General features: G+C 51.6%; 4 protein-coding genes across 9 annotated transcripts; 3 read left to right on the top strand and 1 right to left on the bottom strand.

Annotated features, from left to right (window-relative positions):
* Positions 1-5,631: 5,631 nt before the first annotated feature.
* FAM187B (family with sequence similarity 187 member B) lies at positions 5,632-38,273 on the bottom strand. 3 transcript variants are annotated; one of them, XM_060185735.1, is made up of 3 exons: positions 22,116-22,393; positions 16,882-17,917; positions 5,632-6,028 (listed from the first exon to the last, which is right to left on the bottom strand). In XM_060185735.1, the coding sequence occupies exons 2-3, from the start codon at positions 17,601-17,603 to the stop codon at positions 5,650-5,652; spliced, it is 1,101 nt and encodes a 366-aa protein (XP_060041718.1). In that variant the 5' UTR covers positions 17,604-17,917; positions 22,116-22,393; the 3' UTR covers positions 5,632-5,649. The 3 variants fall into 3 exon arrangements, with proteins under 3 accessions (XP_060041718.1, XP_060041720.1, XP_007539573.1); XM_060185737.1 differs by lacking the exons at positions 16,882-17,917; positions 22,116-22,393 and adding an exon at positions 37,674-38,273; XM_007539511.2 differs by lacking the exons at positions 16,882-17,917; positions 22,116-22,393 and adding an exon at positions 8,568-9,286.
* Positions 22,490-37,407, top strand: LSR (lipolysis stimulated lipoprotein receptor). Of its 3 annotated transcripts, none has more exons than XM_016195368.2 (9): positions 22,490-22,712; positions 23,712-24,056; positions 30,139-30,258; positions 33,072-33,218; positions 35,893-36,054; positions 36,148-36,207; positions 36,317-36,448; positions 36,577-37,181; positions 37,267-37,407. In XM_016195368.2, exons 1-9 carry the CDS (start codon positions 22,622-22,624, stop codon positions 37,300-37,302), a joined length of 1,698 nt encoding a protein of 565 aa, XP_016050854.1. In that variant the 5' UTR covers positions 22,490-22,621; the 3' UTR covers positions 37,303-37,407. The 3 variants fall into 3 exon arrangements, with proteins under 3 accessions (XP_016050854.1, XP_060041715.1, XP_060041716.1); XM_060185732.1 differs by lacking the exon at positions 33,072-33,218 and adding an exon at positions 32,513-32,569; XM_060185733.1 differs by lacking the exon at positions 33,072-33,218.
* A 146-nt stretch (positions 38,274-38,419) lies between the features above and the next one.
* Positions 38,420-50,179, top strand: USF2 (upstream transcription factor 2, c-fos interacting). Of its 2 annotated transcripts, none has more exons than XM_060185739.1 (10): positions 38,420-38,514; positions 38,765-38,811; positions 38,924-39,042; positions 39,139-39,258; positions 39,911-40,061; positions 40,181-40,268; positions 40,575-40,633; positions 48,933-49,027; positions 49,200-49,328; positions 49,421-50,179. In XM_060185739.1, exons 1-10 carry the CDS (start codon positions 38,453-38,455, stop codon positions 49,508-49,510), a joined length of 960 nt encoding a protein of 319 aa, XP_060041722.1. In that variant the 5' UTR covers positions 38,420-38,452; the 3' UTR covers positions 49,511-50,179. The 2 variants fall into 2 exon arrangements, with proteins under 2 accessions (XP_060041722.1, XP_060041721.1); XM_060185738.1 differs by having other exon boundaries at positions 39,139-39,339.
* A 2,268-nt stretch (positions 50,180-52,447) lies between these two features.
* Positions 52,448-54,430, top strand: HAMP (hepcidin antimicrobial peptide). The gene is made up of 3 exons (XM_007539515.3): positions 52,448-52,651; positions 54,029-54,088; positions 54,217-54,430. The coding sequence occupies exons 1-3, from the start codon at positions 52,565-52,567 to the stop codon at positions 54,319-54,321; spliced, it is 252 nt and encodes an 83-aa protein (XP_007539577.3). The 5' UTR covers positions 52,448-52,564; the 3' UTR covers positions 54,322-54,430.
* The last annotated feature ends 916 nt before the right edge of the window (positions 54,431-55,346 follow it).

The raw sequence follows: 55,346 nt of genomic DNA, 5'->3' as shown, positions 1-55,346 counted from the left end.
TGCTGAAATAAAATATTTTAAAGAAGGGGCTCATGTTATTAGGGTTAGGGGGATGCATTGGATCGACCTTCTCGTGGTGCATCCCGTGAGTACCCATTCATTGGGGAAACTGACGATCCTTCCTAGCCGACTGAATCCACATGGATCCCAGTCACTTTCAAAGCCAGCAACAAGCAGCTCCTGACAGCTTTCAACCTGACGCTGTTGACTGGCTACGGAAGAAGGGCAAACGCTAGAAGAAGAAGAATTAGGGTTAGGGAGAGGTGAGTGGTAGGGCACAGGGCTCTGTCTGTTAGGGCAGTGGCACTACTCTATAGAACATGATGGTGATGGCCAAAACCCACAGAGTACACACCACCAGGAAAGCGCCTTGCTGGAGACAGGAGGTCTGTGTGCCAGTAGTATGTCTGTGTTGGTGCTTCAGTTGCATCAAATGGCCCAGCTGGGGTGCAGGGTGTGCTGGGGTGATGGGCAGCAGGTTGTAGACAGAACACTCTGTCCTCTCTGTTCAATTTCCCTCTGAACCAAAATTCACTCTGAAAATAATAGTAAAGCCTTTTAAAAATTTACAATGTGAAAAAAAAATTTACAATGTGAACAGGAAAAGGGCAGGGCAGCCTGGTTAAAAATGGAATATGGGTCAAGTTTTGTCTTGGGGAGGGGTGTGTATGCAGGAGGAACTAGCCTGAATCATTTTACCGTTTCTTCTGACTCTTGATAAAAGCCCTCCCAGCTGCCCACTTGAAGAGTGGCCACTACTCTCTCTTCCAAGCTGGGGAAGGCCCCTCCTTTCCCTGCAAGAAACTAAACCTGCCTTGTCAGACACACCTTTGTCTCTTGTTCATTGTAGTGTGATTGTGTTCTAAGGGTATAGAGATGTGGGAGCCCCGCAGTGGTATACCCGGTTAAGAGCACATAGTACTAAGCTAACGGATCTGGCTTCTAAACCCCAACTCCCCACCTGCAGTGAGGAAACTTCATGAGTGGTGAAGCAGGTCTACAGGTGTCTATCTTTCCTTCTCCCTATCTCCCCTTTTCAATTTCTCTATTAAATAAAATGGGAAAAGAAAGGAAAAAACGGCCACCAGGACCAGTGGATTCTCAGTGCTAGCACCGAGCCCCAGTGACTGGAGGCAAAAAATAAAATAAAATGAGGATATAGAGATGTCAAGTGTGCATCAGTGATAATCAACACTTCTGCCTTTGTGACTGGCAGGTTTCACTTTTATCTTCTGTGGGAATAACTGGTTGAGAAGGATAAGATAAACAGAAATAGTTAAATTTTCTGGAGTCACTTAGCACACTCTACTCTGCCCATCATACCTCCCTTTTTTTTTTTTTTGCTAGAAAAAATCAATGGTAGTGGGGCCTTGGCACACCCAGTAGAGTCCACGTGTTACCATGTGCAAGGCCCTGGGCTCAACTTCCTGTTTTCCACCTGCAAAGGGGAAGCTTCATGAGTACTGAAACAGTGTATCAGGTGTCTCACTTTCTTCCTCTCTATCTTGCCCTCCTCACTCAGTTTCTCTTCATCCTATCAGAATGAAAACAAAAAGAGAAAGAAAAAGAAAAAAAAAAGGTTGCTGGGAGCAAAGGATTCATGGTGCAGGCACTGAGCCCCAGTAATAACTCTGGAGATAATTTGAAAAATTAAAGAAAGAAAGAAGACAGAAAATCAGTGGTAGCTTGAAATTCTGGATGTATAACTGTTTAGTGCTTTACTTACATATCAAGGACATATATGTGTATTATTGAGAAAGGAAATTAGTTCACCCTAAGAGACAAATACTATTCTATTATAAGACAAACGAAGTAGAAGAGATGCCTTATGCCCAATCATCTCAGCCTTTTGGCTGTGAACATCTTTAGAGTAGTTAGTGGGGTGCATATTTAGTCTGTAGCTAGTCCACTGAATTGCATTCCTACCTGGGAAAAAATGATGTCACAGGGAAATGATGTCGGGCGGTGGTGCAGCAGGTTAAGCACACATGGCACAAAGCGCAAGGACCGGAGTAAAGATCCCGGTTTGAGCCCCTGGCTCTCCACCTGCAGGGGCGTCACTTCACAAGCGGTGAAGCAGGTCTGCAGGTGTCTTTCTCTCCCCCTCCCTGTCTTCCCCTCCTCTCTCCATTTCTCTGTGTCCTATCCAACAATGACGACATCAATAAAAAAAATTTTAAAAAATGATGTCACAAAGTGTCATATATATATATATATATATATATATAGAGAGAGAGAGAGAGAGAGAGAGAGACTGAGAGGGAAATCAATAAAAAATTAAAAAATGATGTCACAAAGTGTCATATATATATATAAAGAGAGAGAGACTGAGAGGGAAAGGAGACATGGAAAGAGAGAGAGAGGGAAAGAGAAAGGGGAAAAAGGGAGAGAGAAAGGGAGAGAGAACCTGCAACCTGTTTCACCACTTGTGAAGCTTCTCGCCTGAAAGTAGTGACCAATGGCTTTAACCAAGGTCTTTGAACCCTGGATTATATGAGCCCAACCAGTGGTTCTACCACCCAATCCCTCCTAAGCAGTGTCTTATTACTGAGACGTACACTACAGCACAGGAACTATAGAAGAAAGTGTCCAGGGAGAACGTAGCTTCTCAGGTAGAGACTTCTGGAAAAAAAGCCAACAAGACTCACTTGGGTGAAAGTCATTTATGCTGCAAAGCACAAAGAAGCTTGTTTGAGGGAATGTAATTATGTGCTTTGGAGATCACCTTTTCCAGTGACCATCAGACCATGTCCTTCCTCTCCTCAAAAGCCACCTAATGACTCCTGTCTCCCTTAAAATAGAATTTAAAGCCTATGTGTGGGACCTGAGTTCAAGCCCATTCCCTACTGCACTGAAGGAAGCTTCAGTCCTGCTCTCTCTTCTTTCGCTCTCTCTAATTGACTTTAATTTATTCATTTTTGATAAAAAGGCAAAAAGTGAAAGAAATCACAACTTCCTTCAATAAGGTGGGAGCTGGGCTTGAATCTGGATCATGTACATGGCAAAGCAGTGCACTATCCAAGTGAACCATTTTATTGGCCCAACATGTACACCTTAAAAATTAAGAGGAAGAATGTCTGGAGGAGAAGCAATTACAGAAGCCAGACCTCCACCTTTTGTACCCCATAAGATCTTTGGTCCATATTCCCAGAAGGATAAAGAATAGGAAAGCTTCCAATGGAGTGGATGGGATATAGAACTCTGGTGATGGGAATTGTATGGAATTGGACCCCTCTTATCCCACAATCTTGTCTATCATTATTAAATCAATAATAAAAAAAAAGTAAGAGGAAGAAGAGAACCGATGCACTACCTCCTGAGTGGAATGTCATTTAAACGCTAAGATTTCCACTTACTGGGGAAAACCACAGCTCAGGAACTGTTGGTCTTGGAATCTTGGCAGGTCCCTCCCAGAGGGAAAACATAAGGTCGTGTTGCTAGTGAGTCAGGCTGGATTTCACACCAACAGAGAAAGAAGCAGAATGATTAAACTCAAAACTGCCTCACCCCTCCTTCTTCCTTTCCCTCTGTCTTGATCTATCTGGAAAAATAAAAATAAAATCCTTCACACTGGCTACAGAGCTTTACGTGATCTTGTCCGTTATTACCTCCATAGTGTGTCCCTGTCCTAACCAGCTCCCTCCAACAAGCTGGTTCACAGTCTTTATAAATGCTGCCATTTTTCTGGGGTTGCTTGAAATACACAGACACCCATCACCATCACCACCACTACCACCACCAACACCATGAGAAGTCTGCTTCTATTCCCCAGGGAACTGAGAATATGATGGGACTCAGGTAATAAACTGAAGATGGGGAGATTGTATCAGATTAATGGGTGAGCTGAAGACAGAGGCAGGCGATCAGCTCCAGAGGAGGAGGTGTGGCCCCTGGAGGACATGGGAGATGGTGGAACAGGAAGATTGGATGGTGCTCCACTGTGGGTTGCGAAGACGAACTTGGAGACTGTGAGCAAATGGATTCTCCCCACAGAGTCCTGCAGACACTGGGACTTTAGGTAACTGAGGCCCATTTTGGACTTTAGGCTTTTGGAACTGGAAGGTTATAAAAATGTGTGTGTGTGTGTGTGTGTGTGTGTGTGTGTGTGTGTGTCTACTAAAGTTACTGAAAAATAATTTTAAAAATTTTAAATCTTTATTGGATAGAGACATTCAGAAATCGAGAGGAAAGGTGCAGATAGGGAAAGAGACAGAGAGACACCTGCAGCCCTGCTTCACTACTCAAATAGCTTCTCCCCTACAGGTACTCCCATGTAGTGGTGAGGGGCTTGAACCCAGACCCTTGCCCATGGTCATTTGTGCATTCTACCAGATGAGCCACTCTCCTAGCCTGAAATTGGGTTATTTGAAGTCATCAGGATTGTAGTAACTTGTTACAGTAACCATAGAAGAACCAATACACCCTTCCTACAGACTTATTACTCAAAGCTCATCTGAAATGTCATCTCTGCAGAGAAACTAAACTAAAAGGAACTAGGCATTGGTGCACCTGGCTGAGCACATACACTACCATGTGTTCATGTCCCCACTCCCCACCTGCAGCAGGGCAGCTTCATGAATGGTGAAGCAGCACTGCGAATGTCTCTCTCTCTCTCTGTGTCTCCCCTTCCTGTCAATTTTTGTATCCTAATAAAAAGGTTTTTTTTTTTTAAAGAGGAAATTTATACTTGACCCCCAGATGAGGACAAAATGTTTGCCAAGGGTGTGGGTTCTGATCATCCATCCTAGTTCTCCATGTGAGTCTCTGGGGCTGCAGGAATCTCTGTTTCTGCCTCATATGTGTTGGTGGCAGTGGCTGTGTGAGCTGTGTGAACTCTGTCCTTCCCTTGGGGGTGGAAGTTATGTTCTGGATGTTTCAGATCCAATGGCTGCTCCACAGTGGAACAGCAGGGTGATGAATTTTACAAGGCATTAATATTTCATCTCTCCCCCGCCCCCACTTGCACTGTTACATAGTGTACAGAGCTTCTGGGAACAGCTGGGCTGGGTCTGGCAAGGTCTTGTCCCAGTGCGGGTGGGGTGGGGTGGAGGGAGGACGGTCTCCCTGATCAGGGTCAAGGGGACTCACTCTACTCCAGAAGCCAGGAAGGGTGACGTGTCCTGCTATCCCCAGGGTCACTGTCCTGACAGAGTCTTCAGACTTGGGAAGTTATAGGCACCATGGGGGGGGGGGTTGGGGCAAGAAGGGGCAGACCAGAAATGGCAGCCACCCCACCCAGCACAGGTCTGAGGGGCCTGGGGTTACACATTCCCACTCCCCATGTCTGAGCCCTGGCCTTTGGTGGAGTGAGGCAACTGCCATGGCTGTAAGTGACCTCAGTTGTGATTCACCCCAAAGATGGCCTCACCCCCCTCCCCTTCCTCCTAGGAGCTACACCTCAGGCCCCGTGGGTTTGAATAGAGCCCCAGTCACCCTCCCCACCCCCAATTACTGGATAGACCAGACTTGTCTCAGTTTTCCTATTTGTGGAATGGGAACTGCTAATGAGTGAACGGTGCAGAGGGACGATCTCAGAGCTCAGTTAGTTGTAGTATCAGGCTACTTGGGCCACACTCAGTCAGAGTGGGATACAAGGTCCCACAAAGTCACAAAGGGACAGGAGGCTGAGACTCCTGAGCCACATAGGCTTTATTTCACCAGCAGCACCTGGTCACCCCACTTGCCCCGGGCCGGACAGAGGAACTTGAAGAGGCCCCCGAGCAGGCCCAGGGCCAGGCCCACCAGCAGCATGAGCTTCAGCCCCTGGAGGACCAAGTCAGCCTTGCCCTTGTGGGGCTGCAGCCGGGGACGGGCCCCCACCTTCCACGGACTCTCCAGCTTCTCCATGTCGGCCTTGGGGTTGAAGCGGGCCACAAGCTCCTGCTGAACAAAGCACTTGTAGATAGCTGGCTGGAAGACCTGCAGCCGCCGCCCACCATTGGAAGGGTCCAGCATGGTGCTGAGGTCCTGGCCGGACAGCTGGCCCTGCCATGTCAGCGGGACACCATCTGCTTCCCAGATGATGGGCCTGCAAAGGAAGACAGCTCATTATTATTATGATGATGTTATTGTTGTTGTTATTATTACTATTATTTCTGGGACTTCATGCCTGCACTATTCCCTCTCACACAGTCTGCAGCTGGGGAAATAGCTCAGCTGATAGAGCATGGGACTTGAATGCCTGAGGTTCCCAGTTCAATCCCTGGTGCCCCATGTACTGGTGTGGTGCTCTGATTTGTCTCTCTCCTCCTTCCCTCATAAGGAACTAATCAAAGAAATATTTAATAATAAACCAGTCACCAAAGGACACTGAGACAATAATTAGAAGGGACATATGCACCCCTATGTTCATAGCTGCATTATTCACAATAATCAAAAAGTAAAGCAGCAGATGACAGGATAACAAAGTTATGCGCTATATATTCAAGGGAATACTACTTTGCCATCAAAAAGATGATGTATCCTTTGGGACAAAAATGGGCGGAACCGGAAGTGATTATGCTTAGTGAAATAAGTAAAGAGATGAAAACTATCAGAATGTTTCACTCATGTGTGGAACCTAAAGAACTGATGATATACATGAACTTGAAAGAAAAAAAAACAGAAGCAAGCAAATTGTTTCTAAGACTTTCTGAGAACTATAGGGCTTATCTTTGGGAGGTGGGAGGGTGGGGATATAGAGCTTTTGTGGTGGGTGTGGTGTGGGACTACACACTATAATCTTACAATCTTGTGACCACAAATTAAAAAAATTAAAAACAAATAAGTAAAGTTTAAGGAAAAATAAATAAGTCAGGCAGCGGACATGACATAGTGGCTATGCAAATGACTCTCATGCCTCAGGCTCTAAGGTTCTGGGTTCAGTCCCCAGCACTACTATGAACTAACAAGTGCTCTGATTAAAAATATATAAAGAATAATAATAATATAAACAAACAAATCAAATAACAGATGGATTCTTGCTTTTGTTAGTCATAATGCCTTGTTGCCCCATGAGGGCTGGAACAGTCTGAAGCTTTAGTCTGTGGCTCCAGGTGCCTGGAAGAATGCTTGGGTTGTAAATCCAGGTGGGCTCACTGAAGGTGGTGAGTGTGTAACATGGATATGCTATACTGTGGATTACAGAAACGGCTGACAAAGCCAATGGTTGCCAATACCCCTCTGTGTTCCCCTCCACAATTTTCATGCTAATGAGAGCCTCTGAATGTGGCCTGATTTGGAAATAGGGTCTGTGCAGAAAGTGATTAATTAGTATGAGGTCACACTGGAGGAGTGTTGGCCCAGATCCAATAGGATCCAAATTCTTACAGGGAGAAATCAGACAAAAAGGGAAAGTGACCAGCAATGGCAATGGTGGAGGCAGGGGCTGGTGAGCCCAGGGCACTAGGAGGGACTGTCTTCAGCATCCCAAAGGACACTTAGACCTGGTGACAGTTTGACCTTTGCTTTCTGGCCACCAGGAGTGGAAGAAAGTACATTGCTGTTTTAGCCGCACTGCCCATGGTCTTTTGTTAGCGCAGCCCTGAGAAACTAGCACAACTGAGGCCTGGCTGAATCCTGAGCCCAGGACAGAAATCTTACATGAAATACTCCTTTAGTCAGTTCCCTGGAGACATGGGCAAGTCTCCAAGAATCAATGACCACGTGTGTATTTGTGTGTGTGTGTGTGTGTGTGTGTGTGTGTGTGTGTGTGTTTGTGTGTGTGTGTGTGTGTGTGTGTACGCAGAGCCTTGTGCATGTGTCACTTTTTTGTTTAGCCAGGCCAAGAGAGAGACAGAGGGAGACAGAGAGGGGAAGACACAGCACTAAAGCTTCCTCCATTGCCATAGCAACTCCTAGGGGGACTCAAACCCAGGCCTCTCATCCTTGAGCTGAAGGAGAAAGGAGGAGGAGGAGGAGGAGGAGGAAGAGAAGAATAAGAAAAAAACAATGACGATGATGATGGGGGCATAGGTGTCGAGTGCACATGTTACCATGCTCAGGGACCCATATTTAGGCCCCCAGTCCCCACCTGAAGGGGAGAAGCTTCACAAGTGTGTTGAAGCAGTGCTGCAGGTGTCTTTCTCTCTATGTCTTCCCTTCCTCAATTTCTGTCTCTATCCAATAAATAAATAAAAAATAAATAGGAAAAAGGAAGTAAGGAGGGAGTCTGGCAGGAGTGGTGGGACTATACAGGTGTAAACCCCCAGCCAAAAAAAGAAACTGGGGGCTGGGTGGTGGAGCACCTGGCTAATCGCACATGTTACAGTGTGCAAAGACCTGGGTTCCAGCTTCTGGTCCCCACCTGCAGGGCAAAAGCTTCAGGAGAGGTGAAGCAGGTCTGCAGGTGTCTGTTTCTCTCTCCCTCTCTATTTTCCCCCTCCCCTCTCGATTTCTGGCTGTCTCTATCCAATAAATAAAGATAATTTTTTAAAAAACTGGTGAAAAAAAAATAAACAAAACTGCAGAAGCCAGTGGCCAGAACCTGGGGCGCTGGGGGTGTGACCTGTATAGAAACCCAGTGCGGGGCGGGGGTGGGGGGGTGCTGGGGAGGGGGCCTCAGGCAGGGCTGGCGCGGCTCCTGTCACCTGTAGATGGACCCCAAGGGGCAGGTGAGCCACACGGACTCGGTGGTCTCATCGAACTTGAAGCTGCTGAAGACCACGAGGGGGGCCTGGGCGCCCGGGCGGCAAGGGGTGTAGCAGGCATCCACCTGCAACTCCGGGCGCAGGCGCCGGGACCACAGGCCGCTGGCGGTGCCCAGATAAAGGCCGCAGGGCACGGCCTGCTGCTCCGCCTCGCGGATGAAGCAGAAACCCAGGCGCCGGCGCTCGCCCACCCGCCCGCAGCGGCTGCAGTCCTGCCAGGGCTCCCAGCGGGTGAAGACCAGCGTGCCGCTGCCCAGGCTCAACACCTCCTCGCGCAGGGGCGCCAGGCTCAGGTTCCTGTGGGTGACGTGCAGGGTGCCCGCGTCCTGGAAGTCGATCTCATAGGTGGCCGTGAAGCCGCTACTCCGGTCCGTGCACAGGTAGAAGCCGGACTGCGAGGGCTCCGGGTTCCGGATGAGCAGGTGGCCCTCGGGCAACTGCTCCATGTTGGGAAAGGTGGTGATGTTGGAACCCGGGGACCCATGATGCAGGGAGTGGTGGAACCACTGGGCCTCCTGGGACAAGTTGCAGCGCAGGACGATGTCGTTGTGTGACAGCAGGGCCCGCTGGCACTGCAGGCCTAGAGGACAGTCGATAGACTCGTAGGTCCCCAGCGCCGGGACCACCAAGGTGGCCAGCAGCCACAGGGCGGTCCACATGCTGGACTGTGACAATGGCCGTGGGCTGGCCCACTCTGTCATAGTGAGGTCACTCAGCCTCCACCCCTCCTTGGGTAGCAGGAGGGACAGTAGTGCTCCCTAGGGCTATGTGAGGTAGTGCTTCCTTTTGCTTTGTGACAACAGCCCTGCTTCATGTCTAGGCTACTCCCCCCAACACACACACTGCTGGGAAGGAGAAAGCATCATTTTTCCATTTAGCATTTTCTTGAAAGACTATCATTTTCTTAAAACTTTAAAAAAATTTTGTTTAGGGAGTCGGGCTGTAGCGCAGCGGGTTAAGCGCAGGTGGCGCAAAGCACAAGGACCGGCATAAGGATCCCGGTTCGAACCCCGGCTCCCCACCTGCAGGGGAGTCGCTTCACAGGCGGTGAAGCAGGTCTGCAGGTGTCTTTCTTTCTCTCCCCCTCTCTGTCTTCCCCTCCTCTCTCCATTTCTCTCTGTCCTATCCAACAACGACGACAACAACAATAATAACTACAACAATAAAACAACAAGGGCAACAAAAGGGAATAAATAAATAAAATTAAAAAAAATTTGTTTATTTATTTATTGGGTAGCGTGGATAACATAACGGTTAGGCAAAAAGATTTTTTTTTAGAATAGTTCTTTTTTAAAAAGTATAAAGTCCAACTTAAAATTTTTTTTTAAATGTTTATTTATTGGATAGTGACAGCCAAAAATTGAGAGGGGGAGGGGAGACAGAAAGGGAGAGAGACAGAGAGACACCTGCAACCCTGCTTCACCACTCATGAAGCTCTCCCCCTGCAGGTGGAGACTAGGGGCTTGAACCTAGGTCCTTGCACACTGTGGTATGTGCACTCAAACAGGTGCACCACCTACTGCCTTGACCCCAAAAGGACTTTCAGGCATGAGGCACCAAAGTCCCAGGTTCAATCTCCAGCACCACCATAAGCCAGTACTGAACAGTGCTCTGGAAAAAGAGAGAGGGGCCCCCATTGTAAACTCAGCTGAAGTGCTATTCAGTGTTCTGAAGTGTAAGAAAACTGGGCTGTGCCCCATGAAGACAGGTTTTTTCTTCTTTTATTTCTTTATTGGGGGATTAATGGTTTATAGTCAACAGTAAAATACAATAGTGTGGGGGCTGGGCGGTAGTACAGTGGGTTAAGCGCACATGGCACGAATTGCAAGGACCGGCTCAGCGATCCAGGTTGGAGCTCCCTGGCTCCTCACCTTCAGGGGTGTGGCTTCACAAGTGGTGAAGTAGGTCTGCAGGTGTCTATCTTTCTCTCCTCTCGATTTCTCTGTCCTGTCCAACAGTAGCAGCAGCAATGGCAACAATAACAACAAGGACAACAAAATGGGGGAAATGGCCTCCAGGAACAGTGGATTTGTAGTGCAGGCACCAAGCCCCAATGATAACCTTGGAGGCAAAAAAAAAAAAAAAAAAAGAAAATACAACAGTTTGTACAAGCATAACATTTCCCAGTTTTCCACATAACAATTCAACCCCCTCTAGGTCCCCATCTGCCATCAGGACCTGGACCCTCATCCTTCACTCCCAATTTCTTTCTGTCCTATCAAATAAAAGGGAAAAAGAAAAATAAGAAAGAAAAATGTATTTGGTTGGGGTCGGGTGGTGGCGCACCTGGTTGAGCACCATATTACAGTGTGAAAGGACCTGGGTTCGAGCTCCTGGCCCCCACCTGCAGGGGAAAAGCTTTGCAAATGGTGAAGCAGGACTGCAGATGTCTCTCTATCTCCTCCTTCCCTCTCGATTTCTGGCTGTTTCTATCCAATAAATAAATATAATTTTAAAAAATTAAAAAAAAGAAAAATGTATTTGGTCATTTAGATTAAGGCAGGTTAGACTGACCAGGAGGGAAGAGGCCCATGTATAATGTCATATCAATAAAAATAACACAAAAACAAAAAAAAAATACATGAAAGTTTGTTGAGCATGAGATTGACCACTTCCTTAGGTCCATGTAGTAAAAGGGAACTGGCTGGACCCAAGATGGTGCCTGGAATGGCCACTCCATGACCCTGAGCCTCCTTTACCACCATAATGATAACATCCCCATGCTAGTTGGGCAGGGACCCAGCATGCCCCTGACTCCATGACACTTCCAAAAAGGATAAATACAGTCAAACCAGGGGTGGGCGCTGGATTCTGGGAAAACCCCAGCTTTTCTAAGAAATTCCCACTGACCCCAGCCCCCAGTGAATAGCAATTAGCTCACCTTTCCTGACAGGCCCCATATAACCACCCCCTGAAGAAATCAGTGCTGTTGTTCACACTGGAACCCACTCACATTCCTCTTGAATTATTGCTTCCTCCCACCTTCCTGTCACAATGGATCTGAATCAACTGCCACTTCCTGATGCTGTCTCTGTCCTCAAAATCCTCCCTGTGACACCAACAAGAACCTGAATTTGGGTTTGAGCCACAACTTCTCTCACTCCCCTGGGCCCCAGTCAGATACCACAGTGAGTAAAGGCATTTCCTGAGTACAGTACTGAGTTGCTCCAGCTAATTCATCACACTTGAGGAGGGGGTCCTGGGAACCTCTGATTTATTGATTGATTTTAAAATATTTTATTATTTATTTATTGGATAGAGCCAGAGGGAAGGGGGAGAGAGAGGGGGGCAGAAGGAAACACCTGCAGCGCTACTTCACTGCTCATGAAACTCTCCCCTTTAGATGGGCTCAAACCTGGCTCCTTGCACATTGTCACATGTGGTCTAATGAGTGTGCCACCACCCAGGCCAATTGATTGATTTTTGACCAGAGCATTGCTCAGCTCTGGCTTTTAGTGGTGCTGAGGAATGAACCTGTGACCTTTGGTATAGCAGGCATGAAGATCTATTGCTTAAACCACTGTGCTAGCTCACCACCCTAGATTATTTTATTTTATTTTATTTTATTTTATTTTATTTTATTTTACCGGAGTACTGCTTAGCTCTGGTTTACAGTGGTGCTGGGAATTAAATGTGGGTATTTTGGAGTGTCAGGCATCAAAATCTTTTTGCATAACCATTATGCTGCCGCCCATGTGGAACCTCTGGTTTATAGCAAGTCAGCCAGAAATACAGGCATCAGCTTGGGCTTGTAACCCATCTCTGAGGCAAAGAGTCCTGAGAGGCAATGAGCCTTTCTCTGAGGACTATCACAGTGTCTCTGGGGCAGACAGTGACTGAGCTGAGCAGAGATAAGGTGAATGCTCAGACTCCCTTCTTGTGTCTGCTGCAGGGAAGCCTCCACACACACCCTCATTGAATGGTCCCACAAGAGCCCCATAATTCAGCTAATAACTGTAGAAGCACTCTGGGTACTGACGAGGTTCCAAGTACATTTTACTGAGTAGGTGGGTTCCCAAATTTGGCGTCCTTGGTGAAGACTGACTGTAATAATTGCTGACAAGTAAACAGAACAGGGAAATGAGGGGTAGAAAGCAAAAGGGTGGTGTGTGGGAGAGAGTTATATTAGGGAGGATGATCAAGCCTTGTTTGGGCTCTCTCTGGGGAGGTGATGTTTCATACATGCCTGAATGAAGAGAGATAAAGAGCCATGGGAGATATTCAAAGGGAGAATATTCCCAGGAGTGGGCTGATGTAGCTGCCTGGTTAGACTATTTATAGGCTGTGAAGCCACAGTGAATAAATAAGGAGTGGACAAAGGGGGCAGTGGAGAGTGGGGAGGGTCACAGGAACATTTTTCATGAGGAGATTAAATTAAAATTTATTTTTATTTTCTCCTTTATTGGGGGATTAATGTTTTACATTTGACAGTAAATAGTTTGTACATGCATAATATTTCTCAGTTTTGCACATAACAATACACCCACCAGGTCAGAGGAACATTTAGGGCTTTGCTAAAACAGCCTACATTCCGATCTCCCTGGTTCTTAAAGGTGGGGCTCTCTTATCCATGCCTCTGCCCTATGTGAGGGCCTCTCCATGCTATATTTGGCATACGGTGCATGTTTAAGATCCCAGAATCATTGTTTCTCTGGTATATTGCTGCCACCTCCACTCAGAAGCAGGTCATATCCCCTCCATTCTCCATTTTCTTCCTTTTCTTTTTCTTGATAGAACTGAGGGAAATTAAGAGGGGAGGGAAAGATATAGGGGAAGAGAGAGAGAGAGACCTGCAGTCCTGCTTCACCAATCATGAAGCTTCCCTCCCCCCCCCCACCACAGGTGGGAACCAGGGGGCTTGAATCTGGGTCCTTTCATACGGTAATGTGTGTACTCTAGGGTGTACCACTATCTCCCCTCCCCCTACCACCACATACAAACTCAGATCTATAAAACAATCTAGTCATTGCCCCTTTCCAGGACATTATAAAGTCCCTCTATCAGAAACACATTAACAGGAACAATATGCTTATCATAGAGGTACCAGAGAGAGAGAGAGTGTGTGTGTGTGTGTGTGTGTGTGTGTGTGAGAACTCTTATTTGAATATCTACAAACTAAGGAGACAGACACTTAGATCCTGGAAGCTCTAAGAGTTCCAAATAAAATAAACCCACACCAACGCATGCCAAGACACACAGAAATTAAAATGACAAAGTTACATGATAGAGAATCCAAAAAGCAGCAAGATAAAAACAAGGAGTCACATGAGACTATCCAATTGATTTCTCAAGAGAAATCTTAAAGACCAGACAAGACTGGCATGATGTATTCAACATTTTGAAAGGAACAGACCTTGTTGTCAAAGAATTCACAAGAACAGCTGTATAATGGAGGAGACTATTGGCTTGAAAGAAACAACTCAAGTTGGGAAGCTTGATGGCAAGCTTCCAAAAAGAGGAATCAAGAAGTCTGGCTTTATACCAAGTACAGTCGGGGTGATGTAATAGTCTATAACTATTTATGAGTTTTACCAGGAAAAATCATGCATATTTATGAAGAAGGAGGCAGGCACACTCAGTAGAATGACCTCACAGTGCATGTCAGAAAAATGTTAGCAGGAGGGGCTGGGAGATGGTGCACCCACTAGAGAACAGGTAATCATGTGCAAGGATCCGAGTTCAAGCCCCTAATCTCCACCTGTAGGGGAAACAATTCACGAACGGTGAAGCAGTGCTATAAGTATCTATCTTCCCCTTCTCTATAATAAAATAAAATAATAGGTAACAAATAAATGAAAAAAATAGACATCGGGAGTGGTGGATTCATTGAATAGGTACCGAGGTTCAACAATAACCCTGGTGGTCATAAAAAATATTATCAGAAATATGTTATATCAAAAAGGGTCCCATTACATAGCTTCCACTGACTTGAGGCCTGGGGTTCTTATCAGCAAGGCTGATAACAAGCCCTGTGACAGTTTGGCTGATCCCAGGAAGGCATTGCTACACCCACCAAACCACTGAGTACAGGCCTCAGGTAATTTCTCGTGTCTCATTCAGGAAAAGAAGATGTACTAAACTGCAAAATGTTTTGACAACCTCCAACCAAGAAGACTCTGTCAGGTTAGATAGAAGGACTTTTTTTTTTTCTTTTAATATACTACTCAGATTTGAAGGAGTGGTAAATAGAACTTTTTAAGACAAACAGCAGTTAAAGGAATCCATTACCACCAAACCAATTTTTTTAAATTTGTGATTCATAGTGGGTTACAAGATTGTAGATTACAGAGTATAGCTCCATACCACACTCACCAACAAAGTTCTGTGCCCCCTACCCTGCTGCCTCCCAAAGATCACCACCATAGTTCTCACAAGCTGCCCCCCCAAGTTCATGTCAATCAGATCTCTAGATTCCCCATATGAGTGGAGCCATCTCCACTCTGTCACTCATCTCTTTACTTCTTTCACTAAGCGTGACCACCTCCAGTTCCATCCATTTTGTCCCAAACGACACAATATCATCTTTTTGGATTGCAGAGTAGTAGCATTTCATTAAATATATGAGTAGTAGTATTTCATTAAATATCTATCCCATAACTTTGTTATCTAGTCATCTGTCAATGGGCATTTAGGCTGCTTCCACTCTGGCTATTACGAATAATGCATATGTCCCCTTCAAGTTAGTGTTTGAGTGTTTAAACCAATTTATTATTTTTTTTGTTATTTATGGCTAGTTTAATTTCACTGAAAAAAAGTCTTTTAACATTGTCTGAGATGACTTTGGATACTGTTAATTTTGACAAAGATTTCATGCAAGTGTGAAAAGATGTCTATTTTGAAGTTGAATGTAATGTTCCATATATGTGAATTAAGTCATGTTTATAACTCATGTTTGAAATCTTTTATGTTTTTCCTCATCTTTCTTTACATGTTCCATGTTCCATTATGGATTGGTCTGTTTCAACATTTTAGTAAGGGCATACATCTCAGCAAATGTTAAAGGGCTTTTCCTCCCCAGTAAACTGAAGCTAGCCATAAATAACAAAAAGATATCATCATCCAAGATAGCTGAAAATTATAAAATGAAATACCAAAAACAAACAAACCCCACATAACCATGAGGTCAAAAGAGATCCTTGCACATGATAACATGTACCCAGCCAGGTGTGCCCCCTAGTCACAATTTTTAAAGAAGAGATGTTTTTTAATGATGGAAACTACAAGTTGATTCCCAAAATTGTATTTATTTCTTTTTAACAGAGACAGAGAAGCAGAGAGGGAAAGGAACCACAGCACCAAAGCCCCTGCAGGTGGGGATCTGGGGGCTTGAACCGGGATCCTTATGCCGGTCCTTGTGTTTCATGCCACCTGCGCCTAACCCACTGCACTCAAGCCTGATTCCCTGATCTTAGGTCTTTTTCCACCATCACAAACCAGGATCTCAAATTATGTTCCCCCCACCCCCCAACCACCACCAAGCTCCTTCCCTGCCCTCCTTCCCCACAGTCCTTTGCTTTGGTGCATTACTTGGACCCAGTCCAAGTTTTACTTCGTGTATTGCTTTCTGTTTCTGCAGTCCAGCCTATATGTTAGATCATCCTGTATCCATCCTTCTCTTTCTGGCTTATCTTACTTAATATGATTCCTTCAAGCTCCATCCACGATGAGGCAAAGAAGATGACTTGTAGAGAACATCTCTTCGGACCCTGATCTCTGAGTTTTACATTTGATCTCCCCTAAACATTAGGAGTCTATGAGAATAAGGACTAGGTTTTCATTGGTCCTTAATGTGTCCTCAACGTCAACTGCCTGACTCAGCAGGAGCACTGGAGGATTCTTAATGAGTGAGACCATGTGTAGATCAGGCCCAGCCCTGTGTAGATCAGGCACAAAAGTTAGGAGACAGAGCTGCCTTTTGCCCCTGGAAAGTTCCCCCCAGCCCCCTCCCGCCAAACACATGCATACACACTCACAAGTATACCAGCCCAGCGGGCAGTGGAAGTACCTGGCTGGTGATCTAAAAAAGGTCCTGTTAGGGCTGGGTGGTGGCACAACCAGTAAACTGCACATATTGCCATGCAAAAGGACTTGGGTTTGAGCCCCTACTCCCCACCTGCAAAGGGAAGCTTCATAAATGGTGGGACAGGTCTGCAGGTGTCTCTCTTTCGCTTTCCCTCTCTATCACCCCCTTCCCTCTCAGTTTCTCTCTGTCTCTATCCTAATGATAAAAGCAACAACGAAAAGGTCTCATCACCTGTAAATGGAGGCCAAGGGGCAGGTGAGCCATGTGTCTCTGGTCAGCGTGCCCAGCTGGTAGATGTCGAAGATGAAGTAGGGCTGGCTGGTCTCCTTGCTGTGCTTGCAGGGCACATGGCAGGCCTCCACCTGCAGCTCGGGCCGCAGGCGGCCATTGTGGGCTACGATGCCCCGAAGGTAGAGCCCACAGGGCATGGGCTTTTCGAGGGGCTCCTCCTCCAAATAGCAGTACCCCAGCCGTTTGCGCTCCCCCGGCTCCCCGCAGCGGTTACACTCCTGCCAGGGCTCCCAGTGGGTGAAGACCAGGACTCTGCCGCCCAGCTGTGCCGTCTCGTTCTGCAGGGGCACCTGGCCCAGACCCCGGTGTGTGATGTGCAGGGCGCCCACATCCTGGAAGTCAATCTCATACTCCACCAGTAGGGCCCCGGCACTGTCCTGGCAGTGGTAGACACCGGACTGGGTGGGCTGGGGGCTGGTCAGCTGCAGGCTGCCCCCCGGCAGCTTCCTGATGTTGGGCAGTGAGGAGACCAGCAGGGGCTCCTCTTCCTCCTGAATGGAAGAGAAGTACCAGAGTGCCTCAGGGTGTTCGCACTGCAGGACCACATCATTGTCCGAGAGCAGCGCCCGTCGGCAGAGACTCTTGTAGCTGCACCTGATCAGTATCTGGGTCCACAGCGTGGGGAGGCCGAGGCTCAGCAGCCACAAGGCAAACAGCATCATATCTAGTGAGGACAGGAGGCTGGGGGGCTGCTCTAGTCATTGTGACGTCACCCACAGAACGCAGGTGTCAGCCCTGGGCCAGGAAGCCCCACTGCACTTCTGGTGGGGAGTGGGGAAGACAATTCAGCTCCTGTCCTTACACAGCAGTTGGCTGGGAGGCAGAGGATGAGAAACTCACAGCAGCTGGGTGGGAAACCCAAGTCAGAACAAGTGAATTAAAAAGACAGACAGACAGACAGACAGACAGACACAACACCACTGGCCATCCACCTATAGAATCTGAAGTGACATAATGAGACCAGGTGGCTTCAGGCCTATCAGGAAAGGAAAGAAAGAAAGAAAGACACACAAAAATGGTCAGTACCATATCAGAAACACAGTGGGCATCCCAGGAGGTGGCGCAGTGAATAATAAAGCATTGAACTTTGGTCTCTCTCTCTCCCTCTCCTTTTTCTTCTTACCAGAGCATCGCTTTATCTCTGGCTTATGGTGGTGCTGGGGGTTGAACATGAGATCTTTGGTGCCTCAGGTATGAAAGTGTCTTTGCCTTTTTGTGTGTGTGTGTTCTTTAAATATTTGATTTGTTTATTAATGAGAAGGATAGGAGGAGAAAGAACCTGACATCACTCTGGTACATGTGCTGCCAGGGATTGAATTCAGGACCTCATGTTTGAGATTCCACCACTTCATTCACTGTGCCACCTCCCAGACCACTGAAAGTCTCTTTGCATAATTACTTCTGTAATTATAATTATAACCCAGGTATATTTTTGGATAGAGACAGAGAAATTGAGAGGGGAGAGAGAAATATCTGCAGCACTGTTTCACAACTTGTGAAGCTTTCTTCCTGCAGGTGGGGACCAGGGGCTTGAAGAACCTGGGTCCTCAGCCAGGTGGACCATCAGCTGGCCCCAAGTTGGACTTTCAAGCATGAAATCCTGGATCTGATCCCTGGCATCACATGTACCAGAGTGATGCTCTCATTCTCTATCCCTCCCTGTCTCTTTTTCTCTCATTATAAATAAAATTTAAAAGCAAAATGGGGAGCTGCCATAGGGCCTCCTATCTTGCATATACAGAACATCTCTTCAGCTCCTGGGGCAAGGGAGGTTTCTCAGACCTTTGTTCTCTGTGGCCCAACTCTCCATTGTCCAGGGGGGTATTCCTTCTCCACCACCCTCTTCAGCTACTTCGGAGATGGTGTTAGAAGACCAGCTTTACTTGGTCTCAGAGTCATTTTCCCAGTCTGCTTCCTGTCTTCCAAAGTGTGAGAACCTACAAATTCTTGTAAGTCTCCAGTTAAGTCCACGTGCAAAATAACTGTAGCTACAGCACTAGTTAAAATGCTTCTTCTCAAAATTTTGGTGAAACTTTGCAGGTCCTTCACATCAAAGATGTATCTGGGATTTTTCTTTAAATCTTTATTTATTGGATAAAGACAGCCAGAAATCAAGAGGGAAGGGGGTGATAGAGAGGGACAGAGGCAGAGAAATACCTGCAGCACTGCTTCACCACTCGCAAATCTTTCCCCCTGCAGGTGGGGACTGAGGGCTCAAACTTCTATCCTTGCACATTGTAATACATGCGCTCAACCAGGTGCACCACCACCCGGACCCTGTATCTGGGATTTCTGACTCTCTATCCAATAAATAAAGATAGTTAAAAAAAAAAAAAAAAAACCTTACAAAAAAAATAGATATATCTGGAGACTCAACCCTCTGGGCATAGGAAATGACAAAGAGAGTAAATAAATGGGATTACACAAAACTGAAAAGCTTCTACACAAAGATGATCAGGGAGCCCAGTAAGTGGGAGAGAAGATATTTGCACATCACACATCTGACAAAAGACATTCAAATACTAATTAGAAGAAAATATATGCACCCCTATATTCATAGCGGCAATATTCACAATAGTCGAAGAGTGGAAGCAGCTTAAATGCCTGTTGACAGATAACTGGATAAAGTTATGGGATAGATATTTAATGAAATGCTACTACTCTGCAATCCAAAAAGATGATATTGTGTCCTTTGGGACAAAATGGATGGAACTGGAGGTGGTCATGCTTAGTGAAAGAAGTAAAGAGATGAGTGACAGAGTGGAGATGTGGAGGAATCTAGAGATCTGATTCACATGAACTTGCAAAAAATAAAATCCAAATGAAACAGAAGCAAGCAAACAGTAGGGCTTGTGAGAACTATGGTGATTATCTTTGGGTGGGAGGGTGGGTAACAGGATTTTGGTGGTGGGTGTGGTGTGGAGCTATACATTGTAATCTTACAATCTTATAACAAACTGTTAATAACAAATAAAAATATTTTTAAAAAGATGCTCCTTTTCTTTTGTTTTCCTCTCTGTGTCATTGCAGCCACCTTCTAATCTGTTAGGCACCTACAGAGAGCCACATTTTAATCTCTCTTGTGTATAGACCATAAACTAGAAATAATCATTTGGGCCCACCTGACTGCAAGTGGAGTAATATTCCCTTAAACAATACCTCAAAGAAAGAGTCATGCTTAATGCCTACATTACAAGTAGATCTCAAATGTTACCTGTGTACCTTAAGAGGAAAAAAAAAAGGAAATTAAACTCAAAATTAGCAGAAGGAGAAAACAATGAGTACAGCAGAGATAACCAGAGGATAGAAAAACAGAGGAAAATCAGTGGAACCAAAAAACCCACACAGCACACACGTTGTCACACACAAGGACCTGGTACAAGACCCCGGTGCCCACAAGTGGTAGAAGAGTACGGTAGGTATTTCTCTCTGCTCCCTCCCCCCCAGTTTCTGTCTCTATAAAAAATAAATAAATAAAACAAGAAACTTAAAATTCCAACAGGACCATAACAAGCCAGCCAAGTTATTATGTAACAAAAACCTACTGGCAGAGAAAAGTCCTGAGACAGATGGCTTTACATATTAGTGCAAGCAAATATTTTTAAAAGAATGAACACAAATCCTTAAATTCTCCGCCAAAACTGAAGAGGGGAAACATTTCCTAACTCATCCTACACAACAGCGAGTATTATCCCCATACAGAAGCCAGATGAAAGGCATCAGAAGGAAAGAAAATTACAGTGACTGGTGATGATGACAAGGTGGCTTGAGTGCTGGATTTGCAAGCATCCTTGTGAATGTAGTGACTGACACTGATTCATGCCAGGGATTGTACTGAATTATACACAACCGGTTAAAGGGGCTAATGTTAAGAAAGAAAAAGCATGCCACTATAAAATATTTTTTTAAAAAAAGAGTGGGAGAGTGCAGCGGGTTAAGCGCGCAAGGACCGGTTTGAGCTTCTGGCTCCCCACCTGCAGGGGAGTCGCTTCACAAGCGTTGAAGCAGGTCTGCAGGTGTCTATCTCTCTCTTCCCCTGTCGTCCCCTCCTCTATCTATTTCTCTCTGTCCTATCCAACAACGACATCAGTAACAACAACAACTACAACAATAAAATAAGGGCAACAAAAGGGAATAAATAAATATTTTTAAAAAGTGGGAGAAGGGCGGAAAAGAATTGTAACTTTATAAACAGCAGGCAGTGTTGCAGCAAACTTGACCTTGAAGTAAAGCCCAGAAAGAGGCGGGAGCGTGACATTCTGGATTTGCAGTGGAGCCCAGCATAGCTGAAGTTGAATGAGGGGTGGGGGGGTGGTGGCCACTGAAGGAACTGAGGCCAGTGTGGGCTCAGGCCTGTGTGCTGGTTTCTGCTGAGAGCCACAGGAAGTGTTCGAACATTGTCCGGTCATATCCAATATATTACCCGCGGACAGAACTCTCCCTATGGCCAGTTTGAGACCTCCAAAGCGTTAGCCAGAGTGCGCTTCCCATTAACGCCACCGAGGGGCAGCAGAGCCATGCCGAGGGCCCGCCTTCCCAGGCCTCGCCCAGCCCTCGCCCAGCCCCACCCAGGGGCTCAGGTGGCCTTGTCCTCCGGCTGAAACCCGTCCAGGGCCTGCGATTCCATGCGGCCCCTTTAAGAACCCGAGTTTCCGGAGGCCAACCTTCAGGCGAGGGATGCCCAGGGACCAAACCGGTAGTTGGGAATGGGAGGGAGGGAAACTTCCCAAGTAAAACACCAACTTTTCCTGGGCCCATTTTTCTGGGGTCCCTCTGCGGGGGGCTGAGCTTCCCCTCTCGGAATGACACGTGGCTCCCCGTGCCCCCCCCCCACCTCCCCGCGCACTGATCAGCTCTGGCTTATGGTGGTGCGGGGGACTGAACCTGGGACTTTGGAGCCTCAAGCATGAAAGTCTTTGCAGAAGCATTATGCTATCCACCTCTGCCCGGCATTTAGCTCTTTAATGTCACAGGAGACCACACCGCCCCGGTACGGGACGAGAGGAACCCCCAAACCAGTGAGAAAGGGGGCGTGTTTCCCGGCCTGCACTGGCCAGGCCTCGCCGTCCCCCTAAGGGTGCACCCAGGCGGGTCCACCGCCAGCCAGGGAGGGGGGTGTGGGCCGTGAGCGCACAGGTGCTCGGCGGGGCCCGCCCCCTCGACAGGTGATTCACCGTGGTGGAGTCACGCCGCCGTGAGTCACAATGGGCTCCGCTGGGCCGGGGCGGGAGGGGCCCCCACAGGCTCCCGGGGCAGCCGGCGCCCTCCTGGCTGCTGGTCACTAGGTTCCGGCCCCGGGTAGCCAGGAGCACCTGGGTCAGCCCACTTCCGGGGAGGGAGGCGCAGGAGCCCCTCCCCACCGCTCACCCGCGCCCGGCCCTCCGTGCGCTCCCTGTGTACCTGGGCGGGTCCATTCCCCAGCACGGGGGGGACGGGACAGCGTGGAGGTCTCCAAGGACCCGCGCGTACCTCTCCGGCTGCTGGACGCGCGCGGTGCTCCCGGCTTCTGACCGCTCTCTGCCACCTCGGGGCCGGACCGCGGGTGTGGGGAGCCGGGCGGGGGAAGGTCGCTGGGCGGACGGGGAGGAGTGTGCACCCCTCCGCGCGGTGGTGCGCGCCGCGCCCCCTACTCCCAGCGCACCTGGGAGGGACGCGGGGCCCAGCGCGCCGAGTGGCCTTGATGGCGCCGGCGGGCGGGCTCTCCAGGCTGTGCCCCTCGGGTTGGGCCGCCGCGGCTTTGGTGTGGCTCGTCCTCGGCACCTTGTGCACAGGTACGAGGAGCGGGGTCAGCGCGCGGGACGGCACTGTGTGTGTGTGGGGGGGGTGATTATCCGCACCCCACGGGGCATTGAGGTGCGCGCGGCGCAGAGGGAGCCCCCGGGACCCCAAGCAGTGACCCCGCGGTGGGGAGGGCAGTGCCCCGGGCAGCGGGAAGCACCCCCTGCCCTGGATCCCAGCAGGAAGTGAAAGTCCCGGGCTACAGGGAGGAGGCGAGCCTTTGTGTGGCGGCTGCTGAGGACCCCCGCCCACCGGGGGAAAAAAGGGGAGACTGGGCTGGGGGCCTGGGCGCACCCTGAGGCAGCTCAGTTCTGGGCTAACGGGAAGGCTGAATCCCATGCTTCCTGGAGGAGGAAGCAGCGCCCGGGCCTTGGCTGGGATTGGACCTGGCCGGTTCCGAAGTGTCTGTGTGTGAGGGTCTGGGGGGGGGGGGCGTGAGGTGGATTTAGGATCTCTGTTTGAGACCGACATCTGCCGGAAAGTTTTCAAACCTGGGAGTTTGAGCAGGGGAGAGCGATTCTATCTTTTGGGGGAGCTCTCTCCGTGGAGCTGGACTGGAGCTGGAGCACTGGAGATCTAGTTACTTCAAAGTAAATCAGTTTCAGTTAAACTACCAGATTAGCCCTCTAGGTCAAACAAAACCCTGTGTGACTCTTGGGTGGTGGCTTTTGAAATGGAGTCCTGGGTGCTGTGGGCTTTCTGCTGGCCATCTGGGCTGGCCCGTCCAGGCCTGGGAGAGAGGTCCTTTCAGGGATGGCAAAGGGAGCAGGGAGACCCTGCTCAGAGGCCATGCAGGGATTGGTGGGGAGTAGAGAGAGTGAGCCTCCTTAGAATCTGGCAGTGGGATCCTGCACTCACCACGTTAGCCCTGTGGGTTTGTAAAATAGTTGAGATGTGCCTGCTGCCTGCCCTGGGGATTAAAGTACAATGTGTACAGTTGGCAAATGATGTCCAGGCACTGACTTAGCTCATACCTTTGCTCTCACCCTCAGTCCCAGCCAGTGCCATTCAGGTGACTGTGTCTGACCCCTTCCACATGGTGATCCTGTTCCAGCCCGTCACCCTGCCCTGCACCTACCAGATGACCACAACCCCCACGGCACCCATCGTCATCTGGAAGTACAAGTCCTTCTGCCGAGACCGTGTTGCCGATGCCTTCTCTCCGGCCAGTGTGGACAACCAGCTCAATGCCCAGCTGGCGGCTGGCAACCCAGGCTACAACCCCTATGTGGAGTGCCAGGACAGCGTGCGCACTGTCAGGGTGGTGGCCACCAAGCAAGGCAACGCTGTGACCCTGGGGGAATACTACCAGGGCCGGAGAATCACCATCACAGGCAGTACGTAGGCTGGCCCAGGTGGGCGGTAGGCATGGTAGGACTGGAGTCCCTGTGTAGGGACACATCCTCCTTTCTAGCCTGTACTGTTAATGTTCTTATCCTTTTTTTTTTCTAAACTTTAATTCGATAGGACAGAAAAATTATGAGGAAAGGAGGGATAGAAAGGGAGACATAGAGACACCTGCAATACTGCTTCACCCCTTGTAAAACTTTTCTTCCGCAGCTGGGGACCCAGGGCTTGAACCTGCGTCCTTGAGCATGGTGTCGTGTTCACTTAACCAGGTGTACCACCACCTGGCTCCTGCACTCATCCTTTTAATTCCCAGGGATTTATTGTGCCCCTGACCCATGCCAGGTGCTATTTGATCCCCTGAGTGCAGAGAAGTGAGCACCATCATCCAGCCCTTTCTCTCATGGGACCTCCCCCTCTCTCCTTCCCATGAGGGAGACAAGTGAGACACACAGCACAGACCGCCAAGCGCCCAAAGATAAAGCAAACTGGGCAACGGAGATAGAGGTGGGAGGTTTCTAGGGGGAGTACTAGTAATGCCAGTAATGGGAAGGAAAAGGCAGATATGTGTAATAGCTCACCAGGGCCACCCCTGTGCCAGGCTTTGGTTTGGGTTTACACAGCTAAGCTCATCCAGACCATATGGTAGTTGTGTGAGTTGATTTTTGGTTTTTGTCAATTTGATGAGGCCCAGAGAGGTGAATCAATTTGCATGGGGTCTCATAGGTGGGATTTTAAGTCAGAATTCTGATTCTGAGTCCAGAATCTCTTAGGTTACTTGAGGTGTTTATATATTTTTCAAAAATTGTGTTTATTTATCTGCCATGAGAAATAGGGAGAGAACCAGAGCATGCTTTAATTCACCTCTGGCTTAAGGTGGTGCCAGGGATTGAATTTGTGACCCTTAGGACCTCAGACATGGAAGTCAGTGCTTTCACAGGGTATGCTTTCCCTAATTCAACTGTGAAGGATTTTTATTTTCTTTATTATTATTATTATTTTTTTCCTCCAGGGTTATTGCTGGGCTCGGTGCCTGCACCATGAATCCACCGCTCCTGGAGGCCATTTTTTTCCCTCCTTTTTGTTGCCCTAGCTGTTGCAGCCTCGTTGCGGTTATTATTGCCATTGTTGACGTTGCTTTGTTGTTGGATAGGACAGAGAGAAATGGAGAGAGGAGGGGACGACAGAGAGAGAGGGGAAAGATAGACACCTGCAGACCTGCTTCACCGCCTGTGAAGCGACTCCCCTGCAGGTGGGGAGCCGGGGGCTCGAACCAGGATCCTTACGCCGGTCCCTGCGCTTTGCGCCACGTGCGCTTAACCCACTGCGCCACCGCCCAACTCCCCTTTATTATTTTTTAATAGGATAGAAAGAAATTGAGAGGGGTAGGAGAGAGAAAGAAAATGAATGAGAGAAAGAAACCTGTAGCCCTGCTTTACTACTTATGAAACTTCCCCCCTCCAAGTTGGGACTGGGGGCTTGAACCTGGGTCCTTGTGCGTGGTAATGTGTGCTCAACTAGGTGTGCCGCTGCCCAGCCCTTTCTGTGAGGGATTTTAAAAGAGGAAACCTGTGACTTGCCAGTGCTTGCACGTAGTCTCCCACTGCATCCTCAACCACATCTTGTATTCATGAGGGCAGAGGTGCAGGGAGGGGAAGTAGCTCCCCAAGAAACACTGCACATGGGGCTGGAGCTGGGGTGTGAGCCCAGGCAGCTCGAACCATAATGCTGCCAGCTGCTAGGAAGTGCCTGGTGGGGCTAAGTAAGGGGCAGCAGGGAGTCATTCATTCATTCATTCATTCATTCACTGGGTATTTATTGAGTAGCTGCTGAATGCCTGGTAGGTGCTGGGGGAGAGTTGGTCAGGACAGCCAGGTCTCTGCCCTTGGGGTCATGACATTCTAGTGAGGCAACACAGGCAGTAAACGCGCAGGTCAGGAAAGAAAAAGGGAATTTCCCAATCTAGTCAGTGCTACAAGGAACAGGCCTGGGCCATGTGTTTTGTGGGGACATACACCTTGAAACCTCTGAGTATGCCCCCCCCCCCATAGCATTGCTCAGCTCTGGCTTTTGGTTGTGTGGGGGATTGAATCTGGGACTTGAGAGCCTTAGGCATTAGTGTTAGTTTGCGTGAATATTATGCTCTCTCTCCAACCCCTGAGTATGTTTGTAAAAATTATTTGATACCAGGATTATCACTGAGGCTTCATGCCTGTGTGTTCCATGACTCCCAGTGAATTCTTTTTTTTTTTTAGCTAGAGGTTAAGAGAGCCAGAGAAAAGGAGACTTACCTAAACACTGCTTCACTCCCTGTGGAGCTCCCTCTGTGTAGGTGCTCTCAAGCGGTGGCCCAGTATTCGAACCAGGGTCCTCACACCTAGCAATGCGTGTTTCTACTGGGTGAGCCAACTCCTGCCCCCCCACCCCACCCCCCGTGTGATTTGTGGAAGGACTACAGGCATACAGAAGGCAGGGAGTTCCAGGGACCCAGCTTGTCAGTCCTGTTTAGGGAGGGCTGGGACCTACCTGGCCTAAATTTCCAGAGGGAGCTCAGCCCCAAAGCCTCCTGCCCTTTCCGAGGTTGGTGGGCTTTGTGTGGCCTGCATAGACCCTCCCCCACCCCCTTTAATGGGGGGAACCTCTCCAGTGCAGATCAGGCCTCATTGCCCAGAAGTCCTGGTGGGACAACCCAAAGCCTGAGCACCCTGCAAGCTGGCTGGACCCATGTCTGCTCTGCTGAGTCTCTGAGCCAGGGCCAACTGAGGCTCTTGGGACAGGTTCTCTGGAATGGTCTTGCCCTTGGCCCGAACTTGGTGGCAGCTGTGATCTGTGAGCCTCATTGTGCGCATGTCCTCTCAGGAAGCTGGGCAGCCGTGGGAGCTTTCTCCGTAGTGGCTCTGAGGCTGGAGCAAAGGGGACTTCCCCTGCTATCCCCAGGTCTTCCCACCCTGGCACCCCCTAAGCTCGGGGTGGGTCCCTATCTCCTTGTGCTGCATGGGGCCCATATATCCCCTAGTCCTCCCTCACCCCCAGCTCCACAGCCCCATGGCAGAAGCCCAGTGCACCCGAGCTCTCAAGGGCTGCCTAAGTGTATACAGACTAAGACACAGAGACTGCACTCACATTGGGTAGGGGAACCCCACCTCGTGTCCCCCCCCCCCACCAGGGCTCTTCTCTACCCCACCCCCCACCCCCAGAACAATTAGAGCAGCCCAGTCAGGACCAGAGGCTGAAACAGGGTGTGCCATGCAGGAAGGAGGTGGGCCTGGGCCTTAGAATTGATCAAAAGTAGCCGGAAAATCCTATTTTTCACTAGTTTGAAAAACATTATGCAGGCCAAACAAAACTCACTGAGGCCCAAACCCTGCCCACAGGAACCGAGCTCTCAGCATGCCTGGCCTGTGAGCTCTTGGTGCAGCAGGGGGTCCCGGCCCTCCTCTCAGGGTTCTGTTGCTTTTACACGCACGGTCAGTGTCTGACTTAAAGATACAGATGGGGTTATGGAGAATCTGGAGGCTGGAGGAGACAGTAATGAAGATTTGTAAAAATTTCATTAATTAATAAGAGAGAACTAGAGTATCATTCTGGCCACATGCGATGCTGGGAATCAAACTCAGGGCCTCATGCTTGAGAGTCCAACACCCTTTATCCACTGTGTAAAGGAACTTGGCACACAGTAAGAGCTCAATAATCAGATGATGGGTGTGTGGACATTTCCACCCCCCACCCCCAACTCCCTTGCTCTCTAACCTTCCCATTTACTCTGAAGGTCACCTCACCCTTCACACTGGCACATCCTGTGACCTCCCTGTTGGTTTGCTCCATACTGCTTATTGCTGGCTGGCATGGGATACATTTTCAGTGTCCTTGTCTGTCTCCCCCAGCTAGAAGCTGAGTTCTGGAAGTAAGAATTTAAGCCTGCTTGCTGATACAGTGGTTTTCAGATGAGTTGAGAGTTTTGTTTTTTTGTTTTGTTTTAGACAGAGAAAAATTGAGAGGAAAGGAAGAGGGAGATAGGTAGAGAGAGGCACTGCCTCACTATTTGTGTAGCTTCCTCCATGCAGGTGAGGACCAGGGGCTTGACCCTTGGTCCTAGCATATGGTAACATGTGCTCTAATGAGCTTGCTACCTCCTGGGCCACCCTAATGTACCCTTTAATGAAAAAACAAATCCTCTTTACTTTCACCAAGGCTTAATGAAAAGCATGGTGTTAACTTTGTATTTTTGCAGGTCCTCTATAATGTCTGGCTGAGTAGCAGCCAGATTCTCAGAGCTGTTTGTGCATTTAGTCTGTTCTGCCATGTGACCTCCTCAAACTCCAGTACACATGGGAAATTGAAGTGGCCGGGCACACAACATCTTAGTGGCAGCATGAACATGATCAACCCAGGGCCAACAAAATAACTCTCTTGGATAGTGCTCTGCTTTGCCATGTGTGCAACTCAGATTTGAGCTCAGCCCCTACTGCGTTGCAGGAAGATTTGGGTCTCCATCTCTCTGCCTCTGCCAAAGGAGGGAAGGAAGGAAGGAGGGAGGGAAGGAGATAGGCCAGCTGCTACCTGTGTGGAATCCACATTCTCTGGGGAGTGGATACGTGGACACCTAGCCCCTAACCGACTGATGCTGGTGCTGTGACTCAGTGTTGGGCAGGGGCCACTGAAGACACCAAGGAAGGCTGTCTCTTGAGGCCAGTGATCAAAGGAGAGCAGTGGGGATACAGCTGGTGTGGCAGCCAGGGGCCTGATAGCGCCCAGGCTGGAGGGCCAGGGTGAGGTACTCTGTTCCAAGGGCTGGAGATCCTGCTGCTGAAGTTTCTTTTGTTTTCATTCCTTCAGCAAATCAGTGAATAATGGCTGCATAGACTGGCAGATCCTGGCGGGTGACAGGTCCTGCAGGCTGGGCACATGGCCCATTCTGCCCTCAGCTGTCACTGTCACTGAAAAGGGCAGAGGGTACCCTGGGTTAGGTGGGTAGGCATGCCAGTGGGAGGCCAGGGATGCCCCTCTCTAGCCTGTCCCCTTGTCTTCCTTCTTGGGCCTAGGGCAGTGACAGGTGGATACCTACCCAGTCTGGACTTGATGCATTTAACTAATTAGGACCCAAGTGAAGGAAACCGGAAGTGCTAGAAGGCTTTCATTACTGAGTAATTAACAGCCTCCTTGCCTGGGGCTGTCTCAGACTAGAGCGTCCCCAAGCCCTCTGCCTGACCTGGAATGTGGGGGCTGCCAGGGGTGGATGATCTGAGTCTTTTCTCATGTGCTCCCCTTCTGCCTGGGTGGCTCCTAGTTCTTGGAATCTGACCTAGTTATCTCCACCTCCTGGCTCTGGACCCATGCCATGTGTCTATCCACAGCTCCCTGGGTGGTTCATGTCGGGGGAGGTGACTTGCTGGTACAGAAAGTGATAATGAGTAGAAACAGTTCTGGGGTCAGATTCCCAGCTCCGGCACTGCCGGCCTGCACGCCTGTTTAAGTCATCAACATACTAGGAAAGATTAACAGCCCCCATCCCACTCACCTTCCGATTTCTTTTTTAATTTTAAATTTTACTTATTAGATTCTGAAATTGAGAGGCAAGGAGGAGGTAGAGAGGAAGAGAGAGATAACTGCAGCACTACTGCACTATTCATGAAGCTTCCCTACTGCAGGTGGGGATCAGGGGCTTGAACCTGGGTCCTTGCATATGGCAATGTGTGCACTCAACCAGGTGTACTACCACCTGGCCCTTTTTATTCTTTTTGGTTGTTGCCGAGATTTGTCACTGTGGACTGACTTTCAGATAGAGAGAAACAGAGACTACATCTCCAGAGCTTCCTCCAGTGTGGTGGAGGCTAGGCTTGAACCAAGGGTTTTACCCACTACAGAGCAGGTGCACTATCCAGGTGAGCTGTTTTTTGCCGGCCCCTCACTAGCTTCCTGAACCCCCCAGATTGAAATGTTTAGAACTGAGCCTCAGGATCCAGGTCGCATGACCTTGGCATGAATGATTTAATTACTATTTTCTCTCCCTTTTCTTGCCCTGATGTTCCTGGTGGGGGTGACTTACCCCCCCCCATACTTCTCCTGTTGCAGATGCTGACCTGACCTTTGAGCAGACTGCTTGGGGGGACAGTGGTGTGTACTACTGCTCTGTGGTCTCAGCCCAGGACCTCCAGGGAAACAACGAGGCCTATGCTGAGCTCATCGTCCTTGGTGAGTGGTGAGGCCCTAGGGCCCTGAGACCAGAAAGGGAACCCTGCTTCCTCCTCTGCCCTCCAGCTCTTTCTCTCTGGGCTCTGTCGCCTGCTTTGCTTCCCCCTTATAACGCTGCTGCCAGTCACTGGGGCTGACCTGAGCCCTGCACCCTAGCCAAGACACCCCCCCCAACACACCCCTACTCCCCACGCCCGACAACAGTATTTCAGATCAATCAGAGTTGATTGAAGAATGGCGTGAATCAGGGCCTCTACCTCTTCCCAGGCTTTTTCTTTTTAATAAAGAAAGGGCCAGAGTTGATTGGCAGGGAGTGAGGAGGGAGAGCCGTGTGTAACTGAGTGGGGGCTGGACCCAACTCTGGTTACAATCTACCCGCAGTCCCCAGCCAAAGAGGAGGGACTTTGCTCTCTGCCCTGCTGGGATGGTGCTATGTGACTTATACTGTGGGTGTCCCCTCAAACAAGGGGACTCTGCATACCCAAGGTGGGGGGGTGTTCGCCTGCAGCAGCTGGCTGCCTGTGAAGCCACCCCACTGTGCATGGGGGTCATGCTGGCTGTGGGACTGTGAGCTAGACACCTCACTCTAAGCCGCACAGAGCCGCATGTGCCGGGTGCTCTGTGTGAGGGGCTACTGAGCCGCCATTGCCATCATCACGCGTATGATGCAAGGACAGGCATGTGTGGGCAAGCACGCATGATCTGGGAGTCTGCTGCTGGGGGCACAGGACACGTGCCAGTGACCCCAAGAACCCCTTCATGGCCTTTGGGAAAAATGCACGGTCTTAAGCATGGTGGGTTGTTTTTTTTCTCTCTTTTTTTTTTTTTTTGGTGGTGGTGGTTGTTGCTGGGGCTTCACTGCTCCAAGTGGAGTTTTTTTGTTTGCTTTTAAAAAAAAAAAAAAAATAGGAAGAGAGACTGGGAGAAATCCCATAGCCCCTAGCACTTGCCACAGCATACTGGGGTCCTGGTTCAAACCTAGGTTAGGTTGCACACATAACAAAACAGGTGCACTACCCAGCTGAGCTGTCAAACCGGCTCTGTGTTTCTTGTTTGTTTGGTTTAGACTTTTAATTTGTACTTATTCTTTTTGATAAAAGGTAAGAGAGAGAACCAGAGAGACACCCTCAATATAGTAAAGCTTCTGTCCTACAGGTGGGCACCCAGGGTTTGAAGTGTTGTAGATTTTGTGGATTACGTCTCAAGCCACTTTAACATGTTAAAAAATCAATACCAGGGAAAAATTTCAAGCACAAGCCACACACACATAACCTGTTGTCATCAGAGTGATGGCTTCCCTACATCACAGAGCCTCTAGAAAACACTGCCATCCACTCCTGAGAGGGTGAGAGTGAGAAAGGGAAAGATGGCTCCATGTTATGGGACAGTGGTTTTGGCTTGGTGGGTGGGACTGTATTTTGAGAGCCCTGGATTAGATGCTAGAAGCCCTTTTGCAGGTCCCAGCATGTGGCTTTGGTGGCCGGGGTAGGGGTGAGGGTCCCAGCATGTGTGCAGAGTATGTGAGCTCTGGGGAGGCTTGTCGAGAAGAGGAGCGGACATGTGGGGTGCAGAGCAACTGGAAGCACCCAAGGAATGCCAATGGCTAGACTAGGAGACTCACAGTTGGGACAAAACTGTGAAGCCAGACCCAGTCCTCATGACTCACAGACCTAGCACCTGACATAGGCTATATCCTTCACAGGCATTAGTCTATCCCCCACTGAAAATAACACATTGTTACGTTTGGTATAAAGTCAACTTTATTATTATATTGAAAGTTACATTTTCCCTGCAGTTTTTCTTCTGACAGGGATCTAGCCAGGAGCCTCCTCAGGCATACAAGTCCTGTGCTCATTCCCTCAGCTGCATTCAGATTTAAAGTACAAACATTCTCATGCACCCTAGGACCCTGTGTGTGCTCTACCCTATCACATGGCTTGGAAGTGGGTTTGTGAGGTGGGGTGTGTGTGTGTGTGGGGGTGAGGCTGTGTGTATAGAGAGGATGGATCTTCCGAACCTAATCGGGTGTGTCTACTGAAGCCTCTGGAGGCAAAAGCATCCCTGGTGGTGTGAAAGGGGGTGACTGAGGAGATGGGAACCTTCTGGGAACAGGGTGGGGGCAGAAGCCATGCACGAATTCCCCTTGGCCAACAGCGCCTCTTACCTTGGGCCTCCCCAGACTATAACTGGACTCGGGAGGGGTGACCTGGGCTGGCCCTTGCCAGCATAATCTGTCTCTCTTTTGTCCTTCCAGGCAAGTCCCCAGGGGTGGCTGAGCTCTTACCTGGTTTTCAGGCGGGGCCTGTGGAAGGTACGGGGATATAGTCTCCCCCACATACACACTACTTAACTGCTTCAGTCTAAGTATCCAAGTACCACTTATTGTGGAACCCCACTAACCCTATGTGACTCCCAAGCTGGCATCAAGGGACGTGGCCCCGGGCTCTGGGAGTGGCTGGGGTGTAGCAGACAGGAGGCTCCTGTGACTGGTGCCTGCAGTGCTCTTCTAGGGGTGGGGGGTCTGGGCAGCTGGTACTCTGTCCCCTCTCTGAGGCTTTGCCTGTTGCCTCTCTCCTTTCTGGCCTGACCAGGGTGAACTGAGGGTGAGCCCCCTCCCTTCGGGACTGGCTGGGGCTACAGAGGGCTGGGCATCTCTCTGCTGCTGCACCCCAGCTCCCTAGCCTGGAACATCCAGCCAGGGCTGTGGCTTCCCAACAAGCTTTGCAAATAGCTTCGCTCCCACCCCGACTCCTGTGCCTGTGTCCCTGAGGCCTTCGGGCCCCTCCTCAGGACTGGTTCCCTTCTCTCTGCAGACTGGCTGTTTGTGGTCATGGTCTCCCTGGCTGGCTTCCTCGTCTTCCTCCTCCTGGGCATCTGCTGGTGTCAGTGCTGCCCCCATACCTGCTGCTGCTACGTCCGGTGTCCCTGCTGCCCGGACAAATGCTGCTGCCCAGAGGCCTGTAAGTGCCCCTGGTGTGATCATCCCCACCCAAGCCTCCCACCTGGTCCACTGCAGGAGGCAGCCACCCACTGGCCTCCCAGCGTAGGGCATTAGCCTAGAGGGTATGGGGTGAGTGAATCTGATACAAGTAGGCCCAAGGTGGTTCTAGATGGCCATTTACACACTTAAGCTTTTTCATTTTTCTTTTCTTCACTTGCTTGTTTTACTTTTTTTTAATTTTCTTTTTTTTTTTTTAATATTTGTTTTATTTATTCCCTTTTGTTGCCCTTGTTGTTTTATTGTTGTAGTTATTATTGTTGTTGTCGTTGTTGGATAGGACAGAGAGAAATGGAGAGAGGAGGGGAAGACAGAGAGGAGAAGAGAAAGATAGACACCTGCAGACCTGCTTCACCACCTGTGAAGCGACTCCCCTGCAGGTGGGGAGCCGGGGTTCGAACCGGGATCCTTATGCCGGTCCTTGTGCTTTGCGCCACCTGTGCTTAACCCGCTGTGCTACGGGCCGACTCCCCTCGTTTTACTTTTAAAAAAAGGTTTTATTAATGAGAAAAATAAGAGAAAGGGAACCAGAGCATCACTCTGGTACATGCACTGCTAGGGATCAAACTCTAGACTTCCAGCTTGAGAGTCCAATGTTTATCTACTGTGCTACCGTCTGGACTGATCATTTGTTTTCAACTTTTCATTTATTTTGAGGTCTTTTAAAAGCACAGCCTACGCACGTGGTGGTGGTGGTGGGGGAGGATATTGCCAAGCATTTCACTGGATAGTAAACGCTTCCCTGAAAAACAAAATCACAGGCGAGAAACCAGACAAAGTGTGGGTGGAGCAGAGCATTTGGAAAGCCCATGTCCACACACACAGAGACTTTACACGGACAAGGTAAAGGACAACCTCAGCCATGGAGCCCAACCTGGAGGACTTGTAAGGGAAATGCGCCCAGGGCAGAAGTGGGAAGAGCACAGAGGAGCCTGTGAGGGAAAAGAGACTCCTGTCCTTGGGGATAAGGATATGCCCAATTTCCTGGCTTCCTCTGAGAGCCTTTCCGTCATTCTGAACTACCCAGGCCTCAGTCACAAGCCTGTGGGCTTTACCTGTTTACAATCCCATGTTCCCTTCTCTGTGAAATGGGGTGGTGGCGCCCCCTAGAGTGCGTCAGGGGCTCTGGGCAAGCCCAGCATTTAGTGTCAGGCCCAGTTGCACCAGATACTGTGCAGCAGCGTCAGTAATGAGAGGAGACCAGGGTACTTATCAGAGCTGGGCCACGCTCACCCTGTCGCTCCATGCAGCAGCGTCCCCACTCCAGACCTGTGTCCTGAGTGCCCTGTGTGGGGCCTGGGCTCACTTAACACTGACTGATATCAGGGTCACACTGCCCTGCCAGTCAAGCAGCTACTTTCTCAAAGCACCGCTCCCCAAAAGAAGATTCCTTGCTCTCTGGAAACTTAATGTTGGCCAGCCTCTCTTGCTTGTCATTGGCTCTTTCCATATTTATTTGAATGAGCTGGATGGTTTTACCAGTCTAGGGCCACTGTCACAGAGAGGCAGGGTTTCTGGGGTCAAGATCTGGGCCATTCTTGTGACAGTTAGACCCTGAACCTGGGGATCTGTCCCTCTGCTCAGACAGTGGCTATTAGCCCCCTTCACAGCTGGGGGTGGTGGGGGTGGAGGCTGCCCCCAGGTGTGCAGCTACTATAATAATTAAGGCAGAGCTGCAGATGCTTGTCTCAACACTGTGTCCATCTTGGGACCCAAAGACCCCAATGCTAGCCCCCAACAACTGCTTGCCGAGACCCTGGAGCAGAAAGTCTCACGGTGAACTGCAGATGTAATGGGCCAGACAGGCTGCTGTTCCTGGGGGGCCATCAAGCCTTCTACTTCTAAACTGAACTTAACGGGGCATTCTCCCCCCCCACCTCATTTTCCTACGGGGGTGCGGGCAGCCCTGTGACTTCCCTACAGCAGACACCAGGACCCAGCCCTTGTGTACTCAGGAAGGCAGCAGGAGGATCTGCCCTTGAACTGACCAGCCCAGGGTGGGGCAGGGCTGGGCTGGGCTGGGCAGGGCGGAGTGTGTACAGCCCGCTGGCTGGACACACTGGGGGAGATACTTGGCTGCATGTCAGAGGCAAGTGGACCCCTTGTTCCCCATGCTCCTGTCTCTGCCTAACTCCCTGACTCCCATACCCAGGAAAGGACCCTGCAGGCAGGAAAGGGGAGGAGGCACCACTCACCCCAACCCTCCCCCCCCACCCAAACACATGCATACACACATGTGTAAACCAGAGTTGTTTTTCTAGAGCTGGGTTGCCAAAGGACACTTTTGGACCTGGCTATGGGGGTGGCACATAGGCTACCTCTAAAGGGGTGTCTCAGCCCCCAGGAGGGGCATGATTGTGCCTGGGAGTCAAGGCTGGTTGTAAAACCTTGAGAGGTGCTGGCAGATTCTCACAAACATCCCACAGACACTAGCTGGCCACCTTGGGTTGTGTGTGGGCTGCCAGTGTGTCTGCTGTGGACCAGTGAAGCCCACATACTGATGTCCCCTAGCCTGGGGGGCCCTGTAGAAACCAACACATGCCCTGGGAGGCCCAGCCCACATCACTGCAAACCCTCTGCTTTGGCAACGGGTAGCTTGGCTTCTGGGTGCTCTCTCAAGTGCATGTCTCCCTCAGTGTATGCTGCTGGTAAGGCAGCCACCTCTGGAGTCCCCAGCATCTATGCTCCCAGCACCTATGCCCATCTGTCCCCTGCCAAGACCCCACCCCCGCCAGCCATGATCCCCATGGAGACCATCTACAACAGGTACCCAGGAGATTTCGACAGGAACAGCTCAGGTGAGGCTTGGAGGTTGCCAGGGGCATCTGGAGCTGGAAGGTGGGTGGGGGTGGGGGGGCTGGGGGCAGCCACTGACAGCTAGTCTCCCCTAGTTGGTGGCCACAGTTCCCAGGTCCCCCTGCTTCGGGATACAGACAGCAGCGTGCCTTCGGGTGAGAAACACTCACTAGGGCTTGCCTGGAGGGGAGGGGTCAGGGTGGCCTCTACAAGGCCCCCTTCCACCAAATTCCTGCTATCTCCCCCGCTATCTCCTGCCCCTAGAAATCCGCAGTGGGTACAGGATTCAGGCCAACCAGCAGGATGACTCCATGCGGGTCCTGTACTACATGGAGAAGGAGCTAGCCAACTTTGACCCTTCTCGACCCGGGCCCCCCAACGGCCGGATAGAGCGGGGTGAGCAGATGCTTGGGGTGTGAAGGGGGTAGAGCAGGCGTGTCTCCCCAGTACCAGCCCCAGAGATGCTTGCTGCTGGACCCTGGGGCTCCTGACTTCCCAGCAGTGACACTTCCCTTTCTTTCCAGCCATGAGTGAAGTCACCTCCCTCCATGAGGACGACTGGAGATCTCGGCCTCCCCGGGGCCCTGCCCTAACACCCATCCGGGATGAGGAATGGGACCACCATTCTCCCCGGAACCCCAGGAGGGAGCTAGAGCCCCTCACCCAGCGGCCGGGCAGCGGCTGGGGGGGCGGACGGCCCCGGGCTCGCTCCGTGGATGCCCTGGATGACTTCTCCCTACCTGGCTCTGCTGAATCGGGGAGGTCCCCCCCAAGCAGCCGGAGGAGAGGCCGGGCCTATGCTCCCCCCCGGAGCCGCAGCCGTGATGATCTGTACGACCATGACGATGCCAGGGACTTTCCACACTCTCGAGACCCCCACTATGATGACCTCAGGTCCAGAGACCCTAGGCCGCCCCACCACCACCGCTCCCGGGACCCCCGGGATGACAGGTCTAGGGATCCCCAATATGATGGGCGGCTTCTAGAAGAGGCCTTGAGGAAGAAGGGGCCCCCAGAGCGGAGGAGACCTTACAGGGAGGAGGAGGAAGAGGAGGCCTATTACCCTCCAGCACCGCCTCCTTACTCAGAGACCGACTCCCAGGCCTCCCGAGAGCGAAGGCTTAAGAAGGTGAGTGGACAGGCCAGGAAGACCCTGCTGCCGCCCCCCGCTTCCCGCCCTCCCAGCTAACACCTATTTTTTTCCTCCCTTACAGAACTTGGCCCTGAGTCGTGAAAGTTTAGTCGTCTGATTGCATATTTTGTATGTAGCTTTTGTACCATTTATTTTTTAACTCGAGGGGATGATGATGCTGTTGTCCTGCTGCCTTAATAAAATCTGCCATCACAAAGTCTAAGCCTGAAGGGGTGTGTGTGTGTGTTGCACTGAGGTGGGAAGCCTGGGCAGCTGTCAGTGTCTGTGCGGCCCGCAGAGCAGCAGCGCCGGCTCCCTCTTCCCGGACCCTGGGACGTGCGCGCCCCGCCCCGTCCCACCCCGCGTGCGCGCCCCGGCCCCGCCCCGACGTGCGCATGCGCCGCCGCGCACTCAGCTCGGCCACCCCCGGAGGCGCGCGCACTCTTCTCCCCTCCCCCCGGCCGCCCCTCCCCCCTCCCCCCGACCTACTTTCCAGCCTCCGAAGCCCGCGACCGGCCTCGCCCCGACGACGGCAGCCCCTCCTCCGGGCCTCCCGGGGTTCCATCCAGGCCCGCGTTCCAACCGGGCGGCCCGCTGGCCGGGGCCGAGCCCCAGCGCCCCGCGGAGACCCGGGCCCGCGTGCGCCCGCCCGCCCTTCGAGACGGCGCGCGCGCTCCCCGGGGACTACCCTCCCCCCGCGCGCGTCCGCCCCGGGCTCGCGCTGCCGTCGCCGCGCGCGCGCAGCTCAAGTAAAGGAGGAAAAAAAAAAGGGGGGAAAATAGAAAGCCGCGGCGGCTGCAGCAGAGATCCGCCACCGGACGGGGCCAGGCTGGGCGGCGGGCGTGCGTGCCGGAGACCCAGGGCGAGGCGGCGGCCATCTGGGAGGGCCGCCTCAGGCCCAAGTCGCGGCGGCGGCGGCGGCCCGGGGAGGAGGCCGAGGGCCGCGTGCAGCGGGCGGGGGGCGGCTGTGTGCGGCCCGGGGCCCGGAGCCGCCGGCAGCGGCGGGCGGGCGGGCGGCGGGCGCGCGGAGGCGGCGGCGCCTGCAGGAGCGGCGGCGGCGGCGGCGGCGGCGGCGGCATCTCCTCCTCACATGACCCCACTGTTTGTCCCCGTGATCAGCGCGAGCGGCTCCCGTGTCTCCTCCGTCCCCTCCTGCCGCGCGGCGTGAGCGCCGGGCTCGGGGGCCCCCCCGGCCGCCCGCCCCCTCCCCTCCCTCCCCTCCCTCCCCCCCCCCCGGGCCCCGCGCCCCCCCCGCCCCCGCCCCCCCCATGGACATGCTGGACCCGGGTCTGGATCCCGCTGCCTCGGCCACCGCCGCCGCCGCCGCCAGGTAAGCGCGCCCGGCCGGGCGGAGCCCCGCGCCCGGCCCTTCGGCCTGAGGGCCGGGCCGCCATGATCCCGAGCGGCCGCCGGCGCGGCCCGGCTCAAAATGGAGGCCGCGGGGGAGGGGGGGCCCGCGGGCCGGACCCCGGAGCCCCCCGGCCCCCCGCGCCGGACCGCGCCAGGCGGGCCGGGGACCCCGCGTCTGGACAAAGGGGCGCGGGCCGCCCTGACCGCCGCTCTCCCCGTCCCCCCCGCAGCCACGACAAGGGCCCCGAGGCCGAGGACGGCGTCGAGCTGCAGGAAGGTGAGAGCCGGGGGGCCGCGGGCTGGGGCGCTGGGGGCGCCCCCGACACGCACACGCGCGCACCCCGCCGTCGCTGACCGGGCCCCCGCCCGCCTCCCACGACCCTCCGCAGGCGGGGACGGCCCCGGGGCGGAGGAGCAGACGGCGGTGGCCATCGCCAGCGTCCAGCAGGCGGCGTTCGGCGACCACAACATCCAGTACCAGTTCCGCACAGAGAATAATGGAGGACAGGTGAGGCCGGCGGCCCGGGCGCCCTGGGCAGGGGCTCGAACCCGGCGCCCGTGGAGCCCCGGCCCCAAAGTCCGCTTGCTCTGCCGCCCCCTGCAGGTGACATACCGCGTGGTCCAGGTGACTGATGGTCAGCTGGACGGACAGGGCGACGCGGCGGGCGCTGTCAGCGTCGTGTCCACCGCTGCCTTCGCGGGGGGGCAGCAGGCTGTGACCCAGGTGGGTGTGGATGGGGCAGCCCAGCGCCCCGGCCCCGCCGCTGCCTCTGTGCCCCCAGGTCCCACAGCACCCTTCCCACTGGTAGGTGCCCAGCAAGCCCTGCGGGTCGCAGAGGGGACGCTGAGTCTCGCAGGGGGTGACTGATGCTCAGGGAGCGGGGCAGGGGGACACTGGCTGATGGCACCTTGCGGAGCCGCGAGCTCCGTGACACCTTGGCCAAGGTGACTGGAACATTAGGAAAAAAAACAAAAACAACATTTGATTTACTTAATTTTAATGAGAGAGAAACAGCAGAGCACTTTTAAGCTCTGGTGTATGGTTTGAATTGGGGAGTGAATCTCAAGCGTGAGTTTTTTTGCATAAGCATCGTGCTATCTCCCTAAGCCCAGCTTTTTAAAAAGTTTTTTATAATCATTCTATGGAATGGGAATGGTAATAGGATGAAAGCAAGTGGACCCACAAAGCGATTGCCTAGTATCTACCAAGCTCCAGGGCTTTCTGAGACACAGAGCAAAGTGGTTCCCTGCCCCCTCCCACCCCCCCCCCCCATAACACACTCCACATCAAGCACAGGGCCAAGGGGATGGGTTGGGGGGGACAAAGATGGCCAAGAGGCCATTGCTCTCTGTGTCCCTTTCCTTTTCCTCTCCAGGCTGTAATCCAAAATCCCTTCAGCAATGGTGGCAGTCCTGCCGCCGAGGCTGTCAGTGGAGAGGCACGGTTCGCCTATTTCCCAGCATCCAGTGTGGGAGACACCACCGCTGTGTCTGTGCAGACCACTGACCAGAGCTTGCAGGCGGGAGGTAAAGCGATCAGGAGGAGGACTGGGTGGATGGCAGGGGAGGCCAAGGGCATAGCAGGGAGTGAAGCTGCCCAGCCACTCTGAGTCTGCCTCGACAACCCACCTGCTGTTTTTCTGCAGGTCAGTTCTATGTCATGATGACACCCCAGGATGTGCTTCAGACAGGGACTCAGCGGACGATTGCACCTCGGACACACCCCTACTCCCCGTAGGTGCAGGATTCCTGGTCCTGGCAGTAGAGTACACTGGGGGGGGGGTACCTGGTATGGAGCTTACAGGAAGGGAGGTGTTCTGGAGGTAAGAACTAGGCAGTTGAGCGTATAGTAGGCAGTCAGTGTGTTCTTTTGGCCTGTTTCTATCTTTCTGGTGCTTGTAGAGAAAGGTCTCTGTTCTTTGTTGGCAGGTGGACTCCGCTTGCACAGATCAGTTTTAAATCTGACCCTTTTAGTAAGTGCTTGGCCAAGTGGAGCAAAAGATAAATAACACATGCTCTGTTTCTCCTTTCTTTGTCAAGGAAAATAGACGGAACCCGAACACCCCGGGATGAGAGAAGGAGAGCTCAGCACAATGAAGGTGAGGGTGTGTAGGGCTGTTTGGCCATAGGGCAGGTGGGCTGCACATATGAATGAGGTGTCTGTTAAATGCCAGGAGGGAGGGCATTCATTGTCCCAGGTGGCTAGGCAGGAGTTGTGGACTGGAACACAACTTTGCATCCTGGCTAGTGGTTTTGAATTAATTCCTAATATTTATAAAGTGCCAGGTCACACAATCACACATGGATTCCCTGCTTCTCTAGAAAAGCTGGGTTGATCTGACTCATGTGAAGCTGTCTGCACCCTCACTGTGTTGTCCTCTTGCTTTGCAGAATTGGGGCCCAATAGGGGGTATAGCTGAGAAGGAAGTTGCTAGAGGCTGGGCCTGTGACTAGCAGAGGCTGGGACATCTGCCTTTGGCAGAAACCCCAAACCCTGCCCTCTGGTCAATTTGACCCTTGAAGCTGAAGCCCCCCCCCCCCCCCCCCCCCCCCGACAGCAGTCAATGTGGTGGATACAGTGGCCTCTGAATCCCAGGAGCACTTTCATCTTGATACCTGTCAGTCAGCAAATGTCTCCCAGAGACTGGCAGCTTGTGCACTTTGCATGGAGTGTCCAGGGGAGTTAGATGGCTGTCTGAGTCCCGATGGGGAGTCAAGTGGGCTTCCCCAGGGAGATGGCCTGTGAGAGTGCCTGTCAGCCAGAGGGGAGCACAGGCTGGAGCAGAAGGAAGTGGCATTTGCTTTAGGGCTGCTGGTCCAGTTGTAGCAGAGGGTCTATGTGATGGGGTCGAGAGGTGTCAGAATGGGGGGCCGGTAGGTGTTGTGATGGGCCTGTGCACTGGACTCGCAGCAGCTCAGTGGACTCAGGCAAGCACTGGGCACATGAGCACTCTGGCTGCTCCCATCAAGGCCCTGGGAGGTGCTAGTGGTAGGACAGTCTTGACTCCCAGGGTGTTTATTTGGGTAGTGGAGACAGAAATTCTGCTGAGCTACTCTCTGATGTCAGATAGTATAGGCTCCAGGAGGGAAAGGGAAGCTGGGTCAGGAGCTTAGAGTGGTGGCAGTATGTTCTGTAGGTCTCCCTGAGAGGTGGCATCTGAGAAGGGGCCTGAATGGGCCTCAGGGAACAGCAGACCAGCCAGGGGCCCCGGGAAGAGTCCCAGACAGGCCAGTGTAAATGCGCCGGCCTGAGGCAGAACAGACTTGGGGTGTCTGGAGAGGAAAGGATATTCAGGAAAGGGAAGAGGAAGTTGGTGGAGTTTGGAGAGGCTGCAAGGGCTGAGACCAAACTGTATCCTGGGAAGCCAGCCAAGAGGGTTGTGTCTGTGAGCTGGCTGCTAAGGGTGAGGGGACAGCAGGAACTCGCTGGCAAACGTGAACTGACCAAAGGTGTTAGGCCTGGGGTGCACTAGGACAGGGAAGGGGTCGCAGAGGGCTCCAAAGCTGAAGAGCCAGGGTATTTATGGTGGGTGGAGCAGGCTGGTTTGAAGGGCAGGGTTTTGAGTGTGGCAGGCCTGGGGGACCTCTGACAGCCCAGGTTCTCTATACCACTTATTAGTTGGATGCTTTTCACCTCTGCAGCAGCCTAGCCCTCTGTAAAATGGTATTAACATCACTTTCAGTGTCTCAGAGAGGGTTCAGTGAGCGAGACTCAGAGTAGTGTTGTAGGCCATCAGTTAGGTGTGACTAGGGAGACCATCTGGCCATCTCCACCCCTGCTCACTGGACCGTGCTCCAGCCATTCTCGGTTCTACAAAAAGCAGACTTTTTTGTAACCTTCCCCGTCCTTGATCTCTCTCTCTCTCTCTCTTTTTTTTTTTTTTTCTCCCTCTCTCTGTCACTTTCAACCTGCAGAATATTTGGCCCATCCTCCCCAGTCCCTTTCTCTGACATGGCTGAAGGTTGCCCGTGGTGACCTCATTGCCAGATCCACTGGCCGCTTTTCCCATCTGCACTCCAGGCTTCTGCCTGTCTCCTCCTCTTCTTTCAAGAACATTCCTTTCCCACTACCTGCCTGTTCTCCTATGTTCTCTGCTTTTCCTGCCCAGCCTGCTCCTCAGGGTAGGGCTTCACTGTTCTGGGCTTCAGGGTTGGAGGAAAGGCCCAGGAGTCCATTTTGATATGTTTCCTATCAACCCAGGCTGAGGAACTGCCGTGGCTGTTGGCTCTTAAGGCTCAGCCCCTTCTTCACTGGCCTTGGACATGAAGTATCAGATCCTGGGAGGATCCTCATACTCTTACCAGTGCTCCTCCCCACTCCCCCCCCAACCCCCTTTCTAGTTGTGGGTTTCTCATCATTTCTCAGGGACCAGTGGGCTCACCTTTCAAAGAGAATATGTGACACCACAAAGGGGGAGACTGCTCCTAGTATCCTCCCTGGGCTTTCCCCACTCCAATATTGGCCAGGTGCAAAACTGAGTTTTCTTCCCCCTGTTCTTGCTTGAACTCCAGACCTGTGTCTTAAACCACCCATCCAGACCCTTCATGTTTCTCAAGCCCCAACCTCAGCTGGTCCCAAACAACCTGCCATCTCTCCTCTCACTCCTGCATAGTGTTTCTATTTTCCCAGCGTGGCAAGAGGCTTCCCTGCCTCATTTCTCCACACCAGACACAAAAGCCAGCCACCTTCAGCTCTGTCATATCTCCTCCTTCCCTCACAGCTGCAAGCATGAGGTTCTCAGCTGAAGTGGACTTGAGAGAAGCTTTTCTTCTTTTCTCTTTCATGGCCATAAACTCTGGTGCCGTGGCCTTGGGGGACTGGGGGGAGAGGTAGGGAGAACATCTGGTGCAGCTCTGACCTGTTGCTCCTGTGCCAGCATCTAGAGTCACAGTTAGCAGAACTTCTGAGAAGCCAGGAGCCAGGCCTTTCTTTGGAGTCTGATTTCCAATGCTTTTTTTCCCTCTTTTCTTTATTTTAAAGTCTTTTCTCTTTTAAAAAAAATCTGTTTATTTACTATGGGATAGAGACAGAAATTGAGAGGGGTGGAAGAAATAGAGATGAAAAGACAGAGAGAAACCTGCAATCCTGCTTCACCACTTGTGAAGCTTTCCCTCTGCAGGTGGGGACCAGGGGCTTGTACATTGCATGCTTAACCAGCTGCACCACTGCCTGGCCCCTCTCTTTAACTTTTTTTTTTTTTTTCCCTCCAGGGCCACTGCTGGGCTCGGTGCCTGCACCATGAATCCACCGCTCCTAGAGGCCATTTTTTTCCCCCTTCTGTTGCCCCTGTTGTAGCCTCGTTGTAGTCACTATTATTGCCCTTGTTGACGCAATTCGTTGTTGGATAGGACAGAGAGAAATGGAGAGAGGAGGGGAAGACAGAGAGGGGGAGAGAAAGATAGACACCTGCAGACCTGCTTCACCGCCTGTGAAGCGACTCCCCTGCAGGTGGGGAGCCGGGGGCTCGAACCGGGATCCTTACGCCGGTCCCTGCGCTTTGCGCTACATGCGCCCAACCCACTGCGCCACCGCACGACCCCCTTTTTTTTTTTTTTTTTTAATGAAAGAGAGAAAAAGAAATAGACCAGAGCACTGCTCAGCTCAGGCTTTTGGTAGTACTGGGGGTTGCACTTGAAACTTAAGAGCCCCAGGCAAAGTCTTGCCTAACTGTTATGCTGTCTCCTCAGCCCCCAGGAATTATTTTTTCAATTTCATTGACTTCTGCTTTTACTATTATGGTTTAGTTTCTTCTACACCTCCTTTCCCTCAGCATTTTTAGAAGAGTTTTTTTTCCTTTTTTTTTTTAAATATTATTTATTCCCTTTTGTCGCCCTTGTTGTTTTGTTGTTGTTGTCGTCGTCGTCGTCATTGTTGGATAGGACAGAGAGAAACGGAGAGAGGAGGGAAGACGGGGAGAGAAAGACAGACACCTGCAGACCTGCTTCACCGCTTGTGAAGTGACGCCCTGCAGGTGGGGAGCCGGGGGCTCAGACCAGCATCCTTACACTGGTTCTTGTGCTTTGTGCCACCTGCGCTTAACCCAGTGTGCTACTGCCCAACTCCCTTTTTTTTTCCTTTTTTAAAAATTTCACTCAGACTTTGCTGACTACACTCAAGTTGGATAAGCTGTTCTTGCATTCCTAGTCTGTTCCATATGCTGTCCCGTTTTCCTTGTGATTTCTTCACTGACCCATGGGTTACTTTAGAAGCATGTTGCTTAATTCCCAAATATTTGTAGGTTTTCTGGATATCTTGTTGTTAATGATTTTTAATTTAGCTCTGTCACGATCAAAGAGTTTATAATTTCAGCTATTTTGAAATTGGGGAGGGATTTTTTTTGTGTGTGTGGTATATCTCTCTTGGGGAAAGATTGTGTGTGCACTTGAAAAGAACAGGCATTGGACTAGCAAGGTAGCTTACCTGGGTCTATTCATGACCCTTGTTCCATCCTGGCCCCTTCCTTACTGAAGGAAGCATTGATGAGGTAGTATCTTTCTTTTCTTGTTCTCTTTCTGTCTCTGTCTCTCTGCCCAAAAAGATGGGCCCAGAGTAGTGAGGCTTGGGCACAAAAGAACGTATGTCTGTTGCTTTTTGAGTGTTCTCTCAGTACCAGCAAGGTCACAGTGGCTGGCAGTGTTGTCCAGATTTCTAACCATATTTTCTTGGTTTATGTGTTCTCTCATTTGCTGAAAGGGGAGTGTTAGCCTTCCTACTAGACTTGTCTACTTCTCTGTTTAGTTCTGGCATTCTTTTTTGTTTGTTTTGTTTTGTTTTATAGGATTCTTATAAATATTTTGTTTAATGAAGCTGATACAGACAGCGTCCATTTAAAACTCACATTCCAGGCCAAAAAGTACAAATAAAATTAAAAAGAGCAGTGTTCTGTTGTATACACTGTATACAACATAAGCATGAGTCACTTTAGTTCGTAGTGACAATTAGAGCTTTCCTGGGGTCTTCTGACAAGATTTTTCTTTAATCTTAGACACTTTCACTTCTAAGTTGTGTTGTAGATGTTTTATAGGTGTGACTGAAGTATGTCTGTGGAATAGACGTGGCCTTGACCTTCACTGGTCTCCTTCCATTTTGAATGTGCCAGAAGGTTCTTGCCAAGCCACAGGCCAAACCACAGATCTGCTTAAGGCTCTAGACCCAGCATCGTGAATCCTGAGAAAGACCCACCAGCAGTGTGTTCAAGGCCTTCCCAACCAGTTTCTGTTATTTCTCCTCTATCATCACCCACCCTGAAATATTTCCATGCTGTCATTTCTGAAGTCCTGGGACCTTTGTGTCTACTTTCCCCTGCTCAGATACCAGCCCAAATGTTCCTCTCTGTCTGACGGCAGATGCCAGGCTGGGGACACAGCATAGCATCTTGAAAAATGGCTTTCATGCCTGAGGCTCTGAGGCCCCAGGTTCAGTTCTCAGCACCACCATACAGTTGAGCAGTGCTCTGGCAAATCAATAACGTAACGTAACGTAACGTAACATAACCTAATATAACATGGATAGATGCTAACCTGCTCTCTTACAAAAGAGCAGGCACCTCCCACAGGCACTTGGTACAGTCTTTGGTTACAGCACGTACCTTTACTGAATCCAGATCACTGAAGACTGACAGCTGGCTCTTAGCAGCTCACTTCTGTAGAGCAGAATGGAAGTGACTCACTGGCATGGATTTCTCAAGTGGAACCGCTGTTAGTTTGTCATCCCTGGCCTTCAGGGTCAGCTTCCTGTTGTTCCTGCATGACCCAATGCCCTGTGGGACCTGCCTTTGACAGACATGAACCCCCTGTGGACTCTGGCCTTGAAGAGTCCCCTGCACACAGCTGGGCAGGCAGTGCTTATTTCATTTTATTTATTGGACAGAGAAAAGTTGAGAGGGAATGGGGAGATAGACATGCAGTCCTACTTCACTGTTTGTGAAGCTCCTCACCCTCCTCCATAAGGAGTGAGGGTTTAAACCCAAGTCCTTGCCCATGGTAACCTGTGCTCAGCTGGGTACACCACCACTGGGCCCCTATGGCTGTGTGTTTTAGACAAATGCAGTTGATGTTCCCTACACATTGCTGCTGCCCCATGTGGCTCAGAGGAGTAGTGCGTGTGAGATCCCCAGGTGCAACCTCAGACTGGAGGATGCTGTCCTGTGAGGGAAGAGGACTCGTGGCCATCTGCCATTGTCTCACCGTTTTGAGGATGGAGTGTGTTCTCCAGGGGTGTGGGGATAGTGCTGCCAGGCCTGGGCCAGACTCTTAGCTCTGCTACTGTTTGTGGACACGGAGTTCCCAAAGGCTAAGCCAGGGCCATCTTCTCTGTGTGTGTGTGTGGGGGGGGGGGGGGGGGGTCTGGGTCCCTCTTCCCAGAGTAGAGAGTGGGCCCAGCGTGAGTGCTTACTGACTCCAAAGCCAGCCGTGGCAGGCATGGCTAGGACTGGGCACCATTCTGGCACAGGTGAAGATTTAGTACAAAGAGGAAACCAGGAGAGGAGAGTCCACGGAGGAGGCCAGGGTGGAGGGGGCACTGGGTTGATGAAAGCAAGTGCCAAGAGCAGGCGACAGGGGTGCTGGTTAGTGGCCAGGCTGTTCCCTGAGGTAGCAGCAGTGTCATGGGACAGTGCTGACCTTGCTGAGGAAGAGGGGGCTGCTTCTGGATCACCCCTCCTTTTTTTTTTTTAGTTTGTCACCAGGTTATCTCTGGGGCTCAGTGCTTGCACAGTGAATCCACTGCTCTTGGCAGCCATTTTTCCTCCCCCCCTTTCTTTATTAGGACAGAGAGAAACTGAGAGAAGGGGAAAAGAGGGAAAGAGAAAGATAGACACCTGTAGCATTCCTCAGCTGCTCGTGAAGCTTCTCTCAGCAGGTGGGGACCAGGGGCTCAAACCCAAGTCCTTGGTGTATGATAATGTGTGCACTAACCAGGTGCACCACCACCCAGTCCCTTCTTTCTTAATGCCACCCATTCCCCAAGTTTTCCAACCCTGACAAAGTACCCCCTCCCCTCCTTTCCACATCCCACCTATAGGCTCGACTTCCCTCCTCTATAAGCACCACCTGCATTTGTTCATGAGCTGCCTGAGTTTGGAGAGGGTGTAGTTGAGGGCGGGGAGTAACTAGACTTTCTTGACCTTAGGCAAAGCTCTGCTTCAGGAGGTTCCAAAGTCTTCTACAAAGCTTGTAGAAGTCCAGGTGACCAGGGGGAAACCCCAAGGGGGGACATGCCCTGTTTAAAGGAGGTGGCTGCCACTCTGCTTAGCTGATGGTTTGAGACCATGCCTTTTGAAAAGACAAATGTGGATCGCTCAGGTGGCATCATTATCCATTTACCATCCCTGACCTTAAGGCACTGGCCTCATTCCTGGGTGAGTCAGTGCCCTGTGGGTCCAGACCCCTTAGAGCAACAACGGCATCTGCTCAACCGGGACTTGCAGCTGGGGTGAGACGTCGCAACAAAGACTTGAAAGATGGAGGAAAGGGCCAGCAAAATAGCTCACTTGAACTGTGCATCTGCTTTGCCATGTTTGTGGCCCAGGTTCAAGCCTGGCTCCCACTTCACTGGAGAAAATTTTGATGCTATGGTTATCTTTCCCCATTCCCTCTCTGTCTCAAACTGAAAAAATTCTCAACAGTGACAAAATAAAATCAAGTAAACAACTATGAAGGAAAAAGAAGGGAAGAACAGAAGCCCTGAGGACTATGGAGCATCAGGGGCTGTGGGGCCTAGAGGGGCACTTGGGTCCAGTGTAAAGGCTCTGGCTCAGTTTTGCCTTTCAAGAATAGTGGCCCACGGCCTGACGGTGGCACAGTAGCCCAATGCCTGGCATCACATGTACCAGCCAGAGTGATATTCTTTTTTTTTTTTTTTTTTAATCCCCTCTGCAGGTAGTGTTGGTGGGAGACTTGACCTCAAGTCATTGCACCTGATGATGTGTGTGCTCAGCCGGGTGTGTCACCACTCAGCCCCCCAGAGTCGTATTCTTGTTTTCTTTCTCCTTTTCTGCTTCTCTTTTTTCCTTTCTTTTGCCCTCATGTTAATAAATAAATAAATCTAAAAAAATAAGAAGAAGAAAGCCCGCCATAGCTACAACTATGTTTTTCAAAAAGTGCCAGCTATTTTATAAAATTTCCCAATTCTTTAATGTTGGTTCAGGCTTTTAGAAGTGACCTGAGCAAACAGACAAAATGAACGCACAGTCCTGAACTGCTGGCTCTGTGTGAAGGTGTGGCACCCATAGGTGTACCTTGCCTTGCTCTTGAGAAGCCAGGAAGCCTGAGTTCAGATCTGTGCAGTTGCTGATGGTTAGATTGGGCACAGGGCCTGGGTGTTGATGCCTAAGCGAAACTGCCCAGCCTGGGAAGCTTTGCATCGCCGTCACTATCACCGTCACTGTCCCCCTACAGTGGAGCGGAGGCGGAGGGACAAGATCAACAACTGGATCGTCCAGCTTTCAAAAATCATTCCAGACTGCAACACAGACAACAGCAAGACGGGAGCGGTGAGTGCCTGGGCCCCCTCAGTCTGACCCCTGGTGCCACAGTGGGCCCAGTCCCCCTGGGCCCCTTTCAGAACATCCAGCTGACCACCGGCCACAGGAGCTGAGCTGGGTTGGGCCAGGGAGCCGGAGCCAGAGGGCAGCACCACCTCTGACACCCCTGCCCACCCCCCAGAGTAAAGGAGGCATCCTGTCCAAGGCCTGTGACTACATCCGGGAGCTGCGGCAGACCAACCAGCGCATGCAGGAGACCTTCAAGGAGGCTGAGCGGCTGCAGATGGACAATGACCTCCTAAGGCAGCAGGTGCGTGCGGGGCCAGACGCCGGGTGGGGGCCCGGGCACCTCCGGAGTCCAGGTGCCAGCACTTGCCTCCTTGTCCCTGTGCCGTCTGCCAGATCGAGGAGCTGAAGAATGAGAACGCCGTGCTCCGTGCCCAACTGCAGCAGCACAACCTGGAGATAGTGGGTGATGGCAGCCGGCAGTGATGCCCAGCCCACACCCAGCCGCAGGGGTCTCCTCTGGGCCTCGGCCGACCCCTTCCCCAGCCCTTAGCACAGAGAGGGACACATGCCCCTCCCCCAGCTGCGTTTTTTTATAGTAGATTTTTAACAAAAACAAAAACAAAAAAACCCGGGGAGAAATAATGCATTTCTGTGGATAAGCACCCACCAATCTCCTCAACTTGGAAAGGATTCCCTTCCTCTCTTCGCTGTGTGTCTGTCCCCCTTCTCCAGCCCCACTGAGCCCCAGCTCTTCTAGCAGTCTCGCCTGTAGGTGGGGCGAGAGGGGGAAGCACAGAGGCCCTGCCATGCCCCGCTGCCTCCTTGGTCTCTAGAGGTACTGAGACAGGGTGCTTATGGGAAGGAGGGGAATCGGGGGGGGGGCATCCCCAGGGCTTGGGCCCAAGCAGGGAGGCCATGTCCCACCCCCACCTCTTGTTTCTGGATCCCTGTTCCTCAATGGGTGTGTGTGTGTGTGTTGTACTTGCGTGTGTGTGTGTGTGTGTGTGTGTGTGTGTGTGTGTGTGCGCGCGCGTGTGTGTGTGTGCGTGTGTGTGCGCGTGTTTTAATTTTCTTTATGGAAAAATGGACAAAAAAAATAGAGAGAGAGGTATTTAACTGCAATAAACTGGCCCCATGTGGCCCCGCCTTGTCTGTCTGTGTATCTGTTCATCTCGACTGGGAGGGGACCTGGGGGCTCCAGAGAGTCCCTGAGGATGGGGCTTCAGACATTGCATTCAGGACCCTGTACCAGTCCCTATCACCTGTACCACTTGCACCCAGCCTGCTGGTTGAGTAGATGAAGAAATTGAGGGGTAACTATGCTTCTTGAGGCCCAGGCGTGCAGATGTGGAGATGTGGGGGCAGGGAGAGCCGGGGTCAAGGACCTGCCCCATGCTTTGGATGAGGAGGTTGGGGTCTCCCATGTCACCCATTCTTAATAAAACATACCTGGCTCCCAGCCCTGTCCTTCTGGGTTGAAGCCCTCCCCCCTGCACCGACCAATGGTGGGGCCTGGCCTTGGGCCCCCCACCCCCAGGGAGGGCGGGTAGCCAGGAAGCCCGGCTTGGCCCGGCAGCCTGTCGCCTTGCTCTGCACCTCTGGCGCCTATGCCATGACCCCTGCCCCTGACTGATGATGAAACCTGGCTGGAGCCGAGGTGCCACAGCCTTCCCCTGGACCTGACCCCCTGTGGCCCAGCTCTGAAGCCCCCCACTGGCCTGGGCCCCCTGAGTACCTTGTTTCCTTTCTTGGCCATTTTCAGAAGTGAGCAGAGGGGTAGTGGGTAGGTGGGTGGGCTTATGGCTTTAGTGTGTATGTGTGGGGGTGATGGCAGGGACCAAGGGGACAGACAGTGTGGGAGCTTGGAGTGAGCCATGGCCAAGGACCAAGCCTAGAAGTGTCTTTGCCTTGGTGGTACATCTCCAGACTCCAGCATGAAGGGTTACCTCTGGGTGACACTTGATTAAATCAAGTGTCATGGTTACATGAGTAAAGCTCCATGCTGGGATTCAAGATCTGCGGGTCCCTTGGCTCCGTGCTCCCAAAAGTGGAGAAGAATGAGGGTCGCCATTGTTAGGCCACTCTGGTTTATGTTCCCACACACACATGCATGCACACACATACACCTGTGGTGAACTGGGGGAATCCACCCCACCCCTGCCCCAGACCTTGGCAGTGTTGGCGAGAGTTTGTGCTGTGAACATTCCCAAACTGCTGGTTCCCAGGCAGTAATAGCACTGCACCTCAGTGCAGAGTTAGAATGAGACCTGCACCCTTTCCCTCTGAAGCCAGCAGGAGCTGGGCCTGGAGCACCCCACTGCACTTTCCTGTGTTTTTCTGGAAAGCAGGTGAGCCTGGTGGGTAAAGCACAGGCCTACATCAGGCTGGAGTCCCAGCTTTGCCTGCAGGGGAAGAGACTGGGGCAGGGAGCCTCAGTCACTCCTTGGGGAGCATGAAGAGAACACATCACACAGGCAGTCATGGTGGGCTCCCCAGAAGAAGCAGGGCCTGGGAAGCCAGAGAGCCCTGTAATTGGTGTCTGGGAGGGCAGCGGGGACCCCAGGCACAGCAGAGCCCAGGAAGGGGCCTGCAGGAGCTGCTTAGAAGCTGGGTGGCTGGAGTCAGGCAGTAGCACAGTGAGTTAAGCGCACGTGGCGCCAAGCACAAGGACTGGTTTAAGGATCTTGGTTCGAGTCCTCAGCTCCCCACCTGCAGGGGAATTGCTTCACAGGCAGTGAAGCAGATCTGCGGGTGTCTAACTTTCTCTCCCCCACTCTGTCTTCCCCTCCTCTCTCCATTTCTCTCCTATCTAACAACAACATCAATAATAACTACAACAATAAAAAAGGGCAACAAAAGGGAAAATAAATAATATAAAAAAAGAATTAGAAAAAAAAAAGCTGGGTGGCACCAGCCAGGTGACAGAAGCGTCACCCTTGTGTCGGCATCTGAAGGGTGGTCACCCGCCATCTCCATGTCAGAAGCTTGAGGGAACTTTCCAGAGACCAAGGCCACCCCTTAGGACCCTGACACCTGAGAAGTAACCACATAGGCTGGGGGGACCCAAAGTTATAAGTGTGAAAAAAACCCAAAGTAGTGGGGTCCATACTGGGTACTCTGAGGTTCCTGTAAATGACTGTGACACCCAGGGAAGGCTAGGGTGGGGAGGGGGACACTGCTCATCGACCTACTCCACTTCTGGGACTTTCCTTTGAGGTCAACAAGGTGATGTCATATCAGGGAATGTGTTTCCCAGGTGGCCCGCCAGAAGCAAGTGTGGCCCCATCGGCCCCGCCTCCTGGACACACAGTTCTGCTGGCCCGGGGTGACACAACCCTGTTACTGTTCCCGCTTATCTTCTGCCTTTTTGGCGCCACCACCTTCTTGGAAATGAATTCTGGCCAAGGGGTGGGGGGCTTCACACCCTCGCACCCCGCCCCCAGCAGGCCCTATAAAAGCCACAGCAAACTGAGCTCCAGCACCAGAGCAAGTCTCACCCCAGCCTGCAGGACAGACAGACCAGAAGACAGACATACAATGTCCCGGAGCATACAGGCCCAGGCTGCCTGCCTCCTGCTGCTCATACTGGCTAGCCTGGCCAGCAGCTCTGTTCTCCAGCGCCAGGTGAGTCTTCACTGGGGCCCATTGGGGTGGCCAGGCCCAGAGAGGGGACAGCTGAGGACAGCTGGTGGCACTGAGCACAGGGGAAGCCACTTAAGGTGCAGAGATTGGGGACTGTGGGACTGTGGGACTGTGTGATGGGGGCTGGGGGACCTGACCTGGTGTCACCCAGTTCAACCCTCTCCTCACTGATGGGGATCAGGTTATGAGATGGGTGGAGGCGTGACGGGTTAGGCTGCTGTGGAACTCACACCTCAGCTAGAGGACTAGCCGGCAGTGAGGACACTGGTGAATCACTGTAGGCAGCAAATGCCATTCAGAAAAAGACCAAGATGGTGCCAATGTAGCCCTGGGTGGGATGTGGGGACTCCGGATGGAACCCAGTGCTGGCAGTGGGTGGTAAGAAAATTCTAGAATGTCCCTAGACTTTGAATTTAGAGGGCCACAGGCAAACTCGAGGATGGGGAGGTGGGGGGGCAATCAGCAAGTGGAAGGGAACAGGCCAGTCTTGTGAGCACCAAGCGACAGTGGGGAGAGCCACCATCAGCAGGTAACATGAGAGGACAGAGTGTAAGGGGTCAGCTATGGGGTGAGGGAAGATGATACCCCTCAGAAAGGGAGCCTCTGGGAGAGGGGGACAGAGCTGACCTCAGGGCAGGAGCACTCCTGTGTGGGTGGATGGGATAAAAGGGCAGAGCGCTCAGTGGGCAAAGCCTTGGCCTTGCATACCCGAGCTTCCTGGTTCCATCCCAGCTCTGCTGTACCAGCGTGGAGCTTTGACTTGTCTCTGTCTTCTGGGGAGCTCTCTTGCATGTGTAGTAGATAAAATCCATATTTTATTTTCTTTAATATTTAAAAAATATTTTATGTGCTTATTATTGGACAGAGACAGAGAGAAATTGAAAGGTGAAGGGGAGATAAAGAGGGAAAGAGACAGAGACAGCTGCAGCCTCGTTTCACCGCTCGTGAAGCTTTCCTCCTGCAGGTGAGGACCAGGGGCTTGAGCCAGGCACACCACCACCTGGCCCCCTAATTTTTAATTTTTTTAAAGCATTTTTTAAAAACTTTTCTTTGTTTTCATTCTATTTGATAGAGATAGAAATCAAGAGGGGGAGAGTGAGGGAGAAAGGCAAAGAGACACTTGCAGGCAGGGACTGGGGACTTAAACCCAGGTCCTTCTTCTGGTAAGGTGTGAGCTCAAGTGGGCCTGCCACCACACAGCCCAATCAAATTCATCCTGAAAAAGAAAAGAAAAGAAAACAGAAAAAAACAAGGTCAACCTGAGGATTAAAGCTAAGCCTTAGGCTGCTACCCTCTCAGAAGAGCAGGGGGTGGGCAGAGCCCTCTGGGCCTCCATCCTCAAGGACCCTTTGCTTTCAGACAAGACAGCCAACAGACCTCCAGACCCTGGACACAGCAGAGGCTCAGACTGGCTTGATGGTAAGTTTCCCTGAAATGCTCTCCCACCCCTGCCCTGCTCTAGCCTCCTCTCTCCAGCCTCCCTGCCCAGCCTCCCTCCCTCCCCCTCCACAGTACCTAGCTACTCACCCACTCTCTTCCTCCCACAGCCCCGGCTCCACAGGCTATGGAGACGAGATACCTACATCCCAGTCTGCATATTCTGCTGCAAGTGCTGTCATAATAGACAGTGTGGAATCTGCTGCAGAACATAGAGCCTTCCTCCCAGTCCTCCCCCTCCTGTCCTTCCTATTTATTCCCTCCCCCCACGCCTCACACTCAGTGAGTGGTCTTGGAATAAAATGGCTGCTTGGATTTTCCAAACCAGAGTGTCCGTTATCCTTTCTCCCTTTGGAGGCCTGGGAAATCCCTTGTAAAGGACCTGTCTTGTGGGGGTCAGGGCTGGGTGGGCTGTGTGTGTCCTGTGGACTGAGGTTGCACTGGGGTTTGCATGGAGCTTGCTTTTGGTATTTTATTTATTTGTTGATATTTTATTTTATTTGCCTTTTATTTGGTAGAACAGAGAGAAATTGAGAGGGGGGGGGAGGTAGAGAGGAAGAGAGAAAGAGACACCTGCAGCCCTGCTTCACTACTCATGAAGCTTTCCCCCTACAGGTGGGGAGTGGGGAACTTGAACCTGGGTTCTTGTACATGGTGACATGTGCACTCAACCGGATGTGTTGCTGCCTGCCATCCCCACCCCCCCCCAGCTTTCTTCTTCTCCTCCTTCTTCTTCTCCTTTTTTTCCTCCTCCCCCTCATCCCCCTTCTTCCCCTCCTCCCCCTCCTCCTCTCCCTCCTCCTTCTTTCCAGAGCACTGTTCAGCTCTGGCTTAGGGTGGTACAGAGACTTGAACCTGGGACTTTGGAGCCTCAGGTGTGAGAGAGTCTCTTTGCATAAACCATTATGCTGTCTCTGCAGCCTGAGCTTGTTTCTGTCATCACACAGTACTCTGCACTCTCTTGGCCTGGGAGGTGGTGCAATGGATAAGGTGTTGGACTCTTGTCTGTGGCCATACCACCCTGAACATGTCCGATCTCGTCTGATAAGGTGCTGGACTCTCAAGTGCAAGGTCACCTTTGCCAGAGTGATGCTCTGGTTCTCTCTCTCTCATTCATAAATAATGTGGATACTTATAATAGATAAAGAAGCCTGAACTCTTGCTTATACAGGTTGATCTGAGTCCTTCCCCCATAGTCCATGCTGAATGAAGTTCTAATCCAGCAGCTCGGGAGATGATC

This window comes from Erinaceus europaeus, chromosome 2, assembly GCF_950295315.1.
Source record: "Erinaceus europaeus chromosome 2, mEriEur2.1, whole genome shotgun sequence".
Classification (NCBI taxonomy): domain Eukaryota; kingdom Metazoa; phylum Chordata; class Mammalia; order Eulipotyphla; family Erinaceidae; genus Erinaceus; species Erinaceus europaeus.
This window is presented reverse-complemented; position numbering and strand designations above follow the sequence as displayed.

What these genes read in the sequence shown, in the direction of transcription:
- LSR (XM_016195368.2), top strand. Translation starts at nt 22,622, where the DNA reads ATGGCGCCGGCGGGCGGGCTCTCCAGGCTGTGCCCCTCGGGTTGGGCC. An exon ending in TTTCGACAGGAACAGCTCAG is followed by an intron (nt 36,055 to 36,147) that starts GTGAGGCTTGGA and finishes AGTCTCCCCTAG; the next exon opens with TTGGTGGCCACAGTTCCCAG. An exon ending in GAGAGCGAAGGCTTAAGAAG is followed by an intron (nt 37,182 to 37,266) that starts GTGAGTGGACAG and finishes CCTCCCTTACAG; the next exon opens with AACTTGGCCCTGAGTCGTGA.
- USF2 (XM_060185738.1), top strand. Translation starts at nt 38,453, where the DNA reads ATGGACATGCTGGACCCGGGTCTGGATCCCGCTGCCTCGGCCACCGCC. An exon ending in CGGACACACCCCTACTCCCC is followed by an intron (nt 40,269 to 40,574) that starts GTAGGTGCAGGA and finishes TTCTTTGTCAAG; the next exon opens with GAAAATAGACGGAACCCGAA. An exon ending in ATGACCTCCTAAGGCAGCAG is followed by an intron (nt 49,329 to 49,420) that starts GTGCGTGCGGGG and finishes GCCGTCTGCCAG; the next exon opens with ATCGAGGAGCTGAAGAATGA.
- HAMP (XM_007539515.3), top strand. Translation starts at nt 52,565, where the DNA reads ATGTCCCGGAGCATACAGGCCCAGGCTGCCTGCCTCCTGCTGCTCATA. An exon ending in GCTCTGTTCTCCAGCGCCAG is followed by an intron (nt 52,652 to 54,028) that starts GTGAGTCTTCAC and finishes CTTTGCTTTCAG; the next exon opens with ACAAGACAGCCAACAGACCT. An exon ending in AGGCTCAGACTGGCTTGATG is followed by an intron (nt 54,089 to 54,216) that starts GTAAGTTTCCCT and finishes TTCCTCCCACAG; the next exon opens with CCCCGGCTCCACAGGCTATG.
- FAM187B (XM_060185735.1), bottom strand. Translation starts at nt 17,603, where the DNA reads ATGATGCTGTTTGCCTTGTGGCTGCTGAGCCTCGGCCTCCCCACGCTG. An exon ending in CCCTTGGCCTCCATTTACAG is followed by an intron (nt 6,029 to 16,881) that starts GTGATGAGACCT and finishes CTTCCTTTGCAG; the next exon opens with GCCCATCATCTGGGAAGCAG.